Source organism: Peromyscus leucopus, chromosome 6 (assembly GCF_004664715.2).
Source record: "Peromyscus leucopus breed LL Stock chromosome 6, UCI_PerLeu_2.1, whole genome shotgun sequence".
Lineage (NCBI taxonomy): Eukaryota > Metazoa > Chordata > Mammalia > Rodentia > Cricetidae > Peromyscus > Peromyscus leucopus.
The window spans coordinates 76,024,036-76,085,637 of NC_051068.1; the positions used below are offsets into that span (position 1 = coordinate 76,024,036).

General features: G+C 47.7%; 1 protein-coding gene across 4 annotated transcripts; it reads right to left on the bottom strand.

Annotated features, from left to right (window-relative positions):
- Nucleotides 1-10,056: 10,056 nt before the first annotated feature.
- Nucleotides 10,057-51,442, bottom strand: Mab21l3 (mab-21 like 3). 4 transcript variants are annotated; one of them, XM_037206941.1, is made up of 7 exons: nt 51,343-51,442; nt 33,221-33,472; nt 24,366-24,506; nt 22,142-22,433; nt 18,507-18,685; nt 17,684-17,878; nt 10,057-13,844 (listed from the first exon to the last, which is right to left on the bottom strand). In XM_037206941.1, the coding sequence occupies exons 2-7, from the start codon at nt 33,470-33,472 to the stop codon at nt 13,611-13,613; spliced, it is 1,293 nt and encodes a 430-aa protein (XP_037062836.1). In that variant the 5' UTR covers nt 51,343-51,442; the 3' UTR covers nt 10,057-13,610. The 4 variants fall into 4 exon arrangements, with proteins under 4 accessions (XP_037062836.1, XP_028733135.1, XP_037062835.1 ...); XM_028877302.2 differs by lacking the exon at nt 51,343-51,442 and adding an exon at nt 34,643-35,209; XM_037206940.1 differs by lacking the exon at nt 51,343-51,442 and adding an exon at nt 34,510-34,606.
- Nucleotides 51,443-61,602: the final 10,160 nt, after the last annotated feature.

The following is a 61,602-nucleotide window of genomic DNA, read 5'->3' on the forward strand; positions in this document are numbered from 1 at the left end:
GTTCAGGACCTAGCCCTACAGTGCTGTACATTTTCAAAAGAGTCTTCTCATGTCAAAATTAATGTAGTTGGGACAATCCCCTACAGATGGGTCCACAGGCCAGGCTACTTAGAAGCCCCCTTGGAGCCTCGTTTCTCCAGTGATTCCAGGCTCTACCAAGTCGACAATTAGAACTAACAATCACCATGTGTACTATCATGACATTTCACATGCTCTTGACTTTGGATGCGGCCAGCGGCTTCGAGCTCCTGTTGCCTCGACTTCCCCAAGGTGATGGACTGTAACGTGGAATCATGAGTCAAATAAACTTATTCTCCCTTCACTGGGCTTGTTGGAGTATTTTACCACAGCACAGGAAATGAAATTAACACACACCGTAACGTACCCAGGCCACCGCCACAGGGCTTCTCACTAACTGGCCTGGCTCGGCTTCTCCCCCAAGTGGTGATGGAAGTGAAATCCTTTGTCACCCAGTAGAAAGTGCACATGACAGACAGCCAGTGTGTCCCATGTCAGCAAGTCCATTCCTCATTTGCAGAGGGCAAAAAGCTAGAGGCTCACCCATGGGGTCCTGCTTGACACCCACAGGGTCCTGCTTGACACCCACAGGGTCCTGCTTGACACCCACAGGGTCCTGCTTGACACCCACAGGGTCCTGCTTGAGGTGCTTGGGAGAGGGTGAGAGGCCAGGACAGTAATGAGGGATGCTCTGAAATACTCGTGTGAATTTGTATATTCCCCCTCTCCTTTCAATTCAATTAGCATTCGCCAGGCCCTGGTATTTGTCTGAGCAACTGTTCACAGCCCGTTTTTGTCAGAGCCGTGGATCTCAGCATCCAGGAGTCATGCGGTGGAAGGGTGACATAATTTTAAAATAACTCCAAATGCTGCAGGGATGTTTACCAAAGCCCTGGAAACTTCAGTCAACCAAGGGGTGAGGCTGCTTCTGGGTGGTCCCCAGCATGGCCCCTGACGCTGAAGAAATGGCATCTCGTTGGGGTGACTCTGTGTTTCAAGAGTTGTGCCAGCTGACCCTTCCTGAGGCTACGCTGTTCCCTGCCATCCTGACCCACAGAATGGAGCTGGCAGAGTTTGCAGGAATAACGAAAGTTGTAAAACGGAGACTGCTCCAGTGTTGGGAGAAAATAGCAGCTTTCAGGGGCTTTGCAGTCTGTGCCGGGTGAGTGGCAGCTTGGAGTGAGCCGCCATTCACCATGCCGCCGCTAGCAGTCGTGGTGTGTCCTCTTTTCTGGAGCACAAGGCAGAGGGCATGCCTTCCAGACAGGGTAATCATACGCCTCCTGTGTGTGGAGAAACAAACCCTAAAGACTAGAAGAACAGAGCCCTGGGAGACAGAGGCAGGCAGGGGTAAGAAAGAAACTCTTGCCTGAGAATGCCAGAATCCTTCTTCCTTCGTAATCTAGAAGGGTAGATTTAGGTGTAAGACTTTAAAGATCCTTGAGTGCCCGGGGTTTCAGCATTTGGGGTGGCTCGCTTACTTTATTGTTCCCGGAGCACAGCCAGTCCAGGGAGCTGGGGTCATCTGATTTCACAGCTGACCAGGAGGCAGTTCCTTTTCCAGTTAGCATAGCGCTTTCCCTCTCCCTGTCTCACTTGGAGTTCCAGGTCAGTAAGGCAAGCTTTATGCGAACAATTTCAGGGCCAGCAAAATGACTCAGCCGGTAAAGGTGTTTGCTGCCAAACCTGATGACCTGGGTTTAATCCCTAGGACCCACTGGGTGGAAGGAGAGACTTGACCACTGCCACCCCCCCAAAGTTGTCCTCTGACTCTACACACACACACACACACACACACACACACTATGATCCTTATTTTACAAATGAGGACCTCAGTGCCTTAAAGAGATGAAGGGGCTTGTTTAAAACCCCTTGACAATTACAGGGCCCACAGGCTAAGTCAGCTGTGTCTTGATACCTGCTGGGAAGCCACTCAAAGGAGGAAGTGCTTATTTCACTCCGTGGTTTGGAGGTACAGTCCATCGTGACAGGGAAGGCTTGTTCACATCTGAGTGGATCAGGAAGAAGAGACAGTGCATGCTGGCATTCATGTGGCTTTCTCTCTTTGTCTGGACCCATGGCACAGCACACCACCTCCATTCAGGGTTGGCATTCCTCCCTGGATGAAACCTTTCTGGAAGCTCCCTCACAGACAGGCTCAGAGGCATGTCTTGGAGGTAATTCCAGCCCCCATCCACTCGACAATTAGAATGACCCGTCATGGAGGCGCGGATGTGATGAAGCTGGGTTTCTGGGACATTTCTAGGACCAGTGAGACTCAGACCCAAGAGGACTCCAAGGGAGAACTTAACAGCAAACAGGCATGGTACAAGTGGACTGTGGTGACTGCTGGCGAGCCACACCAGTGCTCCTGGCACTGCCCACCTGCAGCCTGCAGGGTTTTGTTTGTTTACCTGTTTCTGTCTGTCACCTAGCAACCGCAAGCTCCCCAAGGGTGGACAGAACTGATGCTCTCATTTGCCACTCAGTTCCCGGTGCCTGGAAGAGAATCTGGCATGAGATCCATGCACAATACCTATTTTTGGCTGAATAAACAAATGAGAACAGGATCCTAGTGGGTACCTCCTGGGAAGCTAGTTTCATTGTTCTCAGGTAGTGAACCCAGGACCTCGCATGGGCCTCTTGGAAAGCTTTGAGAAAAGGGAGCCTTAGAGCTGGGCCTTCAGGAGAAGGTTGGAGGTTTTACAGGCTGGAAGGAGAGCCACTGACGTCCCAGACTGAACACGGAGGAGAGGGCAGGAAAGCAGGGCTGTGTGTGAGCATCAGGGAGTCTGGCTGCTGTGTGAGGGTGCGCCACTTCATGGAGGGCCCCGAGTGGCAACTGCTTGTTCAGTTGGCAACAGGAAACCATTCCAGCTCCCCTCACAGAGGAGAGGCAAGCCAGACTAAGGGTCAGTGGGTGGCTGAGGGGGGAGGAGGGGTCAGAGGTGGGGTGGTTGTTGGACTGCTGGGGGCAGGATGGTGATAACAGAAGCCCAGGCAGATGACAAGGATGTGTGGGGCAGAGATGCTGTTACTATTAATAGGAAGGCACATCACAGATGATATGTTTGGGTGTCAAGAACATGGAGGCTGAAGGACTGTGAGACCTCAAAGATGACATTAAAGTTCTGAGGCCAGGTGCCACGCGAGAAAGTGGAAGTGGGCGGAGTCTGGCTGCAATGTGATGTGTTTGCTCTGTGCATCCCAGGTTCAAGTGTCTCACGGGGACTGCCTAGTGAAAATGGCCACCGAGTTATTAGAATATCAGATACAGGTGTGGCACAGCCTGCCCTTCTGGACCCCTGAGCCATAAGTAGTCAGGGGAACACAACAGGGCAGCTGAGGTTTTTGTTTGTTGTTTTTTCCTTTGTTGTTGTTGTAGATTGGGGGAGAGGTCTCACTGTGTAGAGCAGGCTGGCCTTGAATTTGTAGAGATCCGGCTGCCTCAGCCTCCTGTGCGCCGGCATTCATGGTGTGTGTGCATGTGCATCACTGTTCCCAGCTAGGCAGCTCTTCGAGGCAGCCTGAAGGATTCCAACCTGTAGAATGCCGCTCTGGCAATGGACTGTGAGGCTCATTCCTTCATGGACGACAGAGCAGATCTGAGGCCTCTAAGGAGGGTGGGGGTCCTGTGACTTGCTGGATCAGGTAGACATTGTGTTCCCGTCATGTTGACAAGAGGCCAGGGAACTCGGGGTGATTTAGATTTCAATGCTTTTATCAGACCTTCTGTTTTAACAGAAAGCTCCTAATCGATACCCCTCTCCATGTGCACAGCTGGTTAAGAAGTTGTACCCCCAAATACAAACCTTCCTCCTCGGAGCACGATGGGGATAGATTGGATTTTATTGTTGCTGTTCTTGGAACATTTTTGGCTGCTAGGCTCTCCATGAGACAGACACAGGCTATAGAAGATCAATCCCCTGCCACCTACTCCCCAGTCTGACATACACTGTTATTGAGAAAATACGGCCCTGGAGGTAGAGGCTGGAAGAAGACCAAGCCTTTCACTGAACCGTCAGATTCTTTCTTCCTGGCCTAAGGGACATTGCTCCAACCATAAGCTACAGGACTTTTAAGAAAAGCAAACAAGCTCCAGCTGCGTCACAAAGGTCGCCGGGCCTGTGGAGAGAGTGAGTGAATGATTAGCTTCTACAACAGGAGGCTTGGAGGAGGTTTACAGGGTTCAAAGTTGCGACCTGAAAACTTCAGTCCGGGCCAAAGCCTCAGAAGCCTTCCTCCTCAGTCTGTCACCTCAAGAACTCCACCCACTCGCCCTCTTGGAGGACAGGCTGTGGCTGACAGGACATGTCAAGGACAGGCACCTGCCCCGCCCTCCAGCCTCAGACCAGGCCAGGAACCCGGAGGAGGCTTCCACTTGGAAAGCGTCCTGGTCTGCGTCTCCACGTGCCTCTTCGGTCACCTGCACTGTGGATGACCGGTAATGACATACACACATGCCCAGGCGATGACCTTGGATTTTTTTTTTTTTTAATTTTTGTCTGTGATTTTTTTTTTCAAATGTTCATGAGTCAGTTGATAATGCCTACTCTTAGTTCAAAGGATAGTTGAAGGGATCAAATGAAATAAAGCAGAAAGAACCCCGGAAATGCACAGGACACGTGTCTCTGAATCTCAGGGGCCTGTTCTGTCCTTTTCTGGAACATTCTCACCCTCCCCCCACCTGTTCTCCTCGGCTTGCAGGGTGGGGGTAGGGAGGGGCGCTTGCACTTTCCCCTGTGCGTCCCGGGTGGACTGGGCTGTGGCTGATCCCGTGCCATCAACATTCCCCTTTGCCAGCCGCATCTGGAGCGGCTGTGGGGAGCCCGTGGGTCAGGACAGTCTGTCTGCGTGGGTGAGGGCCAGAGTGAGGCGGGCTGCCCTCCTCCACGGCCACCGACCGACCGCAGTCAGGTCAGCGACCAGCCAGAGAGGAGTCACACGCACCCCTGACTCCTCCACAGCGCAGGCGCAGGAGAGCAGTCCCAGCCAGAGGGTCCCTATCAGCCAGCAGCGATGGCCAAGGCCGCCCTGCGCATCTCCCCCACTCTGTGGTCGGTCCTTACTCTATGGATCCTGCATGGAGACAGCCAAGGGCAGGGGGCGTTCTTGATGACCCTCACCAGGGGGACAAAAGAAGAATATTCTAGAAGGAGGCAGAAGAGGAAAAAGCAAAGTGAGAGAAGTGTGTTGGGGGGTAAAGGAGAAAGGAGCCCAGACTTCTTTCGGCCCATGGCTCGCCAAGTGAGTTCCCCATCCATGGTTGTCAGTCTCTAGGGCCTGAAACACGGGTTAGGTTTTGTGGAGAGCGCCAGTATTTGGGTGACCTGTAGACTATTCTCACCCTGCTCCGGGCGGGAGGAGAAGACTACGCTCTCTATACTTGGATGGGGTTCGGGCTGTCATTGGCTGAGGCGATTTGCTCAGTTACACAGTTCTCTCACACTGAGCACCAGTCTCTTGCTGCTTTGTATCCAAGCACCCACCCGTGGGTTGGATCCTGACAGGAGAGTCATGAGGTACGATCTGAGAACTTAAAATATAAAGCTGGCAAAGGAAAGCGACTCCCTCCCAAGCAAAGCTGTTGAATGAGAGGAAATGAATGGTCTAGACGCAGAAACAAAGAGACGGGGAGGGAGAGCTTCTGCCGAGACCACTGCTATTTGTTCCCAGGCTCGGCAGGAAGGGAGACAGCCTGAACCTCTTTCTGACATGCATTGTATACAGGCAGGGAGTGTGTGTTTTGTTCACACAGAGCACCGCAGGCCCCAGTTAGGACAGTGGAGTGCAGCAGACAGCATGGGGGGGGGGGGGGGCTGTGATGCGGTGCTATCTGTGTGCCTTCTCAGGTCAGCTGCATACAGCCGCTCTCTGCACAGAGGGAGGAGCCAGGCTCTTCCCACAAGACCTGCTTCCCGAGCCAGAGGCCATTTTTCTTTCTCATTGTGATCTTCAACATCTCAAAATGACTTTCCAAAGAGCCTCACCTGAGCACCAGAAAGCTGGAGATCAAGTCTAGCCTGCCCCCCCACCCCCCACCCCAACCGCCAGAAAATGCACGTCATGGAGCAAAAATCCATCTTCCATCCATCCACCCATCCTTTCATGCGAGTCTGCCTTTAGTGAGCATCCATGGAGCGAACCGCTCAGCACCAGGCGTCATTCCGGGTGCAGAACACAGTTGTGGACAGAATAAAAACAAGCTGCATCTGTGCAGAGTTATTTTCCAGAGGGAATCAAGTCAACAAACCAGTGTGGGAAGGCCGCAGGGCAGCGAGGAGCTTGCTGTGTTAAGCCTGGAGGGGTGAACTATGTCAACACGTGGGATGGAAGGTTTGTGAGCCAAGGGACAACTAGGTACCGGGTGTGCGGGCATGCACTTGGTATACCCAAAGCAGAACAAGGGAGCCGATGTGGTGGGGCAGCCTGAAGGGGACTGGTGGTGGCAGTAGCCAGACCGCCTGGGCCTTGCAGGCCACCGTAGGAAGTTTTAAATGAAGTGATGAGAGGCTACTGGAAGGATCAAAGCATCGAAAGAACATGATTCAATATGCAAGTCTTTAAGAGCATCTTAGCTCCTGGGGTGGGGGTGGCATGGGGGTGGCTGGAGCTGGTGAGGTGGGACTGAGAAAAGACTGGATCTGCAGCAGCCTAGACGGGCGAGTGATGACTTAGCCCAGATATGTGAGGACTTATAACTTGGGACCATCCGTAGGAAGCAGGAAAAGAAGGCGGGGTCCAGTTGGCTTGGGTCAGGCTATTGCGGACAGTAGTTCATCAGAATAGGTCCTAGTACATCACCGTCTCAACCGACTGGGTTCAATGCACGGCCTCTAAAACCTTTCCAAATGCACTCTTGACATAGAAACAGAACTCCACTGGCTCTCAAGGTGAAGCAAATCCAAGAACCCTGGCAGCCAGGCAGGCAGCGGAGCTGGCATTGGTCCTTGGGACCAGGTGTGCAGTCCTAGAAGTCTGGAGCCTTTCGTCAAGGGCTGTAGTTATCTACGTACTGGAGAAGAATGCCTGTGCCTTGCCTGAGAGGGAAATCCAGAGTATTCTGGAGTCTCCTGATTAAGTTTGAGTAGAAAAGACATTTCCAGAAGGGAGTGGATGCGAACAAACCTGCTATGAAGGAGATTTGAGATTTGTACACCTTGATATTAGCACCAAATAGTGGAAAATTATGTAGATATCCCCTTAGGATCTGTGACCACAGGCAGCTTTGAATGTTTTCTTTCTGGACTCGTCTGTTGGCTTGAAAACTCACAAACAGCAAATGTAATTTAAAAGACTTTGGTTGTGTTTTTTTGATAACTGGGATTTTTTTTTTTTTTTCTGAGACAGAGTTTCTCTGTGTAGCTTTGGAGCCTGTCCTGGAACTCACTCTTTAGCCCAGGCTGTCCTCAAACTCACAGAGATCCGCCTGGCTCTGCTTCCTGAGTGCTGGGATTAAAGGCATGCGCCACACCGCCCCAGCTAACTGGGATATTTAAAAGTAAATATTTTTATGTAGCTCTGCTTTAATCCAGACCTCAAAAAATTCCCATAGATGAAGTTTAAAGGAATACCAAAAAATTCACATTAAAAATTAAAAAGACACACAAAGAAATAAATACTGTCAGTGATTGTCAAAACAAACAAACAAACAAACAGCAAGAAACAAACAAAAAAAAAACCCAGAAATGACTCTCTGGTGATTTCAGATATTAGAATGCCCTTACATGGAATAAAATCATTTATTATATTTAAATATGTAAAAGAGGAGCTTAGAACATGAGCAGGAACAGGAGGCCCTAAGACATAGTCACACAGGTTTGAGAAATGACCAAGGAGGCCCTGAAATAATAACCAAAACAGTTATATTCAGGAGTTAATATTCAGTGGGCACAACCAACACCAGATTAGATGCGGTGGAAGAGAATTAGTCACTTTAAAGACAGGTGCAAGCACACACACACACACACACACACACACACACACACACACACCCATCCAGAATGTAGTGCTGAGAGATAAAATGATATAAATTATGAAAGAAGTTGATAGTCACAGAATAAAATGTAGAATTTCCTTCACACTCACATTGGACTCCCCATAGGAAGAATGCATAAAGACAGTTTTATAATTCCCTAGAATTACTCGAAATTATTTTTCAAATTTAGGAAATCTAATAATCCAAAGGAAAAGAGGAGAAAGACACACACACACACACACACACACACACACACACACACACACACACTCACAGTAGGGGAGAAAACATTAAAAACAGTGAGAAAGAAAAGGCACATGCCCTGTAACAAATGGCCAGCTGATGACTTGTTAGCAGTCCTAATGCAAACATGAAGACAGCAGAAGACATATTTATAATGTGCTAAGAACAAGTGTGTGGACCAAGACTAGCAAACTTCTCAGAAGGATGAAACTCCCAGCCTGCTACCTCTGCGGTGTGTGCTCACTCTCTCAGTACAGAAAAAACGCTAGCATGTGCATTCGGGGAGAAAAGGAATGAGAGAGTAAAAACCATGCTCAATGTATAGACCAAATAAAATAGAACTTTATGAAGTAATGATAAAAAAATATATATCCATTTTTGTCTATGTACCTGTGTGTATGGAGTGTCAGATGGGCTAAAACCAACATTTCGATTGATTGACTGCAGCAGACAGGGAGGGAGGGATTGGAACCCAGGCCTGCTAAGACTAGAGTGAAGATGTTGGCTAGCTCTGGGTTTCAGTCCATAGCCCTGGTAACCATTAGGAGAAAGGAGACAGAGCAGGAAACTCCCAAGCAAGCAACACAAGAAAAGAAAGGAAAAGAAAAAGACAATCATCTTAATTTTCACAGAGACAAGAAGGTGGGTCGGGAGGCATAGGGAGAGGATAAATGGATCAGCTGGAATCCAAGTGAGAACAGAGGAACAATGAAGCCACCTACATGTTAATCATAGTACATAAACATACGCCCTCCAAACACAAGCTAAGGAGCTTAGCCATCAAGTGGACCTTTACAAAGTCTGCCATTAAAACGAAAGGTTGAACTGCAAAAGGATGCTAGCCCAAAGATAATGCTACACTGGGAGACACTAACTAAAATAAGATAGAGCCTTTCCAACAAAATCGTATGGCTGATTTTAATGTAAAGAAAGAAAGAAAGAAAAGAAAGAAAGAAAGAAAGAAAGAAAGAAAGAAAGAAAGAAAGAAAGAAAGAAAGAAAGGAGAAAAACTTCAAAGCAGCTCACACATTTGAGACAAGTGCTTCCCCCTTGGCTACCTCCCTAGCCATTCCGGGCTGGTTTCTATTTTTAGAGAGTATGGTTGGTTTATGGTGCTGTGACTCTGAGGAGTGATGGACCGTGAGGGACACATGTTTCCAGAGCAGTTATCCTGTACCAAAGAGGTTTTCACTCCCCTTTATTGCTTTCAATGTGCTAGGGATAAATTTTAAAAGATATTTATTTTCTCAAGGGTCTGAAGGTCACAAGTTCAAAGTCAGGGTGTGGGCAGGGCTAAATTCTGTGTTTTCTCTCTGGCTAGTCCCGTCCTAGCAGTCCTGGTGCTGTTTCATAGGATGGTTCATCCTTCCCTTCGGGCACATCTCTAGTGCCCCCTCTGAATCCTAGTCACTTTTTGAAGACACCAGGCAGATTGGATTAAGGACCTACCCACAGGCAAGAGCGTTTTAACTCGTCTCTTTAACAGCTGTCTTGTGAGATGTTGGGGGTTAGGGTTTCAGTCGGTGAACTGGGGGAGGGGTACCACTTCGGCACTAACAGCTCTTTGGGGAAAGAGGGCAGCTGGAGGCGCAGAAGTCAAGCAACTGTTGAAGACCATGTGCTCACTCCGCTTCACAGGCGATGGGCGCACACAGCCAGGTTCATCTGAATGGCTGGAGACCTACCATTCCCGGAGAAAGCACAGCCCCACACCCGGAGGTGCCACGGAAGATGGAAAGGAGAATTTAAAAAAAGAAAGGAAGGAAGGAAGGAAGGAAGGGAGGGAGGAAGGAAGGAAGGAGGAAGGGGGAGTGAGGGAGAGAGGGAGGGAAGGAAGAAAACAGGAGAAGTGAGTCAGCAAATAAAAGGACTCCAGAGGACCCAGGTTCAGTTCCCAGCACCCAGGTCAAGTGGCTCCCAGTCTAGGGAATCCAGCGTCCTCTTCTGGAATCCTTGGGCACCAGCACACACAGAGGATGTGCACACAAAGACACACAAGCACGTCTTTCTTTACTTGTTTCAGCATAAACAAACCCAGAAACTGACCAAAGCCAAGAAGCACGGTGATCAGACTTCACGGTGTGCTGGCAATCCATCCCGGGAAACGCTAGAGCTGACAGCAGTGTCCAGGCTGGGCTGTCCTGCAGGCGCCCCTTCAGAGCTCAGCTTTGAGCAAAGACTGGAGCTTTAGCTAAGGCACTATAAAAGGCCAGCAGTTTAGCATCAGCAGAAAACCACCTGTCTGGAGGAGCAGGGTGTGACTTTTAGACGAAGACAGTAGCAAGTGTTGGGCCCTGAAAACGAAGGAGCCACAGGCTGACTCTTCTCATTTGTTAGTGTCTGCTGCCCTCTGCTGGCCAGATTCGGGAACCACCAAGAATCAACAGAACACGCTACTTCGCCCAGTGCACACAGCTCTGAGTGTGGAAACACTTGGTGTGACAGGCCTGTGGGTCTACCCTCTCTAAACTCCACACTGTTTTTAAATAACAGCACGGCCTACTTCACTTTTTGCATACTGTGACTGTATAGCTGTTTTAATACTTTCTTAGGACATTTCATCTTAGAAAGAAAACCAGAAACAAAACCTTATTACAACTGCTGCCTCCTCAAAAAAAAAAAAAAGTTTCCCCTGATCAACAAACATGGTGACAAGAAGCCAAGGCTTGGTGATTAAACAGAGCACAGGTTTGCTTATCACTTCATGCTTCAAAACAATCATCCAGTTAGTTTAATAAGATAGGTTTCAACCTTTTTAAAACTATGATTTGCTGTGCGATAACCTGGGGAATCCCACGATTTGGTTACAGTGCTTTTGAAAAAATAATACTGATCTTCAACCAAAACAAAATCAGAAGCGGTGGTACAGGACTAGAATTCCAGCTGCTTGGGAAGCTGAACGGGTGGATTGCAAGTTCAAAGCTTGCCTGAGTTACAGAGTTCAAGGCCAGCCTCGCCTATGGCCATTACTGTTTGGATGCCCACCAGAACTAGATGGAGAGACCTTGTTGCTGAAGACACCAGGCTCTGTTTGCAGGACGTAGAGCATTAAACTTGGGACCTGGCCGGAAGCTTCTTCCCTAATGGCTGGTTTATAAAGTGCTCTGCAGGCTTCTGGAGACAATTGTCATAAATGGTATGACCCAACTGTGGACCCCGGGTGCTACCTTCCAAGCAAGTTATACCCATGGTGTGATAGCGGCATGACTGTTATGGGGTAATCAGTAGCTTTCTGGACGTGAGGTCTGCTTCTTAGGAGTGAATCCACATCTTTGATTGTAAACCTAGTCAAAATCCCGTGGCTGGAGAGATGACAGGCCCCGGTGGGGAATCTTCTGCTGGTTTTTGTGAAGCGGACATCATATGTCTGCCAAAATGCCTTCAGCATATCCGTGCTGGTGTTTATGGATTTGTTCTGATGCCAACAGTAGCTGGAGAGGCTTCTTAGCAGTGGTCACAGTGCCTCGACTACACAGCCCTCTAACTGGCCAAGGTGCTGAGAATATGTGGCTGCTGAATGCTCAGCCTTAAATGGGACATCTTTGTCACCCCCTGCAAGACTTGAGAAATGACATGGGATGGGGGAAGAACGCAAGCGCTGATGGACGGGGTGGAGCGTTGTGGACTGCTGTCCTCACCTATGATACGGCCAGTGCTCTCTTGAACTCCCAGAGGCTGTGATCACTCATGCAAGATCGGGGCCATCAGCATTCCGTCACGGAGGACAGGAAATGTTTGCAAGTCCCCTCCCCTCTCGGGGATGAATAAGCAGTTAATGGTTGTTAGGGACTAGAGGGGTATAACCAGTGGTGTAACCAGTAAAGGTGCCCATTCTCCTGCAAACTAGTCCTTTACCCATATTCCTGGACGGAACCCTATTGAAGTCATTGGTTTATACACATGCATACACAGTCATACACAACATTTCATACATGCATGAAAATATCACAATGGAACCAATCATTATGTATAATTCATATATTCTAATAAAAAAAAAAAACTAATAAAAAAATAGAGCCAGTCTGGGCAACTTAGTGAGATCCAGCCTCGAAATAAAGCCAACCTAGCTCGTTGGCAAGGCACATGCTCAGCGTGCCAAAGGCCTCGCTCGGGTTCAGTCCTTTGCACACAGGTTCCTTCAAAGCCCCCAAACCAGTGGGCTGTGCTTTTAGAAATATTGCTTTGTTAAGCATATTTGTTATTGGAGAATGTTCAAAGGCCATAAAGGATCCCCTGGAGCTGAGAAGCATTAAGAAAACACTCAAAGAAGCCATTCTCTCTGAGAGCCCCTGCAATCCCAGACAGGGTGCAGATGTGTGATGCTGAGGGCCTCCGTGCACTTCAGAATGGAGAGGTGCAGGGGCCACAGAGTCCTTCCCGATGCTGTCGCCAGAGTCGTCATCTCAAGTGTTCTGTTGGAGGTAAACGCTGCACCTCTGATCCCAGAACACAATTTCCCCAGCTTTACACAGCCACAGACCCATGTCTACCCACCCCAGCCTGCCTGAGGTCGCCATTACGGCCCCTTTTAGCTGTCCACACGTTCTCCCTCGGGATCTCTCTGGGACCTTGTTCTTGCAGACTTCCTTCTCTGTGTGGTGACTGAGTTCAGCCATCTGCTGTTCACTTCCTGTCTTCTCCAGGGAGTCTGTCTTGTTCTTTGCTGTGTCCTTCGTACCTAGCGAGTACCTACGTGTCCACAAGTGAGTGAATTGATTGAGCTAAGGAAGACATCCAGACATGAATGACATGAAGGTGGTCCATGCAAGGCCAAGCATGGAGCTTATTCCCGAAGTGGAAGCAAGTTCTAGCCTTGACCGTGGCAGAGGGGCTGGGACTGGAGTCAGGTGACAGGCGGAGTCCCAGCTGCACCCTTCTCTTGGATCTGCACTAACTCTTACAATGACTCCGCACAGTTGACAGAGGAACATCAGAACAGCTCCAGGGCCTGGACTGCTGGCCACTGCTTGGAGGTGGAGGACAGAGTCACGAAGGGACACCAGCCACCGGGTGGGCTGTCCGTCAGTGTGTGGGTCCTGGTCCAGCCAGTCTGAGCATTCTCCAGCAGCAGGCTAATCCCTGGCCCGCCCTTGCCCATCTCCATTGCCCTTGTCAGACAATAAGAAACTGAGCAAGGACTATCGTCACTTGGGGAAGCTGGACGAGAGCTGTCCCCGAGAGAGGTAGGGAAGGTGAAATGCTTGCGTGACCTGGGGCAGGAGCATTCGCCTCTGATGAGTGAGCTGCTGGCCGGCTTTATTCTCTGTCGTTGGTGGTCCTTCTCTTAGCACTGGGTCCCAGCCGCTGGCAGGGAACCACCCTGGGAACAAGGCCAGCAGAAAGGGATGGAGCAAGGACTCCCTGGGCCACCTCAGGGCAGAGTGACCTGCGGATTCTTGAGGAAGAAGGCCACTTTCTGGGCCACGGCATCCAGCTCACTCGGGCTGGCTGACTGCAGGAGGTTGCCCTTCGGGACAAAATAGTGCTTCAGAAAGTGCTGGCTCACACATCTGTGCAGCTTCCGGACGAGGCGGAGGAGCGCTTGATGGAAGACCTGCCAGTCCTTGAGGTGTGGGTATTTCTCACATGTCCAGAAGAGCACCATCTGTGGAAGAAAGATGGGTGGGAACAAGCTGAGTTTCCGTGGCTCTGGGAGGAGGAGCAGGGCATCCTGGGAAAACTGGACTCACCAGGAATTCATGACCCATTGCCTCACCAGAGCCGGGGGCTTGCCTAGATGGCTCACACCTCTCAGTTACTCTCTTTCCCTTTCCTCTGCCGCCTTGACCACCAACACTCTCCCAGTGAGTCATACCCTGCTTCAAGCAGAGGCCCTCTGCCTCCCTGCATACGGGGAACATGGAAGCCCTCATCTCCTGGATGGGAGAGATCTGTCAACACGGCAGCCTCCTCTTTCCCTCTCTGCATCCACCGCTCTCACGGGCCTCTGCCTCTGCCTCCTAGGAGCACTATAGGATTGATTCCCCTCTTCAAAGATGGCCTCTTAAGCATGGGGTCATAGCCCTCCTGCTCTCCCATGGCGGTCTCCCCTCTGGCAAGTCCAGGCACCCTGTAAATTCCTCTCTTCTCACTCATTCCTTGCCTCCATCTACTCCAGTCGGGAGTCTTCTGCCATTAATCCTGAAGGCTGCTCTCCTAGCCCAAGGTCTCCAGGGTTCCAATGGCAGGGCAGGCCTTTTTCTGCCTCACCTCTTCTCACTTGCAGTGGGTCAGACAGTTGGCCACACCCTGCCTCCCTAACCACTGTTCTCCTGGCCTCTAAGACAATGCTCTCCCAAGCTTTCTCCTCCCACCCCAGCTACTCCCATGCTCTTGCACCCACTTATGTCTGCTCGGCCTTGGGGTCCCTAAGGACACTCCCTCCCCACCCGCCCCCCCTTCTGCTGTTGCCCCTCCCCTGCCTGGGGCTCAGTAAGATGGAGGACTCACCCCCGCACCTTCTCCAGCCCAGACTCTGCTCCTGACCTGCTTCGTCTTGGGTATTGGAAAGTTACCTCCGTTTCAACATGCCCAGACTGAACTCATGGCCTTTCCCACAAACCTGCTCCGCCTCTAGACCTGCTTATCCAGTCAGCTGGACCAGACACAGCCTGGGGCCGCATCCTCCCTGTCACGCGCAACCCAACCCGCTCATCTTCCTGCTCATTGGTCTCTCAGACCTGCCACTCAGCTTCACGCCCCTCCCACCGTCCTCTCCACCACAGGTCTCATCCTCTTTGGCAGCCGGTTAACCTTTGTGTGCCCATCCCAAGTACCAGCAGCCAATCTGTAGGTTTGTGGGCTTTGGGGGGGGGGGTTGTTTTTGTTTTTAAGTATAAATCCTCATTATTTTTGTTTGTTTTATCTAAATAACAGTTCCTCTCACTCTTGGTTAACTAAGATACAAAACAGGCTCTCACTTTGTAGCCCTGGCTGGACTGGAGCTGTGTAGACCAGGCTGGCCTCTTATTCACAGATAGCCTCCTGCTTCTGCCTCCTGAGTGCTGGACTTAAAAGTAAGCGCCACCACACCGGCTAAGGTTGCAGTTTGTAACATGTTCCGTGAGGCTTGGTCCCTGCCTTGCTGGCCGGCCTTTCGACAGACACAGGGTGTCAAGAATGATGTGGAACCAGCCTAAGCGCCAAGAGTAGATGGATGGCCAGGGCACACCGAGCACAAAGACACAATGGAGGACTGTTCATCCAGAAAGAATGGAACCCTGTCCTCTACAGCAAAATGGCTGGAAGCAAAATGGAAGGACATGTGTTAAGTCAAATGTGCCAGATGCAGAAAGACAAACAGGGCACGGTCCTCCTCACGCGTGGAAACTGAAGGGTGAAGCAGGTCTGAACGTGGTGTGCTGAGGACTGGGAACTGGGAAAGGGGCGGGGTAAAGGGGGCAGTGCAAAGGGAGGTGGAGGTGATTGGTGCACCCTCTCCACATGTATAAAAATGTCACACCAAACCCAATTAGGATATGCAACTAAACACAGCAATCAAAAATAACAGCATCAGTTTGAAAAGAATTTGAAGACCCGGATGAATGAAGAGCACTTGCTGCACATTCAGAGGACCTGAGTTCAATTCCCAGTACCCTCTTCTGACCTCCTCAGGCACCTGCACATAGACACATGTACTCACATAGACACATACACATACATAAAAAATAATAATACATATTTAAAATTTTAAAGAGTGGATAATCTCTTCAACTAAAGTGGACCTGGGAAAAGTGGGGAGGCAGGAAGGGAAGGAGGGAGGAGGGAGGGAAGGAGAGAGAGAGAGAGAGAGAGAGAGAGAGAGAGAGAGAGAGAAACACACAAACACACACACACACAGAATGAGACTGACCACACCTCTCACATGATACAAAATTAACTCAAAATAGACTGGGTGCTAAAATACAAGGCCTGAAATCATGGAACTAGAGGAAGCAGGGTGATGCTGCCTGGTGTTAGCACAGGCAAAGAATTTTCAGAGAAGACCCAACAGTACAGGCAGCGGAGGGGAAATGGATGCTGTGGACACATTGAACTCGGAGGCGTCTGCACTGCAGAGCGGCCGCCAGGGTGAGGTGCAGGGCGAGGGAACGTTAGCGGGCTGTATCCCTAAGGGGGTCAATAGTCAGAAGACACACAGAGCTCAACAGCAAAGTAACAAACAACACCTGAGAAGTGGATAAGTGAGAGCAAGTGCCATTTCTCCAAAGAAAACGCACAAATGGACAAGTATCTAAGTCACCGTCTTCAGGGAAAAGCGGGACCAAAGCACAGTGAGATGCCACCTGACCCAGTGAGACACAACATCCAGGCTGTGGTGAAAAAGACAAAAATGAGCCAGGCATCGAGAGCACACGCCTTTAATCCCAGCACTCGGGAGGCAGAGACAGGCAGATCTCTGAGTTCTAGGCCAGCCTGGTCTACAGAGTGAGTTCCAGGACAGCCAGGGCTACGCAGAGAAACCCTGTCTCAAAAAAGACCAAAATGGAGTAAAATGAGAAGACAGTAAGGACAGGGGGCACTCATATAAACTAGTGTAGCTTTTGTGGAAAACAGGTGGGAGGTTCCTGCAAAACTTAAAATTTGGGTATGCATACACAAGGAAATGAAATTAGAATATTAAAGAGCTACCGATACTCCGGCTACCGCAGTATTATTCACAATAGCCAAGGGGGAAAAAGTGACCAACCTAGGTGTGCATCAAGAAAAGACGAGAGAAGATGCGGGAGGTCGACACAGTGGACGACTACCCAGCCACCAAACGGCGAGTGAAATCCTGCCGCGCACAGCAGCATGGAGGAAATGGAGAGCTTCTGCTGAGTGAGATAAGAAAGGAAGGGGAAGAAGACGGACACTGTGCTCCCGGTCACCTGTGTGCACCAATATGATCAGGACAGAGGGCTGAAGGAGGGTAGGGCGGAAATGCAAAAACCCCGGGAGGGATAGTTTAAAACTCGCCGGCGCAGCAGGGCCTGCTGCGGTTGACAGCAATTCTTCCGGCTTTGAAATAACTGCAGGAGTTCAAAGCCCCCAGCCAGAAGACAGACTCAACATCCGAGGAGGCCAGGGCTTTACACGGTGCATGGTCTGTGTGTCTCCAGTTACTATTCCACCCCTCACAGGTACGATGTGATACAAGGTGTTAATCCATACAACAAATCATCCCCAATGTCACAGCAAACAAGAAGGGAAGAGAGAGAGGAGCAGAGGAGAGAAGGAGAGGGAAGTCAGGAAGGGAGGGAAGGAAGCCAAGTCGCTATCACCCCTGGCAGGCAGGTGTGGGACACACAGCTGGGGTTTATGTGTCACCACGAGCAGAAAAGCATGCAGTGTGGAAACCCTGGGACTGAAAACGGTTCCCACGGCCCCATCCCGATCCCATCACCCGCTGGGACCCACCTAGAGACGGTTGCCCTGGCTCCCCCCACCACACCCGGTGCTCACCTGCAGGTGGTGGGTGGTGATGACTGGCCTCTGCCCTGGACACCACACGTCCTCCTTCAGCTGCCTCAGGACCTGAAAGCATCGCCTGCGGCAGCCCCCATCCTCATCCAACTGCTCAAACAGCACCTGTTCTGCCTGGGGGAAACTCAGCTGCCAGTGATAACTGGACCGGGCCACCAAGTTGAACCCAAATGACTGAAAAAGACAAAAGGATTGGGAACATGAGGAACACGATTCTGGCTAAAGCAGAGAGCAGCTCCGCATAGCTTGAAGGACCCATGGCCCACAGCCTATGGTATGTCTATGTGATGGAATATTATTCAGCCAATAAAAAGGATCAAATCCAGCCATTCACAGGAACAAGGATGGGATTAGAGTATAATGTGTAAAGAGCAGCAAGGCAGAAAAAGACAAACACATTGAATATTCTCACTCACATGTGGATGGCAAAACATAGAGGCCTAAAGGGCAGCATGGAGAAACGCAAGGCACCATGAGTACACGCAGGGAGCAGGGGGAGGCTCAGACCACTTTAAGGCAGCTGCTTCTGCCCTCATCAGAGCCGCTGAGGACTTATCAGCCTTCACCTAGGTCACTGGGCTCTGCCCCATGCTCATTCTGCGGGCCCCGGGTTTCTGATAGGAAACCTGCATTTCTGACACGCTCATGGGTGATGCTGCCCCTGGGGAGCAGGTAGGGGGCAGCAGACATGTTGGAACAGCAGCTCTAACCCCCCACTCCCAGTAAGCCGTTTCATGGTCAGTAACGAGATCGGCAAAGCTGTCAGCCCTCCACAGAACGAGCCCCGCCTGGTCACCCATACCTTGATGCACTCCACTCTCTCTGGGGAAGGCCACCGCTTCAGACACCTAGGCCACTGGGCTTTCTCGGACCAGGCGGTGGGGATCTCCACAGTGGGGACCAGCTCCAGCTCCACCTGGCCTGTGGACGTTTCCACGGCAACCCAGACGGCAGCTCGGTTTGCTAGCACACGGACCTTGCCTGATGGGAACCAACCAGAGAGAGACCCTTGCTAAGAGAAAGTCTTTGCTTTACACACAAGCAGCAGGGCAGGGGCAGGAGCGAGTGGGCAGGCACTGTGGGCAGCTGTCAGGGTGTCTGTCACCCAGTGTCGGCTCTGTTGACACCGGACAGTCAGCCACTGTCACAGCCTGGCCAGGAAAGCTCATGGTCAGTGGGGTCTTTCCTTTTCCTCCTCATTCCTCCAAAGCTTTTCAGCACATGTTATTTTAGGATGTGAGAGTGCGCGCACGTGCGTGCGTGCGTGCGTGCGTGCGTGCGTGTGCGTGTGCGTGTGCGTGTGTGTGTGTGTGTGTGTGTGTGTGTGTGTGTGTGTGTAGATAGAACCCAGGGCTTCACACACGCTCATCACAATACCTCTGAGCTATAATCTGAGCCCAGAGGGTTTCCATTTAAAGTGATAGATTCCTTTCAGGACGTTCAACTAGGGGAGTCATGGGAAAAGACAGAAAAGGATCATATTGGCTCCTAAGACGCCATCTAACACCTCCACATCACCTCGATGCCGGTTTGGGAGGGAAGGCAGGCGAGGGCAAGGGCGGAGCGCTTCACTCTGACGTCAGGATTTTTCTGAAGGGTGGCTCTGACCCCACCTCACCCAGGTCCCTTCCAGGGGGGTCCTACTAGCCTGTTTCGTCTGACTCAGTCTCACGGATGGGGTTTGCTTTTACCATCCATCGTAGGAGCTGGCTTCACCCAGATGTATTTCCTGAGTCCATCCGATCGTGAAGCCCCACCGAGCATGTTATAGCTGAGCTGGAAAGGGTCAGGTGAGTGGGGGAGGTTTCCCATTATGTCATTTACCAAGCAGGCAGAGAGGAGGAAGTAAGTGCATGTGGTCAGTTTTCCAGCTCATGAGCCAGCCTGCCCTCATTGCCAAAGGGCTCCTCTTTACAAAACAACAGATTATTATTATTGTTGTTGCTGTTATTATTATTATCATTATATGTATGTATGTATGTATGTAGTATGTATATATGCATGTATTTGAGCACCTGCGTGATTTCATGTTCACCACGTGCATGCAGCAGCCTGCAGAGGCATGAAGAGAGCATCAGAGTCCCCGGAACTGATGTTACAGACAGGGTGCTGGGAACTGAACCCCAGTCCTCTACAAGAGCAGCAAATGCCTCTAACCACTGAGCCATCTCTCCAGCCCCAGCACCTGAGTGTTTCTGTTTGTTTGGCTTCCTTGCAGATAAGAATGAGAGTGTCTTGACCTAAGGTCTGTCATCTCACTCTGCCCTTCTTAGGAGAAAATTTAAAGCTTTTAACTGTGTTTGGCTGCTCGGAGGAAAGCGTGCTATTCTGAGCTAGCTCTGACGGCTGACAGTTTACATTTCACCAGAGCAGCCCGGACAAGGCTAGGATACAGAGTGTTACTTCAGCTTTGTTTACTGAAACCTCCTCACAGGTCTGGCCCAGCTGGACTCACCCATCTCTCCTTTCTCTAGTAGATCTTCTCCTAGTGTTAGGAGTGACTGAACTTGGAGCTAGCCTGCCTGGCCCACACCTTACTTCTGCAGATGCAGGCGGCTCTGGCGTGGGACTTACCTGTCTCAGTCTTTTCATTTTTAAAGAGGTACAGAAAAGATTTTTTTTTTTTGACCAAGTCTCCTGTATCCCAGGCTGGCCTTGAACTTTTGATCCAGCAGAGGATGACCTTGATTTTCTGGTCCTCCTGTCTCCACCTGGCAGAGTGCAAGGATCAGAGGTGTGCACCCACGTGTCTGGTGTATGCATGGCTGGGGATCGAATCCTGGGTGTTACACACGCCAGGCCAATATTCTGCCAACTAAGCTGCATGTTACCCCAGTCTCAGAGTGTCTCAGAATTAAGTAATCCACACAAGTACTTTCTATAAAGTAAACATCTATGAGATGTGACCAGGCTGGAGACTTTCAGAGTTGTTCTGTTTGGACAAGCAAACATTTACAGACACGTCATTTGAGTTCGGCAGCCTGTGTAATTTTCATAATACCTGTGTGTGCCTGTGTATGTCTCACTCAGCAGAGGCTGCACACAGTCTGCAAGGCCAAGGCGCCATCATTTACCGGGCCAATTTTCGTAGATAGTCATTTAGATTTTTTTTTTTCTAGTTGGTTACTATTTTGAGACCCAGGGCAGAAGACATTCTTGGCCATATTTCTTTGTATGTCTGCAAAAGTTTATTTGTTGAATTGCCAAGTCATCACATTATAAAAATAAATAATGGACTAATGGCCCTCTAAAAAACGAAACACTGATTTTCGCTCCCAAGAACAACATGAAAAGGCCTGCTTCACCTGACCCACCCTACACCCAGCAGGAGCACACTTCTCACACTTCTCACACTTCACACACTTCACATAACTGTTCATCTGCCAGGCATTTTTAATGTTTTTATTGTTTTGGGGATCCTTTGCCATCGTTGTTTTGTTTTAGATTTATTTTATTTTAATTATATGTTGTGTATGTGACTGTACGTATGCACATGTGCATGCAGGTACCTAGGGAGGTCAGCAGTGGGTGTCAGATCCCCTGGAGCTGGAGTTACAAGTGGTTATGAGTTCCCTGAAATGGGTGCTGGGAACTGAACTCAGGTCCTTTGCAAGCACAGCCATTGCTCTTAACCATGAGCATTTCTCTGGTCCCGATCATTGATTGTTTAATTTTATAAGACAGGGTCTCACTCTGTAAACCCAGGCTGGCCTCAAACTTGAAGTAATCCTCCTGCCTCAGCTTTTCAGTGCTGGCATGCACCAGCAACCATGCCTTGGCAATCTGCTAGAATTTTTAAAATCTACATTTTTCCTTTTTTTAAAAAAAAAAAAAATCATTTATATTCTTCGGTTTTTCTTTTCTTCCTTTCTTTTTTTTTGTCTATTTTGCTTTGTGTGTTATCATTTCTGTTGATCAGCTCACCATTTGTCTTTCCTGGTTTAGAACTACTTCTGTACTTAATTAAGTCAGGTTTTCCACGTGTGCATGTGTGTAGATGTGTGTGCACTTATGCGCGTCACCCTCTACTGCGGCTTTGTGTTTGCAGTTGTCGAGGTGAGTGGGTCCTAAGGCTGCTGGGCTTCGGCTGCAGTGGGTGGGTGCTCTCCCAGCACTCAGCTTCCACACCCTGTGTTCACGCCGATGCTGTGTGGCACAGAAATGTGCTGATAACCAAGGTCTTGGGGGGTAGGGTGGAGGGTGAGCAATTTGCTGCTTTAAATATGTAATGTTGAGGTTGGGGCAGGGCACAAAACCCACAGCCTGAGGTGTGTTCGTCAGGGCTGTAATTTCTACGTCTTGGAAGTGTTTCCTGAGAATGAATCCCTCCCTGTCTTGGGGATTTCATTAACAGATTAGCCGGCCATCCCCCCCATCACCACAATGCAAAAGGTGACTGGATACCACTCCCCTCTCGCCTTCCCGTGACCAGCTCACCCGAGAGGTGACAGGTTCTCACTGCGTTTTCCACCAGCGCCCGGAACACCTGGAGGACTTTGGCAGGCACGATGTCCCCCTCTATGTTCACGTCCGCCTGGTGCCACTGCCACAGGGTCTTCATGAACTGCTCCGTCTCCAGCCACTGCTGCAGGCCCTCGGGGTCCCGCAGAGGGCAGGTGAGCTTGGCGCCCTGCAGGTTGTAGTACCGCCAGCGCTGTGTCCGGGCCCCCTTGTATCCCGCGAGGCCTTTCAGAGGGACTGTGACCTGGAACAGTCTGGGAGCCAAAACCTGCGGTTAGAAAAGGAGAGACGGGAGCTGAGTTCCTGTCACGGGGGAGGAGACAGGCAGAGGGTGCTGACCTCTCCAGCCAGGCAGCTCAAGTGACCGTTCGACCCCCCAGCAATGGGATGAGGTGTACAGACAGAGACCCGGATTGCTGAGCACTACGGTTCTGTTTTACCACTAACCCATTTGAGGCTGCGGCAGACAGAGTGACTCAAGGAGTTCAGGGCTTCGTGAGGCCACAAGTTAAGAATGAAGAAAACCCGGAACCCTGGAGGGACCTGGAGTTTAGGGGAGAAGAAAGGGAAGGGAAATATATCCACTGAGCACACACACACACACACACACACACACACACACACACACACAGGATATGGCTGCGCCTCTTCCATCTCGGAAGTCCAACAAGAGGTACCTACGATACCACTTCCCCAGTGAGCAGCCTAAGGTGCAGAGGGGCTTGCGGATCGCCCCGGGGCGCTGCCAGCAAGCGGAAGAGCAGAGAGTTTAATTGAATTCTTTTGGTAGCTTGTTCTGGCGGTTCTACCCCAGACTAGTTCTGCATCAGGAACGAGTGTCCTGGGACAGCTGAACGTTCTGACACGAAAGAGGTGAGAACTTTGAAATGCCACCCTTTCTTTTAGCCTGTCACCATTGACCCAGGGTCAGTGCGAATGACTAACCCTTACAGAATCAAAGGTGAAATGAAAGCCTGTCTGTCTGGACAATGTGAGCTATTGAGTTGATTCTGTGTTTAATGGAAAAATGGATGTGAATCCACCCACTCCCACTCTCCGGGAACCAGTTAAGCAGTGGCCAGGAAGAAAGCATACTTAGCAGGCACACAATGCAGAGGACACAATACACCCGTTGGCCACGCAGATCTGCCAGAGGGACCCTGAACTCTGGCTGTGCCCTGGTGACTCGCTAGCACCCTCTTTGTTCATTCAGCCACGTTTTCTTTGAAGAAGGTTCCGGGAAGTCCAGCAATAGCGAGCTTTTGTCCCTGGTCTGAGCAATGAGCAATTCAGCTGATCCTGCCCCATTTTCAGAGAACATTTGATGGCTTAGAGGAGGGTACCATGTGACTTCTGGCGTCCAGAGGCTGGATTAAAGAGGGGGGACAAACGCCTAAACTCCAAATGAATTTTAATCCACTTGCACATGAGTTCAGGAGCGCAGTGGTGGGGCTGGACAGACGGCTCTGACCACACACTGCTTAAAGGCCACACAAGCATGAGGACCTGAGTTCCGGTCACCAGCACCCACCGAAAGAGTCAGGCGTGTGCTTGCATGCCCGTCATCACAGCACTAGGGAGGCAGGGGGGGGGGATCCCTAGGACTTGTCGACTATCCAATACAACTGAATCGGTGAGCTCCAGTCCAGGAAGAGACCCTGTCTCAGAGCATAAGGTGGGGAGCCACTGAGGAAAATTGAAGTCATTTTATGTGTTTTCTCCTTTCCCTCCTTCCTTCCTTCCTCCCTCCCTCCCTTTCTCTCTCTCTCTCTCTCTCTCTCTCTCTCTCTCTCTCTCCCTTTCTTTCTTTCTCTCTTTCTTTCTTTCTTTCTTTCTTTCTTTCTTTCTTTCTTTCTTTCTTTCTTTCTTTCTTTCTTTCTTCTTTCTTCAGGGTCTCCTGTATCCCAGGCTGCTCTCAGATTTGACGTGAATCTGTGGTGGTTTGATTGAGAATGTCCCCTACAGGCTGGCACTACATGAGGAGGGAGTGTGGCCTTGCTCGCTGGAGTATGACTGGGAGCCGTCTTGGAGAGTTCAGAACCTGGCTCCGCCTCCAGCTCACTCTGTACCACGTTTGCGGTGGCAGAAGATTTCCTGGGCAGTACTATGTTCTCAGTGGGATACGCACCGCTCATACATGGAGTCCCTCCCACCCAAGGGTTTGGATGCGTCCTGGAGCGCCTCAGAGGGACCTGCTTACCTTAATGCTGTCATTGTACGTGTCAGAGGCAGGCACTGCTTGGAATCGACTGTCCTGGTGGCTGACCTCTGCCGTCAGACAGTGGATAACTCTCTGCACCTCCTCCACACTCTGAGAAACCTGCTGGCGCCTCAGGTCCACCTGGGTGTGAAGGGGGGGGGTCAGCGAAACAGTTACAGGGCCCGGGGCACCGGCCCAGGCGACAAGACAAAGGCACAGTGACGTCCGACCCAAGTTCAAAGCAAAAATCTTGCCTCCCGGGATTCCAAGGGAGTTGAGCTGCTTAAGTCTGACAGGAACCAAAATGACACTGGTTTCCTTCTAGACAGGTGCAGTCACCTCAGTCTATCCAGGACTTACTCCTGGGCAGAGTCTGGGGAACATAACAGCAATCAAGGCAACAGCAAAGGCCAGGGGGGTATGGGGGGGATGCCGGGGGGCATTGTGACATACACCTGTAATCCCAGCACATGGGAGGTAGAGGCAGGAGCGTCTGAAGTTCAGGACCAGCCCTGGCTCTGCAGTGAGTTCAAGGTCAGCATGGGCCACACGAGTCCCCGTCTCAAAAAACTTAGCAACAAATCAGACAAGATGTACAGTCCCTCTGGTTGGAAACACATGGTTGGGCGTGTAGACTGTAATGCCATACATACTTGCTTTGAAAAGTGCCATAGGGAACACTGAGCTAAGATAAAGACCAGGGGATAAAGCGTGGCTATTTCAGATAGGGAGGTCAGAGAAGGTGACATGTGAGTGAGTCATAGAGAGAGCTATGGAAAGCAGATTCCAAAACTACTCCAAACAGCCAGGTAATATAATGCCAAGCCCAAGACATTTGACCAATGCTGTCATTCATCGCCCCAGGCACCTGGGAGCCTCCTATAGAGCCATCCCATACAGAGACAGAATGCAAGGCTGAGACCACGCCTATCTGTCTGCACAGGTTTCATAGCCCACGCTGAGTCAGCCCATTGATAGCTATCTATTTACATTCACTGTATGCAGGTTACAGCTTCCTGCCGGGCCACAGGAACAAGGCAGACCGACACGACTATGTACTCAAAGCATTGGAGAAACCATCGGAAAGAGAATGCAAGTGTGGGCGTTGTGCTGATACAGCAGAGAGGAGACCCCTAATCTGCACGCAGAGATCTCTTTGACAATTCCATGTAAAGTACTGTCTTTGGAAAACAGACTTGTAATGTCCAGATGCCCGACACGACACTGAGTAGCCTGAGGATCTCATTGGAAACATCAAATACACAAAACAGTCTCTGGAAAGTCCATGGGTCCTGCTTGACCATGACTGTGGCAGTCGTATCTGCAGTTTAACAGGTGGTTTTTGCCACTAGCAGCCGCTCCTCCATTTCCATCCCAATAATGCCCACCTCACTATGGGTGATGGCGGTGAGGGACCCTCTTGGAATGGCTGTGCCCTGTGGGGGCTCTACATCTTCTAGACTGCAAGTGGAAGACAGGAGGTGATCACAGAAGGGCAGGAAGTTCAAGATGCCAAAAATAAAGGAGAGTGCTTTTGGAAACCTTTGGTCAAAGGTCCCCACAGACAAGACTTCCCCTGTGTCTGCTTCAACTCCATTTGGCCAGCTTTCAAACGCCTACTTCTTGCTGGACTCTGTACTGCATGGCAAGAGGTTTACAGATAGACTGTCAGTGGAAGATGGTTTAAAACTGTCACAGTGAGATGCTGGGAAAGACAGCCATAGGATACTGTGGATGCCCCGCAAAAGGACAGTTGTCTAAACTGGAGGCCGAGGGTCCTTCCTGGAGGCAGAAGGTAAGGTTGGAGGAAGTCAACCAGGGGGCTAGGGATCTGGCTCTGGCAGAGTGAATGCTTGCTGAATGTGCGTGAAGCCCTCCAGCAGTACAGAAACTGAGCATGGCGTGCAGGCCCACAGTCCTGGTGCTTTGGAAGTGGAAGCAGGAAGACCATTTGTGGCTTCTCAGCAAGTCCTGGGACACATGGGACCTTGTCTCAAAGTGCATATGTAAGATGGCAGGTCCTGAGAATAAAGGGAGAGACCAGTGCCGCCTCCCCCCAAGTGTCTAGAGTTTCCCAACCAGAACAGCGGAACGAATGGGGACAAATTCATGAGGACAAAGGGTCACCACTTCTCAAGAAGCTTGACCGTGGCAGCAAACAAATTAGACAAAACGGGCAGGGCCAGCAGCAGATTCTCTCAAACTGACACATGGGCTTAGGCATGTTTAAACATGGAGGGACACGTGTCAGTTCAGGAGGAAGAGGCCCACACAAAGAGGAGGGATTTCCCAGCAGGAAAATGTCATGCAAATCTCCACCACATTGCTTCGGAAGGGGAGCAGGAGAGGAAGGGGAAAGGGAGGGATGTTGGGAATTGGAGAGATTTCCTGCTCAAAGTCTATGTATTTTCTTCACAGGGTAGGAGACGAAGCAATATGCAACAAGAAGCCGGAGAGGTGGCAGGTGCCAGACTTCAGGTAATAGACTAGACCTGCTCCCAAGGATGAGGGTGAGGACGGCTTGGGTACTTGTGTAAAGATGGAGTTGTAGCCATGGTGAGGCCCATGAGGTTGTTGGAGTGTTCGTGGCCTCAGCTGTAAGATGTCCGAAGCACCTCTTAACCCTCCAGTCAGGCTGAGGCGCTCAGTTGGAGGGGTGGAAGCTGGAGGTGGGGTTTTGGCGGTTGAGTTGGATTTTCCAGCCTGAGGATGGAATGCATATAGCCAGGCTGGTAGATTACAGGGCACTGAACAGGGACGAATCTGCTAAATGAGTGCGGGGGTGGGGGGGGGGGGGGGGTGGAGGATTATATAGAATCATGTACAAGCCTCACAATAAAGAAGCCATGCAAGTTGCCGGGTGGCGGTGGCGCACGCCTTTAATCCCAGTATTTGGGAGGCAGAGCCAGGTAGATCTCTGTGAGTTCAAGGCCAGCCTGGTCAATAGAGCAAGATAGATCCAGGACAGGCACCAAAGAAAGAGAAAACCTGTCTTGAAAAACCGGGAAAAGAAGAAGAAGAAGGAGAAGGAGAAGGAGAAGGAGAAGGAGAAGGAGAAGGAGAAGGAGAAGGAGAAGGAGAAGGAGAAGGAGAAGGAGAAGGAGAAGGAGAAGGAGAAGGAGAAGGAGAAGAGAAAGAAGAAAGAAGAAGAAGAAGAAGGAAGAAGAAGAAGAAGAAGAAGAAGAAGAAGAAGAAGAAGAAGCCATGCAAGATGTTCTGATGAGGTAGATAGAGCACTGCAGTGAGAAAGGCTGTGAGGAGGTGTCACTGAGTAGCTAAGTTCTCAGAAGGCATGGAGGGCCAAGGCTTATAACCCCAAAGTCCCCAAATCTTTAAGTTTATGGATATGATTCCACAGAATTTGAATATGAAAAACCCAATGGACGCACGCATTAATAAGCTAAGTGTCCTAAGATGCTTCTGTTGCTATGCTACAACATGGACCAAAAATGACTTGGAGGAGGAAAGTGTATACTTGGCTTACACATTCCAATCATATTCCCGCACCAGGGAAGTCGGGGCAGGGGACTGAGCAAAGACCTTTAGAGGGGTGCTGCTTACTGCCTTGCTCTCCACAGCTTGCTCAGCTATCTTTCTTATACAACCCCGGACCACCTGATCAGGGGTAGTTCTGCCCACTGTGGGCTGCACCCTCCCACACCAATCATTAATCAAGAAAATGCCCCCACAGACTTGCCTACAAGCCAATCTGAGGGAGGCATTTTCTCAATCAATGTCCCCCTTTTCAAAATGACTCTAACTAGGCCAGGCAGTGGTGGCACACACCTTCAATCCCAGCACTCAGGAGGCAGAGGCAGGCAGATCTCTGAGTTTGAGGCCAGTCTGGTCTACAGAGTGAGTTCCAGGGCAGTCAGGGATAAGCAGAGAAACCCTGTCTGGAAAAACAGAACCATAGCAACTCAACTCAAGCTTGTGTTGAGATGACAGAAACCTGACCAGCACACTAAGAAAAGCTCCATTACAGTATCGGCACTGGGGTGGGGGGTGGGAACCAAAATCCTTCTCTATGAGTGAACTTGACCACAGACTGGACAGTGACTGGGCAGAACAAGTCTGAACACACCCTGGAAGGCCCCTGTAATCTCTCTCATTCTCCTTCGCTTAGCTCATCATCCTCATGTGTTCTGATCTGCAGATGTGGAAGTCAAGAATGGAGAACTAGGCTGCCTGGAAACTCAGACTACAAATTCTTCCGTCACGTCTTACACTTGGGTGCCTTAAACTTAGCATCTTAGAGTTATTTCAGCTTCAGCAATCATCTTATCTGGTGCCACCGTATAGAGTACCAGAGCAACAAGAGGCTCTCCTCTGTCACACCGGCAATTAGAAGTAGAACTAGACGACATGCATGGGGTTTCCAATGCCATTATCCAGCACTCTCTGCCACGCCCCTTATCTTCTTCCTGGACCTAGATAGAAGAGGCTTTCAGTCCGGAGTCAAGGCTCATGAAACAGCAAGTCTCCATGGAGCTGCCATTTTGTGGGTACTACGGACGGTTCTTACATCCCCTAGGGATACTAGGGTAACATAGGGGGGGCCAGACACTGAAGAGCCCCAGGCAGATCTGTCCCCGCAGTGCCCAGGATGCTGAGGCTGGGTACAATTTTCATCAGGTGATATCCACCCCGCTCCCACATTATTGACCACGCGAGCAGCGACAGGCTCTTACCACGACGGCATCACTGAGCAACCCACAGCCCCCAAACGCTCTGGGCTGGGGTTCCCAGGCCAGGTCTTAGGTTGCATCCCCAACCTAGACCCTGACCTTCCCCGCTTGACTATGGCCCTCCACTTATCTTGATTGAACCCAGAGAACCAGAACAAGAGGATTGAAGCTCTGTCTGAGGAAATGCAGAGATGCAGATGCGGCCTGCGGCCCATTGCAGAGAGATTTTGGTAAAAGTGATTTGGGATGCTTTATCACAAGTCCGGGGCCCTCCATGCCCAATCTCAGAATCCCTTTCCTTTCTAGTCTCTCAAACGTCAACAGGCCAGCAATACAGTCTCATCACCAAATGCATCTCAGCAAAGAAAGGCTTGAAAATAAATATACGGGGAAAATGGGATCATTGAAGAAAATGGACTCAAAGCATAACTCAATTCAAGCTTGATCTTGGGGCCTATCCTCTTCTGCTGATAAACTCAATGAATCAAAAAGGGTGCATTCTCTTTTTTCAAGGGCTGCCCTTGTGGGTGTGGCCGAGCCCAGCCACATTGAATCAACCAGGCACACACAAGGCTGGATGCTCCAAGGTCACCCAGGGCAGCAGATGACGCCTTCATGCCGTAGCTTTGCCCAGGGCCTCCCTCTCCAGGTGTGTCTACGTGCTTCCCCACACGTCCCTGCCTCATCCTAGGTTCCCTCCCTTCTTTCCCAGCCAGAGCCTCTGGGCTATTGTTGGACCACAAGTCGTTTGCTGCTATTAATAGTTCAGGTTTGTGAATAATTTACTGTTTCAAATATAAATTATTGGGAATTCAAGACTGTTCCCTCTAACAACACTGCTGACTCATGGGTGTTGCAACCCTCTTCCTTGAACTCTGTGGAGGGCCAATTAAGCGGCTTGCGGGAAAAGTCGTACGGGGCCGGCTGCACCCAGGACAGGCGGTCTATCTACATGAGCATCGCCCAGGTGGAGGACAGGGAGGAAAAAATGGCCGAGAACTTCCTCCCAGACAATAGAAAGCTGGGCTGTTAACCTTGGAATTGCTTTAAGTCCAATAATGGGTTAAAACAGGACAGGTACCTTACCTGCCCTCCAGAAGCTGCCAATTTAAAAGGAGCTTAACTTAACTTAAACTTACAGGGGAAACGGCTATACTCAATTCCATGAGGACTGCCTGGACCACCTGGTATTGGCGGCTCCAAATGCAGCAGCAGCAGCAGCATGTGGAGCTGGGGTTACTCAGTCCTTCCAGGGTACCAGGCACCTCGACAGAACAGGAGTACCGGAGCCTCCTTCACCATTCAATGATGACTCCCATTTTATAGATGAGGAAGTTGAGGCTCAGGAAGCAACTTGCACCAGAGTTAGTTAAGTTATAGGCGGGTCACATTTGCTACCTCGAATTCTGCTTCCCTAAAAGAAAGGGTAGCTGAATACAACCCCCACCCAATGGGGTGGGTGGGTAAATTGGGTTTCCTCCTGTACTTGCCTTCTTCATTTATGGAAACCTAACACATCCTCCAAGCCCTCATCTCCATTCCTCTTTCCGTGGACCACTTCTCCCATCAGAGTCCAGGCCCTTCCTTTCGCTCTGCCAGGCTCTCTTTCCATTGCAGCCCTGGGGTCTGCTGTACAATCAGTGACCGTACACAGAACGTCCCCTTCTTCCTGGGGTGTTAAGAACAGAATCTGTAGGTGTGGCCGGCCATCCCTCGGGCATGCACAGCATTTCTTTTCCATTTAGCAGACCACATCTCAGGGCTTGAGCTCCTCCAAACCACAGAGCAGGATTTGACATAAAGTGGGGGTTCTGTGTGCCTGTGAGACAGAGGATTGTAGCAGAGGAGATACGGCCTCTGGGCCCAACCAGCTCTGCTGAGAGCTCAGTACCTTCACCGTATAGCCACTGGACGCTAGCCAAAGCCTTTCATCTCTACAAAACTCTCTCTTCCTCTAGAAATGGAGGCTGGCTGGTGGCTACATAAGTGTTACCTGCACCCCAACCTGTCAGCAGCCTGCACAGTGTTTTCCCTTATCTTCAGTGAACTCCAAAGGGATTCAGACCACATCTGTGCAAGATACTCTGGGTATGTGGAAGGAAAGGAATGTATCCAGGACACTGTTGGTCCCTCTAAGAAGGTGGAAGTAATAAAACCTTCCAGGGTGTAAGTCAGCAACTGAAACCATGCTAAGAGGAGCCAGTGTATATAATCAATAAACAGGATCAGCTCCAGAGTTCCCAGGGTGACAAGAGTGGTCTATGCCCCGGAGTTAGTTAGGGGAGCCTTTTTGCCAACTCTGAGCTGCATGAGAAGGATTAAGATGAGAGAGAGAGAGAGAGAGAGAGAGAGAGAGAGAGAGAGAGAGAGAGAGAGAGAGAGAGAGAGAGAGAGAGAAGCTAGGCCTTTAGTCTGTTTAGGACGTAACTCTTATGGGACAGATGTGGAGGCTGGTCCACCTTCAGAGACAAGAGACGAAGCTCTGTCAGACTGGAGGCCAGTGCTCCAGCCTCCGAGAACTGGCTGGCACACATTCTAACAAACACTCAAGCCATGATTTCCAGGCCAGACAGAGGACCTGCCCTTGCCATGTACCCCCATTCTTTAATCCCCATAGGAGGCAGAAATCCAGATTCCTATGCAAAGTCTCAGTATTTTGAAATGTCTGTGAAAGAAAACTTTAGAAAATGCTCTATAGACCAAACAGACCATGCATGAGCCCAGGCTGGACTGCATATCGGGAATACTATTTATGATTTCTGCGGGTGGGTATGCCCAGAGGCAGAGGGGTCAGAGAACGGGCAGGTGAAATCACTTGAACGCCAAGCTAAGAAAGTTGGAATATTGTTTTTCCAGAAAACACCGGACCCCAGGAAGATGCCAGTCAACGCTGCTTCTGTGTAGAGGACTGATTGGGAACTCATTTTGTTCACTATTGTTTTTTATACACGTAGACCTTCCCATGATGGTTTTGTCTAAAAAAGTGCACTCATATCTCACTGTGATAACAATCTTTGCTCTGTTTACATACAAAGGCATGAAAGCCAGAGAGCAGTCCCTACCTCTCAGCTTAAACCTTTTCGTTTAAACATTAACTGCATGCCTTAGAAGCTTCATGTGGAAGTGGAACACTGGACCATCTTAAATTCAATAATATTTAAGGTCCCTACAAAGTCTGACATCAAAAGAGCCTAAGATTGAAATAAACTAGCCCCTTTCTCTCCCGCTGCTTTCTTTTCTTTCTGTCTTTCTTTTTTTTCTTTTTTTTTTTTTTTTTGTTTTTTTGTTTTTTTCCCCTTGAGACAAGGTATCACTCTATAGACCAGGCTGGCCTTGAATTTACAGAGATCTGCCTGCCTCTGACTCCCGAGTGCTGGGACTAAAAATGTGCACCACCATGCCCAACTTACAAACGAAATAATATCCTTTAAAGATTTGTGGTTTTATTTTTATTTTACGTGTATGGGTATTTTGCCTGGATGCATGTCTGTGCACCACAAGTGTGCCTGGTGCCCTAGGAGGACCCAAAAAGAATGTTAGATGCCCTAGAAGTGGAATTACAGGTGGTTGTGAGCCACCATGTGGAAGCTGGGACTCAAACCTGGGTCCTCTGGAACTGTAGCTAATGCTTTTAACCAGTGAGCTATCTCTCCAGCTCCCAAATAGTATTTTTTAAAACTATCAGTTTTACAGTTTTTAAAAGCCTTGTCATAAGTTCATTTGTTGTTTGTTTGTTTTTTGAGGCAAGGTCTCATGTAGTCCAGGATACCTTCCACTTCTGATCTCCTGCCTCTGCCTCTCAAATGCTGGCGTCACAGGTATGTGTCATTGTGCCTGTGCCTGGCTGGTCATTTCCCAGTGACCCCATGCAGACCCTCATTTGATGGAAAAGAAGTCTGAGCCTTGGATAGATTAATTGGCCGCATAAGTGTCAGCAATGGACAGAGCTAGAGGTCTGTTCTGTATTTTGTACCCAGCATTCTTCTGGGCACTAGAACCTCAGAGAAAAGACCTGGCTGGGTAAACTTCCTCAGCATGCTGAGGTTAGCGGTCCTGTGTTTCAGAGAACCATCTTATGATCTCCAGAAGCAGGGGAATCCTTCTGGACCAATGTCAGTGGGGTGGAGAGGAAGAGGGCGTGCCCAGGAGAGGCAGGCCTTGGCTTACCTTACTCAGCAGGTAGTCTTGTAAGTCTCCCTCTGGAAGAGACTTCATGGCCTCCTGGTCGTCTGTCCCCAGGATAGCAGCAACCTTCTGCTTCTTCTCACGATGGAGGACAAAACTGGTCGGCAGCTTTCCCAGCAACGTTACTCTCTGGATGAAACTTCTCTGGAACTGTGAGCATGGACCAGAGACTTGGCCTCTTCGCGCCTGCTCACTGCAGTTTTCCTTTCCAACTGGAGCGAATCCGTCTGCCATCTTTCAGGGAATGATAGACGATTAGAAAAGAGGCTTGATGGTAATGAGCTGGAGCCCACCTGGTGTTCCCTGGTATTAGTCACCCTGTCTTTTTTATCCTCTTGTTCTGATACCAGGTGCACCTTGGTGACCAGTATCTTTACATCTCTTTGTCCTTATCCTGTTGACAGTAAATATCCCCTGCCCTCCAATCCAGAAAATTCTGCAATTGATTTACTTCCTTACCCTAAACAAATAAGAAATTGCAAACAAGTCTTCTGGTTTCTCACCATCATGCCCGACACAAGCCTTGCCCATCAGATGAGGGCCAGGATCAACATTTGGAAAAGCATGAGCTCACAGATACACTCCTGTGTACAGAGGCAAGTTCACTCTCTCTCTCTCTCTCTCTCTCTCTCTCTCTCTCTCTCTCTCTCTCTCTCTCACACACACACACACACACACACACACACAGAGAGAGAGAGAGAGAGAGAAACAGGCAGACACATAGAGACAGAGACAGGACACACACACACACACACACACACACACACACACACACACACACACACACACACGGCAGGCTTACAAACAGGCACACACATGCAGAGAAAAGTAGGGCAGAGTCCTGCCTCTCACCTGCTGACCTTAGAATGTGATTTCTTTGTCCCACTTGATGGCTGACATTCAAAATGAAATCAATATAAACAGGCCCCTTAAGAGTCTAGGAGGCATCGAGTTTTACCAGGAAAACTCATCCTGGACAACAGTGCAGACAGTAAGTTCCCAGTCTGACTGGCTGGAGATAGCTTTAGTACAGGGTGAGAAAAATCTCAGCAGCCTGATCTTCCCGAAACTGGTAAATTTCTCAATCTACTGTCTGTGATCCGAAGGACTGACAGCCCGGCTCAAATCTGATCAAGGCTTCCAGGCAGGCAGCTGCCCAAACCAACCTCCTCAACCTCAGCCAATCCAGCCTTTCTACTCTCTCCGGTGGCCCCGGATTTGCATATCCTCCCAGACAGCTCCAGGTGAGAGCCACATCAGACCCCACCCACCTCCTTCTGCTAGGTGTTCGGGCTGCCTTCTCAGGGCTCCATCTGCCAATCCAGGACCTTATATCCAGTCCTGAAAAGCTACAGCTTCCTCAAGGATCCTCAGAATCTCCTCCACACTTCCTTGATGTCCCACCTGCTGTTCTGTGTCATGGAAATCCCCTTCTCTTCACCGCACACGCTCTCAGATGGCCCAGAATCTTCTTCCCTTGGCTTTCGTTCCCCTGATCAACACTCCAATGGACCACATGAGTTTTTCACAACTGAAACAAGAGCCTCTTCCCCTTAACCTGCCTTCTGGAATTCTCTCTCCACGTCACTATGAACGGCCCAAAGTCCACATTTCCTCCACATACTTTTGGTTTTGCCCTTGGCTTCTGCTTTTGCTGGAATCATTACCTCACAGTCCCGCGCCTCTGGTAAGGCCTTTCCTTATACAATAAAGCTGCCCTGCGTTTCTGGACTCAAATACCCAAACCTTCATCATTCTCGCTCTATTGCAGACCCATCTCAGTTACTCCAGTAGTGCAGATTGAAATGTTGTATCCGGAAACTTCTCTTGCTCCAAGATGGAAAGATTCTTGCCAGGTATGAACAGGGAAAGCAGAAAATTGAGCTACTGGAGGAACCCGGGGAAGGAAGGGCACTGTGAGCTCAGGGCAGCTGGCTGCAGTCACCTTCCCACCAGACGCACAGCAGGCGATCGGTGTGTTGTGTGAACACAGACAGCACACGCTCACTGCGTGGCCCAGTTCCTAGTGGGTAAGGTGCCACAGCACAGACCCGGGCTCCGGCAGCTCCTGTCAGAAAGGCTGAGGAAAACAAGCTTTCCTGGCAGATACAGATCTCTAGTTAATTGAACAATAGGTCAGCAAAAATCTGTTGACTAAGGGTGTGCCTATGGCCACCAAGAGGGACCTAGCAAATTCAAGTTTTCCTCCTTCCTTGGGAAATAAAAGTCCTCATTTTTTCATGATTCACATGCAAGGCGAAGTGAAAATGGAAGGCAGCTTCAGCTCGGTGTGGACTCTGAGGACTGGGGGCAGGTGAAACGGTCCAGCAGATATGCCTGCCACCAAGCCTGAGCACCTGAGTTCCATCTCTCCCCACCTCCCGGGACCCACAAGGTGGAAGGAAAGAGCCACCTGTCTCCCGTACCCCTCCACACACGTATACAAATAATAGATAAATAAATGCAATGGGTTCTGCGGATCAGTAACATGTTTAATGTCTGTTTAACAAAGGAATCAAAAGATTTTCCCTCTGTATAGTTTTGTGTTGGGTCGGGTAGTGTGGTGTGCACACCTCAGAGGGCAGAGGACAAGCTCAGGCGTCAGCCCTCGGGTGCCTTCTACCTTTTCCTGGAGACAGTCTTGTGGTGTCTAGGGACCTTGCCGTGTAGGTCAGGCGCTGAGCCACAAGCTGCCAGGCCTCCATCTCCTGCCTCCCACTTCGCCATTGCTGGACCCAAGGCACCGCAACCAGTTTTCTACGTGGGTTCTGGGGGTCTGAACTCATGTCCTCATGAATTCAAGGCAAGAACCTTACTAAGTGAGCCAGCTCAAGGCTTTCAAACATCTTAAGTCAATCCTAATATGCAGTGAGGCATCTTGGGAAGACCACACCCACCCAGGCTCACCCAGCGTTTTTTACTGATTTATCGAGTGGCTAAACAGTTCATGGCAAGAAGGGGAAAGATTAGCCTGACCAAATCAATCTTTTTTTTTTTTTTTTTTTTAAATGTATAGTGTTCTGCCTGCGTGTATGCCTGCAGGCCAGAAGAGGGCACCAGACCTCATTACGGATGGTTGTGAGCCACCATGTGGTTGCTGGGAATTGAACTCAGGACCTTTAGAAGAGCAGCCAGTGCCATCTCTCCAGCCCCCAAATCAATGTTAAATGTGCAGATTTGCTCAAGAACGTCAGGGTTGCAAACTCTGACTTGCTCCTTTACAGATTCGCTTTAATCTGGAAGGGTCAAATCCAGCAGCTCAGAAGCCTGGACACTGGATGAAACCCACAATAGTGAACAGTCTGCAGCAGGGTCCAAGGCTGTTCTCCGTGTCCAGGGAAGCCTCCACCGCACACAAGATTGATCAGCAAATATTTTTAAATATTTATCTGACTTCCTTAAAACTAGTGGCATTGTACTACAAAAATTATACAGAATAAATGATATGCAAGGCATGGTAATTCACACCGTACAGCTTAGCACTAGGGAGGCTGAGAAGGAGGATTGCTTTGAATTCAAGGACAACTTGGGCTGAATGTGAGACCTTTTTCCAACCCCGCCCCCCAAAACACCATACAAACAAATAAACAACAACAACAAAAAATGCTCCCAGTTTGGGCAGGAGGAAGAGAAAATCTGTGTGTCTATGGATGTCCATGCATCCCATCTATCGATAATTAATGAAATACTATATGGTACAAAGCATTCACTTCATGTATTATAAATTCAACTACATATGAGATCCTGTGATCACTTCTATTATCATCTCCTCTTAGGAAAAGCCTGGCACAAGTTAGGATCTTAGTAAACTGTAATCGCTTTATTCACTGAAGACAAGGGGCCTTCTAGTGACGTGTGTGGTCACCCTCCCCCTCCATCTTCCTGGTGGACGGATCCTGCAATGGGTCATTCATCACAGCTCCACCAAAGACCTGTCTCCTTTCCTCTTGTACTGAGGTCATTTGGCCTTTTGTCTAGGTTCAGAGGCAAGGGTTCCCAAATTCATACACTTACGTGGGCAAGGTAGACTCTAAAATAAACCTAGACAGTGTAGACATGGAGCAAGGTGAGACCCGGGCTGGTTTCAGGAGCGAGCGTACTTCCCAGACAGGAGAGATGGCTCAGCCAGTATAAAGCAGTTGTGGTTCAAGCAGGAGGACCCAGACTTGACTCCCCAGAACCCGTGTAAAATGTCATGTCAGTACTGGGGAGATGGAGAAAGGGGGGCCCCAGGGGCTTACTGGCCAGCCAGTCCAGCCTAGTCAGAGAGTTCCAGGCCTGAGGCTGACCTCTGACCTCCACACTCACATGAACACACACACACACACACACACACACACACACACACACACACAGGGCGGGGAGAGAGCTGACTTTAACCCAGAAGGAGCAGAGCAACAGGAGATGTGCCCGCACCTGGAGGAAGTCACTTTTCCCAGCCTAATGCCGGCAGGAATGCTGAAAAACAGCCCAATAAGGAGAACATGCTAGAAGCCCAGAATCCTCACATCTTTGTGAAAGCCGTGGCTGCCCCTGGCCGTCTAGAGAACATCAGACTGCTTATTAAGATACTGTGATTGTCCCAGCACTTCCAGAAATAGTGGTACCCCTTACAAAAAAGAAAACAAGGGCTCTGCCTGGTGCATAACCAGAGGACAGTGAGAGGGGAAAAGCCAGGCTGTGAGCTCAAGCTTCTCACAGGGCAAAGATGATCTGGCTTAGGTGCAAAAAAATATAAGAAATGGGGCTGGAGAGACTGCCCAGCAGTTAAGAGTATGTACCGCTTGTAGAGGATCTGGGTTTGGTCCCAGCACCTATATATTCAACAGCTCACAACTGCCTAAAGCTCCAGCTCAGGAGATCTGATGTCCTCTTCTGGACTCCTTGGGCACCTGCGCCCACACAGGTACATACCTACAAGCATGAACACACACACACACATTCACATAACTTTTTAAAAAATATGAAATGTTTAAAGAGAGAGAAGGTACGAGAAATGATTCAGTGTGAGCAGGGGCACAGGCATATCCCGGCTGTGCCTGTGGGTTCGTGTGCCCATCCAAGTGCACAGATCGCTAGCCTCCTTTTCTGGATTGTCCCCATTCAGCGGACGAAGCCCAGACACCAGCCTGGAGACTTGGTGTTTTAACAGAGAACAATCACCAAGGCCATGAAGCTCTTGTGATGGCTTGGATAACACTTTATTTTCAAATCAAATCTCTTTGTCTATTTGGGGGAGCGGGAGGGAAGAATATTGTATTTTCATTCAAAACTCTTCCTGAATCCAGGAGGCCGCCCCGGTCAGGTGGGGCCGAGCTATTTTTAAGTTGCTATCACCAGAGAAAGTAAGAGGATGAGGGAAGCCGTTCAGGAAGTGAATGGCTTTCCACTCTTTTTTTTTTTTTTTAATGCCGTCTGGTAACTGCTGAACGGCTCACCTCAGTTTCTGGGATGGCTGAGTCAGGAGGAAACACCTGATTAGAGGAATCCACCGCTTTAGCTCTCGGCCATTCAGAGGAAAGCCCCCCTCCCCTGCCCTGCCCACGGTTGTTCAGGAACCATGACAAATCTGTCTGATTGCTTACTCAAAAGAGACCAACACGAGGGTGTAGATGGAGATTTCCCGTCATAGATTTGTGCAAACATGGTCATTGGATCTTTGACAAAGAATAAACAAAACCCGTGGAAGAAAAGACATGCAACAGGTGGTATGAGCAATGGATGGTCCACCGAGGAAGAGGAAGTCAGTCTTTTAAAGACCGATTGGACATGGCTCATAGACCTCCATAAAAAGCATAAAACCTAAAGCTTGTAGAAGGAAAGGCGGGGTAAGCCCCTGTAACTTTAGGTTAAACGAAGAATTCTTGGAAGTGATAGTCCAACAGCCCCGGCATCATTCATTGTAAAAGGGACACGGTATCCCACAGGTGTGTCTACACAGGGACAAAGTCTCAGGAGAAACCAACGGTGACAGCACCTTGACCGTGGCTTCTACCCTCCGGAAGTGTGAGAACTGCATCTGCTGTTTAGTCAGCCCAGCCTGTGGGGTTCTGGGCCAGCCCAAGAAGAGGGGACTCCACACCTGTGGAAGAACTCACTTGTGTTTGCCAGAGCTAGGCAAGAGCGTCTTAGTGGCTCCACCCTTTGCCTCATCCTTCATTGCTGCCACCAACCATCAGTTCACAACCACCTGGTTCACAGACTTCAGCCCTTCAGTCAGCATCTTTGGAGACTTTGTGTCTTCCTTTGTTCCCTTGACCTTAGGGTGGCCTCACCCCGTGATAGGTAAGCACTCTATCTCTGAGCTGTATCCCTAGCCCATCTTGGGTTATTTTGAAAAATGTTTCTGCTACTTTCCTCATCCCCACAAGCATCTGCGTTATGTTCCCTCTTTGGCCACAGGAAAGTGGCTGTTACCTCCCCTGCCCCTCAGGACCCCTTTCCCTCCATCTCTCTTCAGAAGACTTAGAAGTACTCTGTAAATAAAACAGTGCTCGGAGTTCCCCATCGAGACATCAGCTATGGTCTAGAAAGGGGCGACTGCATCCCCTGGGACTTGCATATCGAAGCTCATGTATTAGCAGCATGGTCTCCTAAGTGCTGGTGCTAAGAGGAAGTGTGGGGCCCTGAAGAGGTGGACACTACTGGGAGGTCCTTCAGTCTTGGGGACCACTGCCCTTGGATGGATTTACGACATTCTCGTGGCATCTTGGGTTGGATTTCCTGAGTGGGCCTTGACAAAAGAGCAAGCCTCTCCATCTTCTGGCCTTGTGTCCCCCCTTGTGACTGTCATGATGTCATCTGCCTTAGAGTCCTCAATCAAAGCATGAGGCCCAAATAAGGGAATGTTACGGTATGGAACCTCTAGAACCGGAATTTAACAAACCACTTCCTTTAAAATTTATCCAGCTTCAAGTATTTTTGTCACAGAGGTTTCAAATGGACCATTCAAATAGCCCAACACTTTCCCTTGGGACTCCAGGAAACTAAGAAAGCCCACAAAGACTACCCCGGAATAGACTGTGTTCTGCCTGGTGGAGATAACAATCTCACAAAGTGGTGCTGGAGGCCTCACCAGACCGCTACCCCCTACACCACTCAGAGACCACAGTGTTTATTGTTGACACACGGTTGAGAAAATCAAGCGCCAAGGAGAGCATGGCTATTCCCACACAGGTTTATCAGAGTATATACTCTACAACTGATGCTAAGAAAAGAAAACTTCCCCAATAAAAGCGGTCAAGGTCAGCCCATCCACACCAAGGACATTGGCAGGAAGAGCAGAGGGGAAATGTGTGATGATACCCAATACCAGTCAGCCTTCATTATTAAACTGCTTCTAAACAATAACCAGGACAAGTGCTTAATGACAGGTGCCAAATGGGATAGCTGTTTTCCAAGTGGCTTTAATTCCTAAATGTACTGTAAAAAACACAACATTTTCTTGGATCAGGTCTCTGTCTAAGCCTAAGCTTCTTGCGGTCATAGGTGAAGGGGCAGAGACAGGGACAAGCTGGTCCACAAACTGTAGGATTCTTGCACTATCATCATATAATGTGTCTTCACGTAGCTCTCATGTCTGCATGGACAACATGACACTTCATACCCTAGTCAATGAAAGGCTATCAACAATGTCCTATTAACAAATGATGTGTGGGCCATTTCCCTCTTCTCTAATGCATCATCCATCACAGTCACTTCCCAATGCGTTTTCCCCTATCACTATGGCAGCAACCATCAATCATAAGCAACTAGTACAACAGTATCCATCAGAAGGAAAAAGAAAGCCCTTATCTCCAGCCCATGTGGTTTCTTTTCAAATAATGGCCTGTCTCTTGGTGAATTCTGGTCATATTATAACACTGGATAGCCAGTTGCTGACACTGGAGGGTTCCAAGCGTTTCTGAGCTCTTGGCATCAAGGACTGCTCAGATTTCAGTTTCCTCTTTAATGCCCGATCAAGAGCAAGATTACGTAAAGCCTTAACCTTCCAGCCCGTCTGTGCCATAGTCATTAAATGAGATGAAAATGATCACAAATAGGAGACAATGCTGACCGACACAGGGGAGCCAAAGGCCCCTCAAAAAGGAAAGCATGAAATAGGATAGAACTCAGCCACACCTGCAGCTCTGTGCCCAGGCTGGCTCTATGAATTCTTTTGATTAACTCCTTCTAGAAGCTTCCACAACCAAAATATCTATGATAACTTCTTCAGGTTAATGGAAACAACCCAGTTAAAGATACACGGAGGCATGGCTGATATTACTAAGGAGCTACAATAGCTTTCCACCATGAGCCCCCTCACTCCCCGCACCCCGCACCCCATGCCCAGGGACACAGTAATTCTTCATCTAGTCTATAACTCAAAGTTAGGGAAGAGCCCAGAGCTCCCAGAAAGACTATAGCTCAGGTAGACAGAATATATAACTAACACCGCTGTCTGGACTCACAGGTCCACTGACATCTTGCCTTTACTCTCCCGGTAAGTGGCTTTCACATGTCCCCCTTTAAAGCCTTAAGTCTCTCAGGGCAGCAGAGGTGTGCAGCTGGGGGACATTGCTGACACTCTACACTGGAGAGTTAGTGCCACACAGCAGAGGTGTCAATACGTAAGACAGAAAGGGTCTGGTCAAGGCTGCGACACTCAACCGCAAGGCAGGGTGATAGTTCAGTCTAAGTCAAATGCACATGTGCTGGGATGCTCACTAGGAAGTTGAAGAAGAGTTGACATTAGTCACAAAAGGTAGACAGATTGGTGAGACAGCTTAGAAAGAAAAGATGTTCCAGAGGAAAGCAGGTTGAAGAATAAGAGCCAGTGATGTTGGGGGTGGGGGGGGGGACACAGACCTCTAAAGTCCCCAGACTGTTTTCTCTCATCTGTGTTTCCTAGATTTTACATAGAAACATGGATTGTACATGAGCACATGGTGTGACAGTCGAAGCAAAACTGTCTCGGGGAACAAAAAAGACTGACGAGGGAGTAGATGAGAGGAGGAGGAGGGAGGAGGGCAGGGAGACTGTGCTCAAAGTACAGCATACACACACACACACACACACACACACACACACACACACACATGTATAGAAATGTCCTTAGCCAACCTACTACCATATACAATGAATATACACCAACAGGAATACGTTACAAAAATAAAAACTAAAACATAATAGAAAAAGCTGGTTAACATTGACAGAATGCATTCTTTAAATAGTTTCACTAAAGACTTTTGGCCATCTGGGGGATTATTCAAGAAAAAAGGCTGACTCTGGGTAAGGAGAAAGTTTCATGTGCTTTCATGTTTCTTGTTTATTCATTAATTTCATTCATGTCATTATTCAGCTCTCCTGTCGTGTTGCACTTTAATAACACAGACTCCTGGTGTCCCCGGGGGAAACAAAGGGGATTTAAGTTTCCTCCAAGTGTCATCTGCCAGAACCTCAGCTGCTGCCCGGGTCCCACACTCCCAGGCCTGGTTCCTGCCACTCAGCTCCTGCGCCAGCCTTGCCTGGTGCATTCCTCCAGAACCAAGCCTTCCCACACTGTCTCCACAGTCCCTAGGCCTGGATGTGCATGCAGCTCCTGTGCCAGCCTTGCCTGAGAGTGCAGATCTCGCTCGCCCCTCACTACAGCTTCTTCTTGCAGTAGATGGAGAACATCACAGAAATCCACAACTGGTCAACAAGGCAGAGTACAACTGCCCATGGGGTGTACAGTCATCTATGATACAATCCCCTACCTAAGGCTCGAGAAACACTGGAGCAGAGGGTGTGGAAGAATTGGAAGAGCAAGAAGACCTGGATGGCTGCTGGGAGACAGTGTCCTCTAGACATGACAGAGAAGCTGTGCCATGAAATCTCAACAATATGGTCACCTAAATAGGACCTGCATGATCATACCAATTGGTATGCCAGTGTGGATGGGGGGATCTCACAAGGCCCCACCCTGATGAAGAGCTCCAGACAACTGATGCCTGCTGAAAGCAGGAGAATCAGTCTTCCCTAGGGTCAAGCCCACTGATAGATTAGCTCATCCCCAGGGGACAACCCTAAACACATGCGTATGAATAACACTAAATGGATTCAGCAGGTTGTGTGTCTGGACACACACACACACACACACACACACACACACACACACACTTCTTTACATGTACATACATGTATGTAACAATAATTGAACATGCAGTCATGAGTTGGAGATTGAGTGGGGGGCACATAGAGGACTTGGAGGGGAGGGAGGAGGGATGGTGGTACACATGTATGAATTTCTCGAAAAATATTAAAAACAAATAAACCCAACAAACAAACAAAAAAGTGTCATAGACTTGCCATTATTTGATGCCCCCCCCCCAAAGTTTCTCCTTGATGGGATTTTTTTCTAAACAACTTCAAGCAATTGTTTAATTTCATAGCTGCCCAGACAAATGGACAATAAGACAGATGACACATTACCAAAGAGCCGAAATAGGAAGGTTAGAGAGTGGATGTCCACAGAGACTCTAGTGAACATCTACTATTTCTGAACTTAAGAGATCATGCCTGCGAGTTGTGCCCATGTCCAAGGCTGAAGAGATCCAAAGAGGCCCCAAGCTCTCAGTTCTGTTGAATAAAGGCTCTGCACAAGCAGGAGAAAATGGAGCCAGAACTGTCAGCATCTCGAATGTTCTTTTTTTTTTTTTTTTTTTTTTTAAGATTTATTTATTATGTATACAGTATTCTGCCTACCTGTATGCCTGCATTCCAGCAGAGGGCACCAGATCTCATTATAGATGGTTGTGAGCCACCATGTGGTTGCTGGGAATTGAACTCAGAACCTCTGGAAGAGCAGCCAGTGCTTTTAACCTCTGAGCTATCTCTCCAGCACCCTGCCCCCTAGTGTTTTTAAAAGACATGGGTTAAACCACAGCAGAGTTTCTTGGCAATAGCTGGGGAACTTACTGATTCCTACTGATAGAGAAAAGCTGTCCAATTCTTAGTTGACAAACAATTAAGTTGCATGAACAGAGACATCAGTGGTCATACACAGTAAAGGATGATTTTACAGGATTAGTTCAGAAAAGTCACTAAACAACCAAGAAACAAGCCTCATAGCAAACACTAACAGAAATGTACAATGGGAAAGAGGAATTTATTTTTAGTCTCCCCAACTTACCTTTTCTCAACCAAAAATTCTGAGAAGTTCATAGGAAAAAATAATTAGTATGAATTGTCCCTAGAAACCCAGACACTGGATTTATTAAGCCCAGACTTCAAATCTCTTAAACAAATCAAAGAGCTAAGGCAAACCATAACCTAATATTCAAGGAAAATATGAAAACAATGCCTAACCAAAAATCAATTATCATTAAAGAGACAGAATTTATAAAAAGGAACCAAAGAGAGATCTGGTGTAAAACTGTGTAAGTAGAACACAGACTTTACTGAGAGCATGAGCATAAGATCTAAACAAGACCCAGAAAGAAACAGATAACTTTAGAGTAAATCACTGAGATTATTCAGTCTGGCTAATGGGAGAAAAGCACAAATAAAAATTAGACACACACAGTACACACACATACATCTGAGCAAAGCACTCTTAGACATAAAGAAAATGAATCTCTATTTTTTTTTTCATTAACAGAACCTCACATATCTGTGGGACAATCAAGCTTGTAAACAAATCCACACTGGAATCTAGAAGAAGAGAAAATAGGGGCAAAAACACTTGAAAAATTCTTGTATTTAATTAAAAACAAAGTATAGAGCCAAGAAATTCAGCTGAACTCCAAGTAGAAAACACTCAGAGAGCCTCCCACTCAGATACAGACAAAACTGCTGAAATGCCAAGAGAATCTTCAAAACCTCAAGAGAGGTGACTCATCATGTCACATGTAGAGAAGTCTCAATAAAATTAACACCTTTTATCAGAGGCCATGCAGGCCAGAGGCAATGGGTTCCCTCTCACAAAATGCTGAAAAAAAGTAAGAAGTGTTGAGGAGTGAACAGCAAAATTGACACTCTTCTAGGATGACAAAAAGAAACATCAAACGCCATAAGAGAACGCTAGGAACTATTTTATGTCATCAAATTAGATAACCAAGACAAAACATACTTCTAGAAAACTGCCACCACAGGCCATCAGCATCTGAATGGACAAGTAGAGTCGGACTCACTTGTCAAAAGCTTCTCTGAGAGTAAGCCTCAGGATAGAGAGTGCCACAGAAGAAGTCCACCATCATCAAACAGGCCCCTAGTCAGTCACAAGCTCTTCTTTCAAAAAAAATAGAAAGGAGCTGAGGGTGGTGGCCTAGCATTGAGGAGGCAGAGGCAGGAGGATCTCTGTGAGTTCAAGGCTAGCCTGGGCTACAGAGTGAGTTCCAGGACAGCCAGGGATACACACAGAGAGACTCTATCTCAAAAAACAAAAACAAACAAATTGAAGCAATGATGGTGACTATTAAAAAACCCCTGCTAAGAAGTTTGTTAATGACAAGCTGGAACCTTCTGGCCTATGATAGGGACAGGACTGGCGTGTCCACTTTGATCACTTCTGCTCCAAATTACTCTATAGTCTAACTGTGGTAACTAGGTAACTAGTATATCCATGGTAACTAGGTAATTAGTCTACCCACGGTAACTAGGTAACTAGTCTATCCATGGAAACTAGGTAACTAGTCTATCCATGCAAACTAGGCAAGGTAAAGATGTGGATGACGTCTGGATTGGGAAGGAAAGGCAACACCACTTTTACTTGCATTATCTGATGTATAGATAATCTTAAGGAATCCACACCCCCCAAAAAAAAAAAAAAACCCTACTGGTTTCAATAAGCAAGTATGGTAGCTAAGTTGAGGGATATAACTATCCAACGAAAATAAAGTCAGTTTTGTTATTGTACACTAACAATGAGCAATTTGAAAATGAAATTAAGGAAACAATTCCATTTGTGATAGTATCCAAGAGAATAAAATAGATGGGAACAGATGTAAATATGAAACACCTAGTTTTGGACCAGTATATGAGTGCTTGTCCAACAGGTCCAGATGAGGTAAAAGCCCACAGGGACAGTCTTACTCGGCAAGGACCAGTGGACTTCAGGATACTGTAGGATACTGCTGGGACCACGCGGCCTGCATTCTCTCTTCTCTCTCGTGATATTGATGATTCTCTTGGTGGATTTAGTGTCATTTTGTCAATCTTGCATGGAATAGATGTGATCATTCCTGGAAACCCAATTTTTCTCCAATATTTTCCCCTAAAATTCTTTGGGAGCTGATGCTTCTCAGGTTCTTGTCTGGGAAGCCAGCTGTCTGAAAGAGCCTGGGAGCTGTTCTGATTCAGAGCTGACAGGATCGGAGGCAGATCACCCTATTTCTGTAAATATGTTTTGAATGATATTGTTGTTCTTGAAAATGTGTGCCTATGTCAATTACCTTTTAGTTTTGTAAAGACAGGATGTACCCAACTCGATATTTGGCCAAGCCAGCAAAATGATAACTGTTGTTTTGGGTTTAAAGATGTTTTGATGTCAAAGTTGGGAAAAACATATTTGACATATTTGTTTTTGCTGGGGGTTAATGGAGGATGGAAAAAACATGTTTGTTATTATGGAAAAGCATGCTTGTTTTTGATGTATAAATAAAGATGGCTGGAGCTATTGCAAAAAAAATAAAAAGAAAAAAAGAAACATCACTGGCAGAAATTAAAACCTAAGTAAATACAAATGTATCCCATGTTCATGGACTGTAAGACTGACTTTATATTGTTATACCTTATATGTTGACTTTATATAGTTATTCATACATATATATATATATATACACTCTAAAACACAGTGTTTTAGAGCTGGAAGCCAAAATTATTAATATGTGTGTCTAGAAAAAAATCCATTTGATGGTAGGGAAAAAAAATCAGAATAGAGACATGAAGACAAGAGGCCAGAGAATGACCACAGTCTCTCAATTAAAGGAACAATCTATGTAAACATCAGAATCTTTCTTTTCCCAATCTCAAGCCGTCTTAAATGATCAATGGGAAAAATGCACATTTGGTTTTTATTCACGTGGACACTAAGGGGTGATGCCACCAAATGTCACCAACTGCACTTGGGTTCAAGCTCGAAGACTGAGCGCCTTCCCTATCATCAAAAGTGAGGCTGGGAAGCGAGTGACTAGGTAAGTGTGACTTCTGCCCAGAGCCATCAGTAAGATAGGGAGGGACCCAGCGGGACACGCCACTCCTCTCCATTCCAGGTTGTGGGCAAGGGTCTCAGAAGGCAGCCAAAGGGCAGAACCCAGACAGCAATCTTAATTCAGTGAGAATAAACTAGTCAGACCCCAATGTTGCCCACCAAACCTTGGCAGGGCAGCCAGACCAAATAAGAAACTAACCTTGGCACACTGCACCTGGTTCCGATGCTTCCCCAAGCCCAAAGGCAACAAGTCATCCCTGTGGACACAGCCCTCTCAAGTCTTAGGGCAGGGAATGGGTCGAGAACATTTTTGTTAACCACCTCCCCGAGTTAAAACGCAGGGAATAAAACTCTAAACATCCAGGTTAGGCAATCCGACAAGAATCCAACAAGTTTTTTGGAAAGCATTAGTGTCAAATCTATCTTTTTTAGATTACAGATGAGTGAAAACATAACTCACAACTCAAAATGTTGAGGAAAAAACCTGACTCAAGAAGTGAAATAGACTCCTTTTGGGGGAGAATGGGGGCTTGCGGGGCAGTTCCTCAGGGAAAGGAGGTTCTCAGGTCTCCGTTTCCACAGCTCACATCAGTGACTTTGCTAGGTTAAACTGCTTGAAAACCTAAAGACACACAGTAACCCTGGTCCCCACACTGAGAAAAAGAAGTGGGCATGAGGATACTTCTGAAGGATTTTCTCTAGGAATATTGAGGGGGCTTCTGCTTCAGGAAGCGTATGCAACCGAAGAAAACACAGAATTGATTAAATGAAAGGGGGATGATGACATCCTATGAGAAACGTAAGAATGATAAAAAGTGAACTCAGAACTAAAAACAGAAAGAGAATGTGTACAGTGGGAGACAAAGTCGCATGACCCAAATATTAAGATTTTGATATTGGGGACTGACTATAAGCACAAAACTGATGTAAAGACTGGGACAGAATCAATGAGGGAAAAGGCTGGCTCTACCGAGCACAGAAGTGTGCATCAACCACACAGGCAGGGAGACAGCCTTAGTTAGGGATGCCCGAGAAACTCTTGACATGATGAGCAAAGGATCTGCTAGGAGCTTAAACAAATAAGCGAATACACCGATTTAAACAGGTGAAAAGGAGGAATCAACACTGCACACCGGAGTCAGAGAGAGCCAGTTGTGGAAGGTTCCTCTGTAAAACCTTCTGGCAATTGACTTCAACCCGGAATTAAATAGGTGATGTCCCAGAAGACAATTAAGGGAACCGGCTTAAAAGCAGCAAAAGCATCAGTAAAGGAAACCATTAGAAACTGCATGGTTGGTAGTTTTGTCTCTTCAAAAAATGATGGGATGACTCTTTTTACTCATGACTCTTTTAAACTTTCAGGAAGTGTATAATTCATAGGTTTGTATAATTCATGTACATATATATGTATTCTTTAGCAAAACACCAGAGAAACACAGAAAATATGCCCAAGCTATATCCAAACTCTATACATGGAAGCACCTATAATTTTTGCTGTTGATTTTTTTTTTTTTCCTGGAAAGTATGACAGACAAAATGCTCCTCAGAGGACTGTAGTCTCCATTTCCTTTTACCCCTACCCTTCTGCCCAAGCTGCTACAAGCATCCAAGAGTTCTGGATCCCTAAGGCCTGAGTCTGGGGATGCTCTTTCTCTTTTGTGATCAAACACAGGACCTAGATCTTGAGGTGAGCTCTGTCCTACTGAACTCGAAGCCCCAGCCCTGATGGCTTATTTCATGGGCGGGAGACAAAATGAATGACGAGCAACTGGGGAAAGAAAAATGCTCAACACATTCAGAAAAATGTGATGTCAGACCACCATATCACCCTGCTCCACATATAAAAATAAATTCCAATAAACTAAGAGGTTAAATATAGTCATAGAACTAGGAGAAAAAGCTGAACTCACATGCACGAGGAACTATTGTGGGAGGTACTGGAAGCTTGTTAAAAACTTCAAAATTAGAAGCCATAAATTTGAAGAAGCAGTCCTCAAAGGAAGAGATAGAAATGCTTAATACACATAGAAAGCGCCACGTCTGTAGCCACCGACAATGCATAAAGTAAGCCCTAACAATAAGACAGTCCCTTGTCCACCCAACAGACACGTCCACCACAGTTGATAATCTGACAAAGGTTTGGAAAAGGTCCCAGGGTTTAAGAGATTGTGAGAATTTAGCCTTCATATATTACACATACCAATATAATCTTTTTTTTTTAAAAAAGATTTATTTATTGTGTATTATGTATACAGTGTTCTGCCTATGTGCCAGATCTCATTACAGATGAGCCACCATGTGGTTGCTGGGAATTGAACTCAGGACCTCTGGAAGAGCAGCCAGTGCTCTTAACCGCTGAGCCATCTCTCCAGCCCTCCAATATAATCTTTTTTTTTTTTGGTTTTTTGAGACAGGGTTTCTCTGTGTAGCTTTGTGCTTTTCCTAGGACTCACTTGGTAGCCCAGGCTGGCCTCAAACTCACAGAGATCCGCCTGGCTCTGCCTCCCGAGTGCTGGGGATTAAAGGCGTGCACCACCACCGCCCGGCTTCAATATAATCTTATATGAATGTTTTCATTAAAACTTTGTAAATTGTGCCCTTTGACCCAATATGTTATCAGAAGGAAAAACAGGAGGGATGCTATCTATGCCTCATTTACATGAAGGAAAGGTAGACAGGAGACTCTGTAGGCTTTCAAATGTAGTTTAGAAAAAGAGACTTAATACCAGAAAGTGTTCGTGAGAAATGTCGCAGCCATTACCCACACATGCACAAAAGCTTGGGAGTGGCTGTCTCTTGCTGGTAAGGTTGTACTTCATTTTTCTTCCTTCTGTTGGGATGGGGGTCTCCCTTTTAGCTGAATGAGGGATGACCTTAAGCCAGCAGTTCGCGACCTGTGCGTCACAACCCCTACAGGGGTCACATATCAGATGAGCTTGCATATCAGATGTTTTTATTACAATTCATAAAAGTAGCAAAATTACAGTTATGAAGTAGCAATGAAATGATTTTATGGTGGTGGGGAGGGGGATCACCACAACATGAGCAACTGGATTAAAGGGTTGCAGCATTAGGAAGGTTGAGGACCACTGCCTTTTTTTTTTTTTTTTTTTGATGTTTTAAAATCTATTTGTTGTCTATAAACCTCTTTGGCAGAAGTCACCAAAAGCCTTTGGATTTAAGATTTTTTTAAACACACATTTATAATCATTATTTTATACAGATACAGATACGTAAATACAACATTGAGTTCAGTGAAACTCTTTAAATGTCCGAGGCTGGCTTGAACTTGCCACCTGCCTGCCTCAGTCTCTCCAGAGGTAGAATTAGTGGTTTATACCTCTATGCCTTGCTATTGCTTTCAATGTTAGATTTTCTTGTATTTCCCAAAATATTTTTTATAACCAATAATGAATCATTTTAAGAAGAATATTACAAATCACAGAACTCAAAATTCCAAGACGGTGGTGTCGAGCTTGCTCAGAGAGCATACGTAAAGTAGAAAGAAAAGAGCATTCAGAAGAGCTACAAGGAGAGACAGCATGTGCGGACCAGCTGTGGCAGCAGCAATAGACCGATGTGGTCTGCCCATCACCCTAAAATGTTATACATAGCATGCAAGGGCATCTGTCTCCGGCTCATCGCCTACAGCTCCCTTGGGCTAGCGTAATTTGAACAAGGAGGACACTCTTCGAGGCCACATGTAGGCAGAAAGAACCTTTGCCCCCCCGCCCCCCCACACACACCCCTTTCCCTCTGTAGAGCAGACCTCGGCCAGTGTGCCCAGTCTCCTCCTCCACGGAACACGTGCTCACATGCATGGATGCACAGATGAAAGGGTGCACGAACACACACACACACACACACACACACACACACACACACACACACACACACACACACGAACCCTCAAATCTCTTTCATCCACACTTACCCCTTGAACCTGCTTCCGCGGACAGAGAGGTCTGCTGTCCTTGACCTGAGACCGTGGTTTTTGTGTAACATCCCCCTCCTCCACCAGGAGGCTGCAGCTTCCACCCCCAGGCCCAGGATTCCTCAGAAAAGTGGGAGGAGAAGTCAGCTCGCCCCAAGGGCGAGGTTAGTTTTTATAGACATTCCTTCCCCGAAAATGACAGGTCTTCTAGGACCATAAAGAAAAGGGAAATGACCTCATAAATGGCACATTTTTCTCAGTTACATTATTAGTTGGCAAATGGAGGAGCTTTAAACAAAGGAAGAGGCCACTTTAGGAAAAAATCTTTATAAAAACCACCAAAGCTTTCTTTCAGGAGTGCTAGGGATTGACCCCAGGACCTCTCTCACATGCTAAGCACAGAATCTGTCACCTGGCCGGCCACACCTTAAGCCTTTTATTTTATCAATTTTGTTTTGCTGAGAATGGCTGGCAGCTGCTAGATTCGACAGGCCATCCTGTCTCAACTTTCCTGATTAGCTGCCACTGCACGCATGAACTGCTGGCCAAAATGAAAAATGTAGTCCAAAGCCGTCACCTTAAAAAAATGTGTGTCTTGCCAGGCGGTGGTGGTGCATACCTTTAATCCCAGCACTCGGGAGGCAGAGGCAGGCAGATCTCTGTGAGTTCGAGGCCAGCCTGGGCTATAGAGTGAGTTCCAGGAAAGGTGCAAAGCTACACAGAGAAACCCTGTCTCAAAAAGCAAAACAAAACAAAACAAAAAATGTGTCTTGGCGGGGTGGTGGTGGTGCAAGCCTTTAATCCCAGCGCTCGGGAAGCAGAGGCAGGGGAATCTCTGAGTTCAAACTCTTTTGAAAAGCTCTTTGACACACTCCTTATTGTGAGCCCTATTATGTGAGTTTGTTTGTTTTTTTTTTATAAACAGTAATCATCAAAGCAGATTTATGACATAGGCTATTAACACTTTGTGTTGCAGGTGAGGAAAACTGGGGCGCCACTCCGATTCTAAGGCCATTATTTATACCAGATCAGTTACTTCCCAGGGCACAAAAGTGTCTTTGGAGAATATTTTGAACTATTCCAAGGCTAAAAGATATTGACCACAAAATAAACAGATTTCCTATGGAATATGAAAGAAAATGTGTTGGTATTGGGCAGGCCTGGTTGTCTGCCCTGGGTGACTAAGTGTGCTGAGAAGAGAGAGATTACTCAGAGGAAATGTCCCTACCTTTTTTTACTCACAGTTCTTCTCCACAGTAGGGGGTTTTAGTAATGATTAATGTGCTGGGGGAGGGGTGATTAGAAGTTACAGATTTCTTCAAAATTCTAGCCAAAATTTCTAAGATCTCACTTCTCAAGATATTCTTTCTCCTTAGAAAGCCAATATTGTTGTTTCTAATCCGTTGTTCAGACTTAGACATCTGAGGTCTCCTTGGAATTTCACATGAGCCTTTCCCTCTTGAAGCTCTGCAGACCCTTCTGTAGTCTTCCTGACTCCTCACCACACATATCCCAGTCAGGTCAAAGACCCGGGAGACACCTGCCTCGCTGACCTCGACTCAAGCCCACTAACAACGGCCTAGTCCTTAGATTTCTCCAACGGACTCAAATACAACCTAAGTTAACAGTGTCCCCAAAGCAATTAATAAGAGCAACCCCTAGAGACACCCCAAAAGTCTGTCATTATCATTACAATGTCCTACCTGCCATCAAGGCACAGATCCTGACAGCCGGGATCATTGAATGACAAATGTCCTCCTCCACTGATTTAATACTGGAGAGAAAAAAAAAAAATCTCCATGCTTCCCCCAAACACGGGGAATCCTTGACTAATAAGAATCCAATGTGTCTGCTCTGCTGCCCCTGTTCCAGGAGCCAAGAGTGGAGATGTCGCTAAGAGTCTTTCAAACAGCACTGCTCCCTCTTGAAATCTCTCTCTTCCTCAGGAGGAAGGAGGAGCAAGCCTGTGTGTGAGCTTTGTCAACCCCCGAATAGGTCTAGACTCCACACTGCCACCCCAGCTGTGACCCTGGGCGGGTCACCGTCCCTAGTCTCCGGGTTTTCACCACCTTGATAGTGCTGAGAACAATATGGCAGAACATATTCTTGACATGGTGGCATGGAGCTTGGGGCCCTCTGAACAGGAGTGACAGTTTGGTAGGCCTCTTCACTAAACAAAGTCCAAGGGAAAAAACAAGTCCCAGGGGAAAACAAGTAACTATTGTCTGGCAAGTCAGTACCCGTTCTAATGAGACCTGGGATGCAGCTGCTGCTCACTAAGTCACTGAGTGAATGTGATCCCTCCCGAAAGCGCTTGTGTTCTAGAAGCAACTTGGATCTTCTGATCATTTATACACACCCATACAGGAATAAGCTTCCAGCTCCAGGAGGCAGGCTGAAGTGTTTGGAAAGGAGATGAGATATACCCCTGACTGCCCCTGACTGCTCACATGAGAGCATCTCAGGGTGCCTTTATCAGCTGCACTTACTAATCAGTCCTTTCTCCGACTAATCAGTCCCTTCTCCGACTAACCTGAACTACTTACTGCACATGACCCAAACCGTGACGTTTCCCTCCCCCCCCCAGTTTTGCCCCCAGCGTGCCCTAGGGTGGCTGCTGCCTCAGGCCCCACCTTGCCATCTCCTAATCAGCTGACTCTGGGTCCAGCCCTTCCCTGCCCTGTGGGATGGCTGGGATCATAAATTCCTTTTCTGTGAAAGTGAGTCTGAGCAGCTGTGTCTCTGCTCGGAGTTTGCCATGTCAGCAGGGTGGAACATGGAGGCGGTTTTTTGTCTCAGAGATGTTTGGGGGCCAATTTACTAAGAAATAAATGCCTTTTTCCCCTGGGGTGTGTCTAGATGAAGAAATAAGTACAAGGGAGAGGCCAGCGGTCCTCTTAGACCTCAATTCCAGCTGTTTTCAGATGTGGCTTCATTCCTCTGACTACTCTAAGGTTATCCATATTTAAGTTAACCTATGGAAAGAAGCATTTGAGACCCAACAAAGAAATCTAAACCCTCTTTTAACACTAGTGATTTTATTTAATGTATTGGTCTTCAAATGTCTGTAACCAAACTGACAGCATACCTGAACTTCCGATGTGCTGTTCCTATTTAAGAGACATGAACATTTCAACATTGATTAGACCCAAAATTCCTCCAAAGAACACCTTCACAGTGCAGTGATGGCCTCTGAGGACAGAAGATGATCAGTTAAACACATACACACCACATACACCATACACACAACCACACATATCACAACCCCCACACCACACACACACACACACACACACATACACAGACATATCCACTGCACACATCCATACACATATCACATACACCATATACACATCCTACACTCCCTCGCACCCCCCCACACCATACATACACAGACACATGTAGACAAACACACACATGACACAAATGCCCATACACACATCATATACACCATATTCCTATATTTACACATATTCCACACTCCCACCCCCCATATCACACGTATACACATATAACACACACACACACACACACACACACACACAAAGGCGCACATTCACCACATAGATCACAGATAGACACACATGTACAGCCTGTCCACCCACCACAAATTCACTCATTCTGCACTCAGCAGGCTACATGGTTTCTTAGTAACCAGTCTGAGACTACTTGGACAAAATAATTGAATGACTAATCTTTTACTCACTTCTGTTTTCAAGGTCCTACTACCTTGCACAAATGCCAGGGTTGTGTGGCGAGGTGGAGGCCGAACGGGAGCCTTTGCAGTTACCTGTGAGTAGCATTTCCGGAGGCAAACTATCCACAGACATTTTCTCAAATTGATTTGGGTGAAGAGTATCCCTCTTGAGTACTGGCCAGACAAACCAGTTAACCAGCTAATGTCTCTATATCCATTCACCCCAACATCAATAAATGCCTGCAGAGTTACTAAGGCGAATAAAATAGTTCATTCTTGCCTTTGAGTTCAGTGTGACAACAGAGCTTTAGGAAGGAGTGGGGTGAGAGACTGGTTCATTCTCTCAAAAATATTTGCACATCTGTCCAACACTGGATCGGGTTCTCTGGACTAGACTATGGTGGGAAAAAGGAAGATATGTACTCGTCTCCACAGAGCCTATGGCTTAGTAATAAAGACACCATCTTTTATTAAATTATCATGGGAAAAAGGTACATGCAACTTTGAGAGAACCTAAGAAAACACAGCAAACAACAGAACTGACCTGGCTAAGGCAACTGCTGGGCATTAAGAGAAGCTGGGGGCTGAAGTGGGGGTCAGTTCAGTAGTAGAGTGTGTTTGGCATGCAAGAGGCACTGGGGTCAAGTCTCAGCACCAACACAACAAAAAATACAGCAAATGGAACTCAGAAGTCAAGACTTGTTAGTGACCAAGGTTTCTGTAAGCAACTCAGCTTGTTCTCGCAAACAACAGCCACAGTAGTTCTCAGAGAGGACCCTGGCTTAGCCACATAGGTAGAGAAGATCAATACACAGACGAGCTGTCACCCATGGTCTGCGTCTGCATTCTCTGGCCAAATCATTCCATTGAATTTGCAATATATTGAGCTATGAGATCAATAATAGTTGATCCACAGATTCCAGCTGCTTGATGTCTTAATGACACATACTTCCAGAGGCAATAGGCTGAAAGAATGCCTCCGTCATTCACACTCCAATCTCCAGAATGTTATCTTTTATTGCAACAGATATTTGTGGGGTGTGATTAGGGTTAAGACCTTCAGATGGGCAGATTCGATTGAATTCTCTGGGTAGGCTGATGATACACAGGAGCCCATCTTCGATGGAGGCAGGAGGTCAGAGGAAGAAAGAGGCACTTCATTGAATAGGAGTGATGACATCAGACCCAGGAATGCTGCCACATAGGGAAGCAGCCAGAGCAGAGGGAAGGAAGGGATTTTTCCCTGGAGAATCTGGAAAACAGTCCCATTGACAGACGCCTTCATTTTGAAGGAGTTTTAAGACTCATTTTGTATTCTGACCTCCAAAACCATCAGGCCCAAACTTGGGAGTGTGGTAATTAGTTCCAGTAGCAATGGGAAATGGACACCCCTCCCTGACCTCTGCACACACACTCCTCCACATCATTCTTGAAGACTAGTAAGGCCTTGGAAGTCATCTTCATGGGGAAGTTGGCTTGATGGGCACTTCCTAACCATTGGTTCTCTCCTGTGCCACCTCCTCTCCTCCTTGACTATAAACTATGATGGCAGTGCTGAATTCCTGAGTAATGAGGACACCATTTGAAGGCTGACTGCTGCTGCTCTGCCCTATTCCTCCCTGGGAACATCAGAATTAGATTTCCTGTTCTGACTGTTGTGTCAGAACAAGCATATTATAGATATACCAATCCATTTCAGGTTACTTTCCTACTATTTTGAGTTCTCAAGGAAGTGTGGTTAGCATGCTAGGGTTTAAAGCTTTTGCTGACCATGGTTAATATTATTATTTTTTTTTCTTCCAGATGTGTCCTCAGGGTGATGAAACAAAGATCTTGATGACACTTCAGGGCATCGGGATTTTGTGAAAGGGGTCGGGAGATTGTCTGGCAAATGGTACTTCAGACATAGGCATTGTTGAGCACCTCTTCTTTTAGGTTCAGGGGCATAGGCCTGGTACCTGCCACACAGTGGAGGCATGCAAGATCCACATGTGTGCGAAAATGCTCTAGGAAGCAACGGGAATCTGGTATAACTATAACCACCAAGAACAGCGCAGCTTCAGCCATTCTGAAGCCCTCCTCTCCTGAGGGAACAGCTACTCACCAACTTCTGTCTGGAGAGGTATCTTTGCACACATCCGTCTGGATGCTGCTCCCTGAGGTGAGCCTCAGAGGTCCTGCAGGGTCTCTCCTCACTGCCCTGCCCACTCCTCTGCCCTTTCACTGGAAACTCTTTTTATTAACCTCTTCTTTAAGCTGAGCATATATGTGTGTGATTGCACATCACAATAACCATTTAATTCAATTTCTTCATTTGATGCTCTGAAGCAGAGATTCCGAAAAGCCAATTTTATCTAAAACCAATTGTTTTACATAGTCTAGACTGAGATCCTTTGAATAAATCTGCCCTTACTATTTCTAATACATAAGCTTTTCTAAGCTTTAAAGTACTAGAATTGTCCAGATGTTTCTACAGATGTGAGGCTCCTTTTAGGAGAAATTTAGGCTATCATGTGGCCACATGGGCAGACTTCTCTATGAAGAGGAATACCTCTTCATCTGGTGGAAATAAGCACAAGACTTCTCTATTTGTTTAACATAATAGTAGTTCTTCCTGATTGGAAAGTATGGCACAAAAAGGAATTTATTTACTTAGTAAGCACTCCAGTCACTTGTTTTTTTATAAAAAAAAAATAATTCTTTGAGAATTTCACACAATTTATGTTGATCATATCCACCTCCCACTCCTCCCAGATCCTCTCTATCCCCCCAACATCGTGTCCCCATTTGAAAAATGTAGTAGCCCATCCACTATAATTTGTGCTATCCATACACTGGCGGGGTGCGGGGAAGACACCCACTGGAACATGATTGATCTACCAGGAGCCACAGCCTTAAAGGAAACTGACTCTCCTCCCCCAGCATCACTCACTCTTAAGACCTTTCCACCTCAGTATTTAAACTTCAATTATTCTATCACGTGCATAAATTTGAGTATATGCATTCTCCGAACTGTCCATGACATATATACATAAATATATATAAATTCATTGGTTTACAACAACTGATAATGGCACAGTGGGACTTCTTTGCACACATCTCCTTGCACGTGTGTACACTAGGCAAGAACTACGGCAGATAAGACAGCATCTCTTGCCTCCTCCAGCTGCGTGCTCTGACTTCACGTGTTATGAGTCATCTCAGAATCATCACCAGTGTCCTTTTCTCTTTAAGGTGAAACAGAAAGTACAGAACAGTGTAGTTATGTTTATAAAGTCATGCTTGCATGTGTGTTCAAGCATGCTGTTTGTCATTGTACAAAATTATGTTTCTTACAATGAGTTATGTTAAGAAACTGAAAAAAAAAAGTGTTCCATAATTATAGAGCAGACACACTTTCAAGCTAACTTGCTAAAAATCCAGTTTATGCTTCTCATGATGTCAGTAAATTCCTTTTTCTTTGGTTTCAGTATCTGACTAATTTTTCTGGAATTTTTTTGTGCTACTTGTCTTTTTTTGATCAAGATTATCATTCATATTTGATATCTGGGAAGTCTGATTACTTACTATGCATTTTTGTTTAGGATTGTCTTTATTTTGCTTTTGAATCTCTACTTTTCCATGTGAGTTCTGACATTATTTAGGTCTATATAAAAATGATTTTAATTACCATAGCCTCTGACTATCAACCTCTCTGGTAAGACTGTCTGAAAGAAATCAAATGGCGCCACCATTATGAAGCCCAGACATAAAAGGCAGATCTCAACCTCACTTCCATGTTTTAAATTCTGTGTTGATTGGCCAAAGACAAACTGTGCCGGGAAGCATAGCTGCAAGGGAGTCCAGACAGTGTACATTTTCAGCCTTAACGCCTCTGCAGTGCAAGGAGAAGAGCGAATTTCAAACAGAATTACAACTTAATGGACCATGAAATGACTTATGTCACAAATGACAAAAAAGTGAAACAAAACTGTTAATGAACCATCTTTTATAAAAGCTACACACACATTTATTTTCCATTTTACACGCATTTATAGATCTTTAAGAAGTGAGGAGAGAATATATAAAAGTGTTTCTTGGGCTGGGGAGATAGCTCAGTGTGTGAAATGCCCGCTATGCAAATATGAGGACCTGAATTAGGATCCCAAGCATCCACGTAAAAGCTGAGTCAGCCGCATTCATCTGTAGCCGTGGTGCTCAGGAGTGGGCCTCGGAGCCTCCCCGGCCAGCCAGTCTAACCAGAATGGTGAGCTCCAAATTCAGTGACTCTGTCTCCAAGAGTTATGTGGAGAATGATAGAGGGCGATTCTCAACATCAACCTCTGGTCTCCACACACAGAAACACAAATGTGTGCACATTGCACACACGAACATATATGTATTTTTTTAATTGTGCATGTGGGGTGTGTGTGTGTGTGTGTGTGTGTGTGTGTGTGTGTAGGTATACCATACTGTATGTGTGGCAATCAGAAGACAACTTTTTGGAGTCAGTTCTTTCCTTCCACTTTTATGTGAATTTTGGGGGCCAAAGTAAGGCCCCAGGCTTGCACTGTAAGTGCCTTTATGCACTGAGCCATCCTGTGGACCCATAACAGTTTTTAATTGTGGCTTGGGATCAAGAAAGTCTGAAGACTGAGGTACCAGGAGATGCAGATGCCGCGTGCCACTCATCGTATCTACTACAGTATCCCTTGTTTTGCTAAGGGAGCTTTCTGTATTTTTAAAACCTTACATTTTTACTTTGTGTGTCTATGTGTACCACAGTGTGCATGTGGAAGTCCTAAGACAGCCTGCACGAATCAGTCCTCCACTTCCTTTAGCGGGGTCCCAGGCACTGGACTGAGGTTCGGGCTGAGCCATCTTGCTAGTGCTTCCTGTATTCTTAGTCTGTTGATAGCTTTAACTTGGAGTGAATATTGAATGCTGTACCCACAGTAGTGCTCACGAGTCTTTCTCCTCTGATGTACTTACTACACCACAGATTTTCCACAATACATCATCTTCACATTCTTTAACACTCTTCTCCTGGGGTTCTCCTTTAAGCCCCTAACTTGTTTCTTAGAATCCATCTCATACATTACTTGTGATTTCTAGTAGGTTCTGTGTTTGTCAAAGTTGCTACTGTATTCCTAATGCACTCTGTATGAACAAAAGGCCTGTATTCTGTCATCCTTCAATAAATTCTCAAGAGGCAGGCACTATACTTCCCTTCCTGTAACCCTACAACAGCCCGGGCTTGAGTTGATGGCCGTGGCTCCTGTTGCCACCGAGGGCCACGTGGATGTCTGGGGTCTGGTTAGCCATCTGAGACCATGCTGGTGTCTGAGGGCATGCTGCTGCTGAGGCCATACTGATCTGGGTAGCCTGTGATGCCACCCGGGGCCATGGTGATGTCCAGGCCTGAGCTGCCGCCTAGGGCTATCTCGAGTCCATCATCCTACAGCAGCCAGGGTCTGAGTGGATGTCCATGGCTCCTGGTATTAGTGAGTGCTGAGCAGATGCCTAGGGTTTGGACAATCACCTGAGATGAGCCATGCTTCTGCTGGGGCCATACTGAGCTGGGTGATCCGAGCTGCCACAGGGTCCATAGTGATGTCTGGGCTCAAGCTGCTGCCAAGGGCCATGTCTGGGTCCATGGTCCTGCTGCAGCTGGGGTCTGTGTTGATGTCTGTGACCCATGTTACCACAGGGGGCTATAGGATTCATGTGATGAAATCTGAGGGCCATGGTGAGCCGGCCCACCCTTTGCTGGCCTTCACTGGACACTGCAGCAAGAAAGTTGGCCTGGACCCCCACAGGAGAGATGGCCCCAATGTCCTGGGCATAGTCCCAACCCTAACCACAGGCATGGGAAAACTGGACCTAATGGTACAGGCATGGGGAGCTGGCTCTGCTCCTCGCCTGAGGGTGGGGGCCCAGTGGTCTGGTCTGACCCTCTCAGCTACCACCCTGGCCTACATCCAGGACCTTGTGCTGGCACTCACCAAGATCTACTTCACGGCTGGAGCCGTGAAGGGACTGCTCCTGTGGACCGATACCAGCAGGATCTCCATGACTCGGGTGGCCACAGGATATCTGAGAGGAGTTTCAGTGAGAACCCAGTGATGATGGTGAACCAGAAACCAGAGGCCTTGAACCAGACCAATGACTCATTGCAATGAACATTTGTAAAGCTGATTGGACAGAAGGGTACATACTGTGTGACACTGTGCGGCTCCCAATGTCACTAAGGTGAAGGAAGGAGTGTTGGAGAGGTGGGAAAGACAGAGGAGTGAAGAGGGGTTTTGTTGTTTTGTTTTGATTTTTTTAATTTTCTTTTTTTTTGTTGGGGGAGACACTGTAAGGTTGAAGGGTGGATATGGGTGGTCTGGAAAGTGAGTGGAATTGGGATGAATGATAAGATGCTCCCAATTAATGAATAAATTGTTATTTTAAAATAGAGAAAACAGAAAATCCCCTCATCTTTGTTATCTTTGCGGCTTAAGGAGCAGTGATAAACATCTGTATGAAGAACTCCTGCTGGAAGTGGGGGTTTCAATGCTTGAACACATGTGTGCTAAGAA

What these genes read in the sequence shown, in the direction of transcription:
- Mab21l3 (XM_037206941.1), bottom strand. Translation starts at nt 33,472, where the DNA reads ATGGCAGACGGATTCGCTCCAGTTGGAAAGGAAAACTGCAGTGAGCAG. An exon ending in AAGACTACCTGCTGAGTAAG is followed by an intron (nt 24,507 to 33,220) that starts GTAAGCCAAGGC and finishes CTTCACACCCAG; the next exon opens with GTGGACCTGAGGCGCCAGCA. An exon ending in GAGAACCTGTCACCTCTCGG is followed by an intron (nt 18,686 to 22,141) that starts GTGAGCTGGTCA and finishes GGTTCCCATCAG; the next exon opens with GCAAGGTCCGTGTGCTAGCA.